Below are 72,089 nucleotides of genomic sequence, written 5' to 3'. Positions count from 1 at the left end.
GCAACAGCACATAGTGCAAGATTGCTACAGCATTGTAACGAAGAAGTAGCTATGTTAACTTCTGGAGATGGTCCACCAAGACGACTCAAACGCCTCAAACCCAGCGATCTTTTAAATTAACCAATACTCTCATAGTAGTTTTGTGATTTTGTAATTATATGTTTAAGTCATATTCAAGTTGCTTGTTAGTCCTTTCTTTTATTTGAACTAGTTGCAATGTATAAACAAAATAAAAAAAAAAAATATTTCGTCGTTATTTTCTGAAATGACACTAAACCCTATAGAGGTGGACGCTTCGGGCTCAGAATCAGTACCTACATCGCTAGAAAAGCTCAAAGTATCACTAGCATCACTTTCATAATTTCCTACTACTGAACCTACCACTGAAGGATCAGGTTCCCTATTACTTACAAGAGGAATCCTTTCAAAAAACGCACTGGAACTTACACTTCCACTTTCATTTTCACTTTCCCCTTTCAAATATTTTTTTATAACTTTTATGTTGGACTGGAAAGTCCTTTTTTCTTTTGAAAGACAATTAGCAAAATGTCTTCTTTTCATTTCACTTATTTTTTTAATGTTTCAAAATAGATTCCACTTCGAAATTTTAAAATTTTATTTCACTTGTTTGCACTTGTTTACACTTGTTTGCTCTTGTTTTCTTCTTCTTCCACTATATTTTTGCGTTTAATAAGAATAAATAACGGCTGATATATGTACATACAGTGTATGTCCAGAGAACATAAGTTTTTAGTTTCTCTGACTCTACACTGTGTGTATATCAGCTATTTCAGTTTTGCACGTGTAATCATAGCCCGAAAGAAAATAATCTGAATCGTCTCTTTCTTACTTGTGGATAGGTATACAATAATTTCTGAAGTCTATGCATTTGTGTTAGTGAGAAAATTGCTATTGTGTTAGTTTCTATCATTCAATTCTTGTAGGAGGGGGAATTGCGAGATGGATGCCAAAGTGGACTTTGAAGCGATATCTATGTGTGGTGAATTTTATATTAACCCGCGTAATTTTTGTTGGTTTTCCGCAATATTAAGGTATGTGCTATGTTTGCCTTCTCTCCTTCCTCCTCGTTTGTTGGTAGTGTGCAGGTCTCTGTGATGTCCAGATGGTTAGGTGCATAGTTAGTGTTGCTCCCGCGTTGATGTTTGTTGTTTGTATGTTTTATATTGATTTAGTTTCGCGCCCGTTTTTTTTATTATTTTTCCCTTTTGTTTATCGCGACCATTTTATTTATTTGTTTTAATTTTTCCAACGCGCCCGTTTGTTATTATATGTGTATATATTTTTTATTGTATAAATTTGTACACCCCAATTTCACCTCACTTTTTTCTCTTTTTTGCACTTTCGTTCATTTTTAATATGTCACCGCTTTTTTTCCACTTGTACACATATGTAGATATATGTATATATGTATATATATTTTTTGTTTCTTTTTGTGGGGATTATACCCACGCACTTACATAGGAGTTTTTCCTTTATTTAAATAAAGTTCACGTTTGTAATTTGCCACCGTTCCGCACGTTGGAATACAAAAGTTTTATTTTATAATACGGATAAATTTTACAAAAACGATTCACGATTACTTTACAAAGTTTTAAAAGAGAAAAAGAAGTTGGTAGTTGAGTTTTTTAAAAAGAATTACACAGACAGATTCGTCACATGCGCACGGCTACGCGTTTACTCGACAAGTGTTGTTTGTTGTTCGAAACTTGCGAAGAAGAGCTTTACGCGAAAAAGGGTTTCAGCGTTGCTCAACCCCACAATTCGGCCATCCTGCTGCGCATTCGCCCTCGAATGCGTCGTCATCATCAGAATAATTTACCCCCCTTCATGAATTCTGCACAAGTCGAAGTTTGTTTTGGGTCTTCACACACGCCAGCCTTAATAACGTCATATGAATTGTTGGCCTTTACCTTAACAACACGGTAAGGACCAAAATATTTTGGCTTTAGCTTGAGCCCACCACCAAACTGCGTGCGTTTTACTGCAACTAAATCGTCAATCTCGTATTTTTTAGCTTCTTTGCGTCGTAGGTTATACGTTTTTTTGTTTTCATCTTGTATTTTCAAAATCTGCTTTTTTGCTTGTTGTCTGAGTTCATCTCGTTGTTCTTGATATTGTAGACGTATTTCTTCTTTTATATGGTTTTTAATGTTAAAATCGTCGGTTGTTCGCATCTTTACGCCTATTAGCAACTCAAATGGAGTCATGTCGATACTTCGGTTATAAGTAGAATTAATGACCTGTTGTACTCTATCTACAAACTTATACCACTTTGTCGGATCGCTTTTACTCAGTTTCGCAAAAACGCTTGTAATGACTCCAATTAATCGCTCCACCTGGCCATTAGCTCGAGGTAGGCCGGTAGTTATTGTTGTGTGCTGAATTTTTTCTTCTTCACAATATCGTCGAAAATCGTCAGAAGTAAATGCGGATCCACGGTCAGATATAATCTGAACAGGACTACCAAACGTTGTATTTTGTAATTTCAAACGGCTAAACATGCGAATTTTGTAAACGAGTCGATTACGGCGAAAATGTGCTTATATAACTTATTTGTAGTCTCCAAAGGACCAAGAAAATCAATATGGTATGTATGAAGCGGCATTCCTTCTTTAGGAATTGGGTGTAATTTCCCTTCTTGTTTACCTAACTTTCGATTTGCGACAATACATGCAACACAATTGGCGATGTGCATGCGTATCTTTTCTTCAATTTTTGGAATAAAAAACTCTTTACGTATTAGCTCCTTTGTCTTCTTCACGGCGAAATGGCCTTTTTCGTGTGCACGTCTGATTACGTCTCGCTGCATATGCTTCGGTACCACAACTAATTCGACGTCATCAACTAACTTATGAAGAATGCCTCCTTTTTCGACATAATCATTGTATGTCTGCTTTTCTTTAATAATTTCAGAAATTGTCTTCGTCTTGTTGCTGAGCACGTCGTATGGAACTTAGAAAATCTGCATCTGCTACGATCATAACTGGGTAACGACTGAGGGCGTCTACGTGCCTCATTTGTGACCACTTCGATGTTCTACTTCGTAATCGTATTCTTGAAGGAATAATATCCATCGAGCTACCCTAGTACTCAAATCTTTTTTGTCTAACATTTTCGTGAAGGCGTTACAGTCAGTGACAAGTTTAAAGTGCAAGCCTAGCAAGTACACTCGGAAACTTTTTCAGCGCTTCAATAACGGCTAAGATTTCAAGTTCATAACTTGAGTACTTTCTTTCTGCGTCGGAAGTCTTCTTACTACTATAATAGATGGGATGCAACTGGTTGTCATCAGGGCTTATTTGAAGGAGTACTGTCCCATAACCGTCGATAGAGGCGTCAGTATGAACTTCGGTTTTATATTGCAATTGTTGATTTAGCTTTTGGGCAATTCTTCGAAATATGTCCAAATTGTTTACATTGAAAACATTTTGTACCTTTCTCTTTATCTTTGCAATCGGAACTTTTGTGTCCTTTTGCGCCGCAATTATAGCAAGTAAACTTATCTTTTTATATATTTGACTACTTTCTTTTCATCTACTTGTAGTTCACTGTTCTTCCTATTACATGGCATTGTTTCGTATATTTTGATTTTTTCTTTAAATTCTTTCAAATTATGTGCAAATTATGTATTTCCACGCATCGCTAGCTCTTTCATGCATAAAAAATATTCTTGTACACTCTCTTCTGCTTTCATATTTCTTGCGCTTAATTGTTTGTGTATATTCGCACTGTTTACAATAGTTTTAAATTCTTCTGCTAATGCCGATTTTAGTTTTTGCCAAGATGTTATTCCCCGTTCGCTTCGGATAAATAACTTAGCCAACCGCGTAATGATTTGCAAATATGTATAAACATTTGTAGTTCATCCCAACCCATTAAAATTGCTGTCTCTTCAAAATCGCTTAACCATACTTCAACAGAAATATTTTCGCTGCCGTCAAAATGTCGAACAGAATCTTCGACGTCTCTAAAGTTGATTGCAAATCGTGACATTTGTGTCGGCGCTACCGATGTACTCGTAGTTGTTTTTGTAACTGCTCTCTCGCCAAGCTCGACGTTCTTCTCTGCATTTCTCTTCTGCGTTTGGTTATTCTCGTTGCTTACCGCATTTGTTCGTTGTGGTGAGATATTACTCGCTGCTGTTTCGTCAAAGCTACGCATAATATCTACGTCATCATTTTCGCTGTTGTCGTCAACTCCACCTTCGTCTTCGTCGTCGCTGTTCTCGTCGCCTTCTGCTGCAGCACATAACAATGTCGCGTTCTGCAAATTTCGAAAAATATGCAGCTTCACATCGGCTACATTGCCACTTAAACTCAATACGTTACAAATTGAATTTGGATCATTGGCCGTCAAATTGTTTTCGATGTATGCAAACTTCTAATTGCAGCGGTCGTCGTTCTCGTCGAATTGGAATCCTGTAAATTCTCGCAAACGTTGCCTGCTCGATCTGTCTCCATCTGATTCGAATACAAATTTGTGCAGAGCTTTTATGCTCTTTTTTCGGGCTGTACGCAGCTTCGCTCGCACAAATTCAAATTTCTGCAACTCGTCATAGTTGCTATTTTACGCTTTAACTTTTGATTTCTAATGAAAATTATACCGATCAACTTATTCGCGGCGGCGTATATAAATGCGGCAATTTAAACAAATACTTTTCGCACTATCGGTTCATGTAAAAATTTTTTTTTTTCTTTTTTCCGTCCGAGCCCCCAAAATATGTGGGGATTATACCCACGCACTTACATAGGAGTTTTTCCTTTATTTAAATAAAGTTCACGTTTGTAATTTGCCACCGTTCCGCACGTTGGAATACAAAAGTTTTATTTTATATTACGGATAAATTTTACAAAAACGATTCATGATTACTTTACAAAGTTTTTAAAAGAGAAAAAGAAGTTGGTAGTTGAGTTTTTTAAAAAGAATTACACAGACAGATTCGTCACGCGTTTACTCGACAAGTGTTGTTTGTTGTTCGAAACTTGCGAAGAAGAGCTTTACGCGAAAAAGGGTTGCGTTGCTCAACCCCACATATATGTATATATATATTTTTTTCCACAAACGGCGTTTTTCATTCACTTAATCACCACCGTTTTTTTTTTCACAGAATTTTCTCACCTTTATATATGTATGCATATATATATTTTTTTCTATAATCACCACCGTTTTTGTTTTTGTTACAAAATTTTTATTAAATATTATTTTTTTTATTTTATATCACCATTAGTGCCGTCCGGGACGGCTCGAAGGACCTTGTAAATATTTGTTAGTTTCTAAGCACGTATGTGCCAATAGATAAGCACTTTAAAGCTTTTGCGGCATTTACCTTGGATGGGAAGAAAAAATTAATATGCGCAACGGAAAAAGCGAATGTGCGGAGGAACTTAGGCGATGCTTTCGAGTTCGTATCGGTCATGCGAAAGAGGTTGGTGCCTTGTCCGTCCGTCCCTTTTGTTCCTTTTTTTGGTATGTTGAAATGGTGATGTTGTAGTATTTGTGTGCGTGTGATGTGTAGGTAAGAGGTGATGGTGAATGATGAGGTGGTGTATGTAATGTGTGTGGTGTGGGAGTGTAATGTTGTGAGGGGGGTCTGAGCCTCATTCAGAAATACAGCTCAATGCTCAATCGACTATTCGATTTAAATGCGCAAAGAACCATTAATCTTCCTCAGAGCCTTTCCCTCGAAAAATCATAACGTCAACTCTTCGGATGTTATCATCGTCCATGCCTTTGCGCTACATAGCATGACGGAGATGATTAGAGACTTGTAGAATTTGGTCTTTTTTCAGTCTGAAGAAGCACCTGTTGATAATAGTTATTTTGCATTGGATTCCGGGCCTGACGTTGCTGTTGATATTAATGCTGTTTCCAAGATAGAGGAAATTGTCTACGACTTCGAAATTATGACTGTTAACAGTGACGTGAGAACCAAGTCGCGAAAACGATGACAGTTTGTTTGATGGAAAATCAAAAATGCATGATATCTTGGAAAAGGCCGATGAAAAGAGGATCGAGACACACCACTTCTTCGTCAATTTAACCCTGCATTACTAACCTCAAATCATGTCGCGTGGTTACTAACCATGGGTCTTATCGACCCTCATTTGTATTATCTATTAAAATCGTTTAAACTTATAAATTGCTAAAACGAATACGTCTTTTAGTATATTGTAGTATTTTATTTTTAAATTTATAAAATTATGTTTTAAAAAATTAATTTATATATTTAAATTGAAATTAAGTTTGTATTCATTACAACATAGCTAATAAAGTGAAAAAAAAGTTATCCAGCCAGATTCCGCATAAAATGATAAGTTTTAAAGATATTGACTTCAAATAAAGTGCATTTGAAACCTGAAATATAAAAGTAAAATGTTAAAAAGAAAAATTGGAATGACTAATGCAAAAATTTTTCAATTATGTAATCTAATCGACCCAGACTATTTTTTAAAACATTTTTTTATGCATAATATTTTACATGTTTCTTATTCTTATTGTTTATAAACGTTTAAATATGTACAAATTTAGATTACATATATATCTTGCGTTAAAAAATATTCTTTATTTTTTGTTAATTTAAAAAGTTTGCGTGTCTGGGTCGATTCGACCCTGAGGTTAGTAATGGAGGGTTAAAGCTGTATACAGATTTGCTATTCCCACAAAACTAATATGATTGTGTAAACTGACGTTAAGCAATACCAAAAGCTCCTTCAAGATCGGGGAAGACCTCTCCGAACAGTTCGATTCGAATTAGGTACTCCCTATCGTTCGACTTCTTCAATCTACTGCTGGAGAAAATAATTCGAGTCATAGAGCAGGTACAATCTTTTGTAAGAGTGTACAGCTGCCGGCGTATGTCGATGATATTGAAATCATTGGCCTTAACAACTGCGCCGTTAGTTCTGCTTTCTCCAGAATGGATGAAATAGCGAAGCAAATGGGTTTGGTGGTGAATGAGGGCAAAACCAAATATCTCCTGACATCAAACAAACAGTCATCGCACTCGCGTCTAGGCTCCACGTCACTGTTGACAGTCATAACTTCGAAGTTGTAGATAATTTCGTCTATCTTAGGACTAGCATTAACACAAACTACAACATTAGCCTGAAATCTAACGCAGAATAACTCTTACCAACAAGTTCTAATTGGTAATTCGGAAATTCGATTGAAACTGTGCACGAATTAATCAAAAATCAGCCGAAATTATCTTTGAAATTCATGGAAATGGAAATGGAATGGAAACATCGATTTATCGCATTTTGACCGAATATTTGGGCTTACGAAAGGTGTGTACACGGTTTGTTCCGCACAAATTGACTAGCGACCAAAAATTGCTCAGAATCCAACATTCGATCGACGCTTGTGACCGATTATTTGACCAATTTGATCACATTTTAACCATTGACCACCCCGCGTATTCACCTGATATGGCACCGTGCGACTTCTTCCTTTTCGGAAAAATGCATTTGCCCATGAAATGAAAGCGTTATGCAGACGTAGAGGCCATTCAAAAGGCTTGCACTGGCATACTGGCGGTCATACCGGCCAACGAGATAAAAAACTCGTTTGACATGCTTTTGGACCGTGCAAAAAGCTGTATTGAAGCAGAAGGAGATTATTTTGAATAAAATATATTGTTTTTGCCGAAAAACCATTAGTTTTGTTTTTTTTTTTAAGTCCTGTTTACATACTTTGGAATGCACCTTGTGTTTGAATTTTTTACACACATTTTAAAGTTAAATGAAAGAAATCTGAATAGATTTTTTTTTAATAACCTACAACACTGCCATGTAACTTTTTTCTACAGAACGCGTAGTTTCGCCGGAAATCGAGATAAAAGCATTCCTAACCCTTAAAAAGGCACGCTCCTTCCCTTCGTATTCCCGACCTTAGATCGTACTTAAAATGTTTTCCCTTAACGTTTGTTATTTTATATTTCGTTTCAAAGGGTTTCAATCTACTATGAGCTTATTTATGATTAATAATTTTTAAAGGCTTCTTTTTGCACTAGTGTTCATAAAGATATGAATAGAATTATATATACAAAATTATATTTTTGACACAACTACATTAATACATAAAAATATACATGTAAACAATAAATTAAATAAAAAGTATATACTGTCCACTAAATGTCAAGTGCTATGGTAAGCAACAAAATTGTAATATGAGACTTGCTCATAAAAATGTGAAAATCATTGCTCATAAATTAGAGTATACATAATACTAATATTAAAATACAAAATATAACTACATACTCGAAATATTAATGCACACAAGCAACAGATAAGAAAGTATCAAGCGTGTGTACGTATGTGTATAAGTGCGTTAGATGCACTAATCTAAAAAACTATAAAATATCAATGCGTTGGTATCTGAAAAATGCAATAAAAATATAATACATATTTTCACATGTGTATGCACACTAAGCATACACACATATACATATATACATAGTTAAGAAATTAGAATTAAGAAATGTATTGAGGGAAGAAATTTTAATAAAGAAAATCAGAGTCAAAAGTGAACTCTCACAGTACAGACTTAAGCAAAGACTGTTTTTTCTGTACATTTGGTCCTTCGATCCTCTTTTTGAAAAAGAATCGAGCAAGTGCAAGTACTAGAAGCCTCTTAAAAGAAAAAGAGCATTACTTAGCCAAGTAAAAATAAATGTAAGCCGGAATAGCAAAGACTACCCGCATTTATAAAAATTACTGTTAGTAAAAGTTAAAAAAAAAACTTTTTAAAGCGTCCTTGTGGCTATAACAACAAGAACAGTGCAAAAAAAATATATATATATATACAAAACCATCTATAAAGAAGCAAATATGAAGAATTTGCTAACACGACAGAAGGAGTTGGGAGATCTAGCTGCGTTGGAGGAGCAGAAAATCCTGAGCGAAAAAATAAGAAAGGCTTCATGTCTGGAATATATGGATTATATTCAGACTGTTATGAAAGAGTTTACTGCAAATCATAATAAAATAATGGCTAAGAAGAGTCAAGAAGCTGAGGAATACATTGCGAAGAACTACTTCGAGCATGTAATGCAAACAATGGAGAATTCTATTCAGAATTTAAGAATTCAAAGTACTGCCGAAGGTGTTTCAGCAGTGAGCAGCATGTGGCAAATAGAATCTACGCCACAAACTATTCAGGTCGCACCACCTGAAGCCGCGTCTGGCGTTGAAAGAAAATATCAACGTCGAGCAAAAATGCTCAAAAGCACGATGGATGAAATACGAAGAAATGCATTAGATTCTCTCGAACAAATGAGAGAATTCAAAACCAAGCTTCAAATACAATTTGAAAATGTTGAAGAATCATATTTTGAAACTCAAAATATCAAATTAGTTGAAACAACTGAAGAATCTATTGAGGAACAAATAGATGTATTTCGTCAAGAATACAAAATCATCATCGAAAGGATAACGGAGAAATTAAATTATTATAATTCACCACAAGCAATGTATTCCAATATAAAACTGCAGGAAATTAAAATTCCGATGTTTTACGGTGAAATGAAACAATGGTCGTCATTCCACGATCTTTTTAAAAGTTTGGTGCATGATTCGAAGCACTTTACAGAAGTGGAAAAGATGTTCCGATTGAAGACATCATTAGGTGGAGAAGCTGGTAGATTAATTCAACATCTACCAGTAACAGCAACAAATTATGAAGCTGCTTGGCAAATTCTCAAGGAAAGGTATGAGAATAGAAGGCTACAATTTACAGCACAAGTAGACAGACTACTTGATCAACCGACAGCAAATGGAGAAAGTGCAAAAAGCATGAAGCAGCTGTTAGATACCACCAAAGAATGCATTTATGTTTTAAAAGGGCTAAATCTAAATTTAAATGACGAACAAGCCATCATAGCTCGGATAGTGGTTCGAAAACTAGACAAAGAAAGTCTACGTTTATACGAGCAAAACCTAAAAAAAAGTAGGGATATACAAAGCCTAGATGACGTCTTCAGTTTTCTGGAACAGCAATATCAAGCTCTAGAAGCAATACGCGACAGAAAACCAACTAAATGGAACAATCAAAAGCAGCCACAGCGAACACCTACATTTTATACAGCGGCACAAAATAATTGTGTATACTGCAAGGTTCCTGGGCATCAAATTGGTGAATGCAGAAAGTTTCAGACATTGACTACGATGAATTGAAGAAGATTCATAACAAACAACAAGTATAACTTGTAGCATAGCTACATTTGCCTTGATCACGTATATGAAGGAAAATGTAATAATAAAAAGAAGTGCAATAAGTGTGAAAGAAATCATCATAATTTATTGCACTTCAAGGAATTTCAAAAAGGAAAAGGAGGAAGTGAAGAAAATGTCACAAAAACATCTTCCACAATGATGACGAAAAATTCGGAAATGGCGATACTCCTAGCAACAGCAAAGATAAGGGTGAAGGCAGCAAATGGAGAGTATGTGACATTGCGAGCTCTAATCGATCAAGGATCCCAAAAAACTACTATTTCCGAAGAAGCATCTCAAATACTTCATTTACCAAGAAGAAGAGAAGTAACTGAACTACAAGGTTTAGGAAATACCACAGTGGGAGTGTCCAAATTTAAAATCAACATTAAAATCAAGCCGAGATTTCTAAGCAACGAGGCGTACAATGTCGAAGCACTAATTTTGCCGAAATTAGCGAGTGCTCAACCAGACAAAACGTTTAAATGGGATGTAGAACAATTGAAAAACTACACTTTAGCTGATCCCAATTTCAATAAATCAGATCGAATCGATATTGTCATTGGAAGTGACATATATGCCGACATACTAGAAGAAGGTATATTTAAAAAGGATCGAATACTAGGTCAAGCTACGAAATTGGGCTGGATATTGTCGGGAGTTTTACAACAACCGAGAAAAAACAATACAATTTTAGCAGCGGTTACTACAACATTGGAGAAGTTTTGGGAAATAGAAGACACTACAACTCCAGCAGATACAGCAGATGATGATGAATGCCTAAGAATTTTTGAAAAAACAACAGTAAGAAATGGAAATAATCGATTTGTCGTCAATCTACCTTTTAAACAAGAAAAAGAATTGGGCGATTCTCGCAAACAAGCTATGGCGAGGTTTTTAATCTTGAGAAAAGGTTCGCTACAAATAAAGAGTTAAAACAACAATATGTGCAATTTATGAAAGAATATTCAGAAATGAGCCACATGCAAAAAAGCAAGTGAAAATAAATGCGGAAAATACTATTTGCCACATCAAGCAGTGATTCGAGAAGACAGTAGAACGACTAAACTACGAGTAGTTTTCGATGCGTCTGCAAAAACTACAAATGGAAGTAGTTTAAATGACATCCTCTTCATAGGACCGAGACTTCAAAGAGATATATTTGACATTATAATCAAATGGAGACTTTGGCAATATGTATTAACTAGTGATATTGAAAAGATGTTTCGACAAATTAAAATAACAGATAGTGATCAAGATTACCAACGTATATTGTGGAGAGAAACAAAAGGAGAGCCGATAGAAGAATACAAACTACAAACAGTTACATATGGGACAGCATCAGCTCCTTTTTTGGCAACGAGAACTTTACAAGAAATTGCCAAACTATGCGAGCCCCACAACTATTTGCTTTCAAACATCATTAAAAACGACTTCTACATGGACGATTTAATGACAGGAGCAGATTCAATAGATGAATGTAAGGCCATTCAGTATGAAATATCGAAACAACTACAAAAATATGAATTTCACTTAAGGAAGTGGATGTCAAACAACAGTGAAATCATAGCAACAATTCCGGTAAATAACGCGAATGAAGTAACAAAAATAGCAGAAGACGAAACAATAAAGACATTGGGGTATTCAATGGGATCCTACCAAAGACATGTTTGGATTAAAACGAATCTTTCAACGCAAAAGCTGGTTACAAAAAGACAAGCTTTGTCTGATTTAGCGCGAATTTTCGACCCAATGGGATGGCTTTCACCAACAACCGTTATACCAAAGTTATTGTTCGTGCACTTAGTTTCACTAATTATATGTGGGGAATACTTACGCTTTTAGCTTGTGAGAATGTATCCCTTTTGTTCGTCTTTAAATGAAAGAGTTACACTTTGGCAACATAAATGTTAAATTCCACAAATTATACTTTATTCGTATCCGGGCACAACTTTCAACAAAATAAATTGAGTAGATTTTAAATAGGTTCACAGTATTTTGTGTTCTTTCTGTTGATATAATTAATTTTTGGTTTTTTGTTCACAATGCAAAATGGTTATAATTTTAATTTTCGTTCACAAATCAAATGGTTATAATTTTCATATTTTGTTCACAATTCAAATGGTAATAATTTCATATTTTGTTCACAATTCAAATATTTATAGGTTTCATATATATGTATATAAGGATTTACACAGCTGCTAGTGCACACCCACACGCACGGTAGAAAGAGTTTTCTTTCAGTTCGGATCACACACGAAATTAAAGCATCAACCTTTTGCAAACCGGCGAGACGTTGCTATACCTTACGGGCGTTGAAATCGAATAGTGTTCACCCCGATCTAACCAATCGTTTTTGTCGGCTGAGTGGTGAAAAAGATATATGTTGTGGTATGGTGGTGTTTGGTGCGTGGGGTTGCGTGGTGTGATGCTGTATGTTGTGTATGATGAATGTTGTGTTGTATGATAAATGTCGTGTTGCGGGATGAATGTTGCGTTGTGGGATGGATGTTGTGTTGTGGGGCGAGATACCAGGAAGTCGCATAAACATCCCGGCCCCCCTAGGCGAATTAATTGCCTAGAAGCCTCTGTAGTTTTTGCAGGGTACTCACTACAGCGCTGAAGCCCGTCGCTTTTCGCTGGTTGCGTTGACTACGATGCGGCGGGGTATGCGAGCGGGCACCTCGGGACTGCTTAAAACGATGGGCTCTTCGGCGTTGCACTTGATTCCCACGTTGACTGTGCCGCTGTTGATTCTGCCGGTGACTGGTGTGCGTTGTCTGATCAGCGCGTCGAGGGAAGCGGTGGAATAACGTGTGATGCGGTCGGTGGCAGTACTGACACGACCCGTCTGACATGCACTCCATCGTAGCGTGCGTGTCTGCCAAGCATGTCATGCAGTGGCCGTGGGCTCTAGCGATCTGTTGGCGTCATCGTCTTGAAGATCGTACACTTCTTTAAGACATGGGGACGATGGCATAGGCTACATCGTGGTGGTACGTATTCCTCAAAGTGCTCCTCGTCTGCTTCCCTGACAGATGGAACGGATGATTGTTGCCTCCTTGGTGCGGCGATGGGTGTAGCGGATGCAGTATTTGCGGTGATTGCGGACCTCACCGACTGGGGATTATTGCGTATGTCTTCTACGTCCATTTCTAGTGGAATAGGAATATGTATATTAAATATGGTTTTGCTAGTAGTATGAAGCATGCTACTCATTATATATATAGATACATGTATTTATGTCTTTATATGCTACATTTATTTATATGTATTATATATTATTTAGATATGGATTTTGTTGTTTATTATTAATCGCGTTCATTATGGTTTTGGTTTATACGTACGGATTGTAAAACGGTATGTTTTTAATTAATTATTGTTTGATTTTATGCGTTTGCGTTCGCTTGTTTCGGTGATCGGTTCTTCGGTATTTGGAAGAAAACACAATTTTACTAGTGGTCGAGTTAGTAGGCCAGTTTGTGTTCGCACATCTACTACTCTTATATGATCATCTCGTCCCCGATGTACCTTTTCAATGCGACCTAGTCGCCATTCGGTTGGGGGAAGGCATTCGTCCTGTATGATGACGCATTCGCCTGTACTGGGTTCCTTCTGGATCGTTTTCCATCGATATCTCTTATGGAGATCTTTTAGATAGTCCTCCTTCCATCTGTGGCTGAATTCATGATGGAGAATCTTGATTCTTTCCCATCGATTTATTAAAGTGAGTGAGTCTCCTTCTGTCTCAGGTATGGCGAGAAGAGGAGCTCCTCTGAGGAAGTGTCCAGGTGTAAGAGCTGTGAAATCGGAGGGATCTTGCGAGAGTGGTGATATGGGTCTTGAATTTAATACGGCTTCAATACGAGTGAGTAGTGTAGTAAACTCCTCATAATTAAATTTATGATTACCAGCCGTTTTCTTTAAATGGGACTTAAAGCTTTTGACTGCTGATTCCCAAAGTCCGCCCATGTGTGGAGAACATGGAGGTATAAACTGCCAATTGATCCCTTGAGGTGCATATTTTTTAACTATTTCAGGGGAAACTTCTTTCATAAAGTTTATGAACTCTTTCTCGGTGGCTCTCTGAGCTCCGATAAAATTTTTCCCATTGTCGCTCATAATCTTTGAGGGAAATCCGCGTCGTCCGACAAAGCGTGCGAATGCTGCGAGGAAAGCCGCAGTTGTCAGATCTGAACAAAGCTCGAGGTGTACTGCCTTTGTCGTAAAACATACAAAAACAGCCACATACCCTTTTCTAAATGTAGATGATCTTAACATTGAGGCCTTTATCTGGAAAGGTCCAGCAAAATCAACCCCAGTAATAGTAAAAGGTAGAGCATAATTGCAGCGTTCAGGTGGTAAAGCTGCCATGATCTGCGTACGCATTTTATGTTTGTACAAGGTACATTGTTTACACATAAAAATCGTCTTTTTAAGTTGTGGCTTTAGTCGCGGTATATAAAATTCTTGTCGGACCATTTGCTGCATCAAGCGATGCTCACCATGTAGTGTAAGCTGGTGAAGGTATATTAGGAATAAATGAGTAAAACGGGATTTCTCAGGTATTATAATGGGATGTCGTTCGTTATAACTAAGGCTGGAGTTCGCTAAACTTCCATTTGCCCTTATTAATCCCTTAGCGTCCAAGAATGGATTTAACACGAGAAGAGAGCTTCCCTTTTCGAGTGGTTGTCTTTCGACCAACTTTGCTTTCTCTCGACTGAAATAGCGAGTTTGGGTGTAGGTAATGAGACTAACTTTGGCATGTTGCAAATCGGTATGCGTTAGTTGCACGCAAGGATCATTTGGTATCCCTTTCATTTTTTGTTTAAGCCTTTGAGTGAATTTGTGCATGTAAGCGACTACTCTTAGTGCTCTAGCAAATGACGAAAATCGTTGGAGAATATCATCCTCTTCTGGAGTGATATGAAAATTTTCAATTTTCCGACTTTCCGGCGGTATTATATTACGAGCGGGAGACTTTGGCCAGAATTCTTGTGATTCTGTTAGCCATGTTGGACCATTCCACCAGAGTGTAGTGCTGGTGAGGTGCAGTGGCTTGCAACCTCTTGTCCCAAGATCCGCTGGGTTATCCGCACTTGCAACATGTTGCCATTTTGCTGGGCCAACTAAGTCTAGAATTTGGGATATTCGGTTAGATACATAGGTCTTCCAGCAATAGGGTGGTTTTTCTAACCATGCTAAAACTATTTCTGAGTCTGACCAAAGATATGTTTTATGATCGGTTAATTTCAGATGGGTTTGAACTATTGAAATTAATTTTGCTAACAGAAGAGCACCATTCAGTTCAAGCCGTGGCAGACTGAGTGTCTTCAAAGGTGCAACTTTGGCTTTGGCTACCAAGAGGTGTGCAGATATTTTGTTATCGTACTGTGTGCGTACGTAAACTGTTGCGCAATAAGCCTTTTCAGAGGCATCACAGAAACCGTGTAATTCTGTGTTAATGTTAGGGGTGAAATTTACCCATCGAGGGATTCGAATTTCTGATATAGTATGCAAATTGTTAGCAAATTGTACCCATTTCGCTAAACGTAAAGGTTTTACCTGTTCATCCCATTCAGTGCCATCCTGCCACAATTCTTGAATGAGGATTTTTGCTTGAATCATTATTGGCGAAAGCCATCCTGCGGGGTCGAAAAGTTTTGCCACCGAGAAAAGTATTTGGCGTTTTGTAATGGCGGACATTGCAGATATTGACTCAATTGTATATGAGAATTGATCTGTTATCGCATTCCATTGAATCCCTAGGGTTTTTGTTGTACTGGCCGTTTCAAATTTAAGGAAATTTGTATCTAATAAGTCTTCTTTTTTTATGTTTTTTATTATTTCGGGATGATTTGATGTAATTTTCTTTAAGGGGAATCCCGCTGAATTTAGTGCTTTGATCACTTGAGATAGTGATTCGCACGCTAAGGACAGACTGTGGCTACCTGATAGAATATCATCCACGTATGTTTGTGTTTGTAACACAGAAGTTGCTAGGGGCAAATTTGTTTCACACGTTTTTGCCACTTCATGCAGTGTCCTGATTGCCAAATAGGGTGCGCAATTGATGCCAAAGGTTAGGGTTTTAAGTTTGTAGTCGCTGATTGGACTATTACCCGATTTGCGGAAGACTATCCGCTGGAAATCTTGGTCATCTTTATGTACTAGGATTTGTCTGTACATTTTCTCTACATCCCCATTAAAAACGTATTTAAACATGCGCCAATTTAATATTAACAGCATGAGATCAGGTTGTAAGGTTGGCCCTGTGTATAGTATATCATTGAGTGATTTTCCTGAGCTCGTACACTTTGAGGCATTGAAAACCACTCGTACTTTTGTTGTAATTTTATCAGGTCTTATTACCCCGTGATGTGGCAGATAAAAAGATAAATATCTACCTTTAGATACCTTTTCACATGGCACAGCTTCTTCCATATGATTGAGGTCTAGATATTCGTCCATCACATTATCATATGCTGATTTAAGCTCACTTTTTTTCATCAGGCTTTTTTCCAGGCTTAGAAATTGCTGGACTGCTGATATTCTAGAGTGGCCTAGAGCTATGGTTTCAGGAAAAGTTGGTTTGAATGGTAGTCGCACAACATAACGACCATGTTCGTTTCTTGTTGTTGTGGACTTGTAATAGGCTTCGCATGCCTGATCTTCTTCTGAAAGTTGAGTAGTCTGAGGTAATTCTTCTACTTCCCAGAATTTTTTGAGTTCATTATTTAAATATTCGTTGGAAATATTTTCAACTTCAGTTGTAAAAGAATTAATTTTTTCTGTGACTTGGCCACTTAATATCCACCCAAAGATTGTATTTTGGGCTAACAATTTATTGGATATTTTTTCTATACCTTCAAGAATTATTTGAGGTATTAAGTCACTACCTAACAACACATCGATTTGTGATGGGGTATGGCAGTTGGGGTCTGCTAATTTGAGATATGAGCATTTTTCCCATTGCTTTTTATTTACTTCACAGCTTGGAAGCAAATTTGTAAGTTGCGGTAGAACGATGGCTTGCGCATCTATTCTAATATCCGCATTTGGAGATACTATGGTAATTGGGCATATTATTGTTCGAATTTTGGATAATTCTTCCGCCCATTCCTGAAATTTGGAAATTTGAATTTTTGACAGGCAATTTTAGCCGATTTTGAGCTTTAGATGATATAAAGGATCTTTGAGAACCTTGATCTATTAATGCTCTTAATTTGAATAATTCTCCTCTATGTTCAATAGCGATGACCGCAGTGGGTAAAAGAATTTTGCTTTCATTCTCTGAATGAAGAGCTTGAATTTTTGCTGCTTTAGAGCAACATGGTTGTTCTTCCCTTTTTTCGGGATTTGAGGTTTCGGGATTATCACTTTTGGTTGTAGTGACTAACCCGGTGGTTTTATGAAATTGATTTTGCTTCATGTTTTGAAAGTTCGTAATATGAAGCAGTGAGTGATGTCTTCGTTGACAGTACACACAAGTAAATTTGCTTTCACAGTCTTTTGTCGTATGAGCATTCGACAGACAGTTGATGCAAAGTTTATGTTGTCTGACAATATTGTTTCTGTCAGAAACGGATAATTTTTTAAATTTCTCGCAAGATCTTATGTTATGACCTCCCTTACAAATTTCACATAATGGTTGCCATTTATTTGTTTGGTTTGACACGAAAGTGTGACTTCTATTAACGTGTCTATTGTATTGCATATTATTGCTGGCTTGAGGTCTAAACAAGTTTTTACTTGAGTCATTTTGATGACGTTTTGGATTCATAATTTTTTTGTCTATTCGCTCAGCTATCTCGTATTGAGCAGTGAGGAATGTTTTCATCTGTTGCCAGGTGGGCATTATTTTTCTTTCCACTAGAGATTGTTCCCATCGTAGTAAAGCAGCATCAGGCAGTGTTTCTGCGCAAATGGTTACTATCATAGGGTCCCACGATTCTGTGGAGATATTTTGTGTTTTTAACACAGATAAACAATTGGTCACTGTCGAGTATAAGTTTTGAAACTCCTGGCTAGTTTCTTGTTGAATTTTTGGCAAATGCAATAAAGTTTTTATTGGGTTTTCTATCATAGCCCTTTCATTTTCGTACCTTTCGACTAGTGCTTCCCAGGCCAGCTTAAAATTTTCGTCATTTAAAGCGAATCGCTTGACGATACTGCCTGCTTCCCCTTTTGTTTTGTACCTTAGATGGTATAACTTTTGTGCTTGTGAGAGTTTAGGATGGTTTATATAGACGGCAGTGAACATGTCCCGGAAGGACGGCCATTGATCATAACATCCATTAAAAACTTCAGTATCACAAGCTGGTACTTTGAGATACATGCCTTTATCTAGGTCTTCTTTTGGTGTTGTAACTACTCTGGGAGGGGGAGTAGTGGCTCTACTTGGCCTTACTAAACTTATTTGTTCAGTTATCATGCCCTTAGTTAATTCATACTGATCGCGGCAGTTATCACACTTGGCTGTCGCCGAAGCTTTTGCGTTTTCTGGGAGTTCTGCGTCGTCAGTATCTAGTACTGTATCGTACGCTGCCAGAAGGCGAGCCCAGAGATTGTTCACACTTTCTAGTTTTATATTTAAAACTGATTCTGTGATGTCAGTAATAGGGAAAGCTTGAAATCTTGTACAATATCTTATAAAACTGTCACTTTCAGTGATGAATCTAGATATTGTCTGATCTTTTGATCTTTTTTGTTTTATACTCTGCTTTGAGCGTGTAGCTTCAGCAGGTGTGCCTTGTGGTTTATCTTCATCGGCCATTTTCGGAATTTCTAATGATAGAGGTGTTTTTGGCTTAACCTCTTTTGATTTCTCAGATTGCATTAATTAAATTGAATTGGAAGCTTTGAGCTTAAAAATGTTTGGTTTGAAATACTACAATTGTAAAATTGGTATTATGAAAAATTTATACAAAAATTTATTTGTAAATATTTCGTTTGCAGTAAAATTGGAATTATTAAAATTTTTGTAAAAAATGTTTGTAAATATTTCGTTTGAAATACAATTATAAAATTTTTTTGTAAATATAAAAAATTTTATTATAAATGAAATAATTTCCGACTTTGCGAACGCGTATTCACCGCATACATTGATTAATCCTTTGTTTAATAAATATATGTATGTATTCGTATGTAATTATTTTTGTTAAATATGTCTTTTTTTTTAATTTTTTTTTTTTTTTACCGTGTATTATTTAAACGTATGTATCTGCCAATTACTCGAAATTAATTTGTTTATTATTCCTTAGTACGTGTATCTTTTCAGATAAGAACGTAAAGAGAAGGAATATAACAATAACGCAAAAATACGTATGTATGTATATATATATTTATATGCATATAGTTATGCTTAATGTTTTTGTGTTCCTTTTGTTCGCACAATTGTCCAATATGTACATATGTATGTAGTACGTATGCATATGCAATATAACGAAATGCGCGGAAAATTAGTAAACAATTTTTTATATATTCGTCAATATGTCAATATTAAATATGTGAGTATGTATGCAAATGTTTTGTTAATTGCATCTGCATACTCCTACGTTTGCTCAAAAAGAAAAGGCAAAAGAAATTTTTTATAAGTACCCGATGTACGTACATATATACTATAAGTATGTATAAATGTATAAATGCGCATACGTAAATATGTATATTGGTAAATTTTAATTTTCCAATGTTTCAATGTTGATATGGATATACTCCATGTACATGTATTTCGATTTCGTTTTGTTCCGGTTTTTTTCTTTTTTCTTTTGAAGTTCGTTGACCTTAGTAATAAATATATTTAATATATTATTACTTGTATAAAGTTATGTACGTATTTGTAACCCTTTATTGGCTCTTTGGTAAATATTTAGAGAGAGAGAGAGAAAGCGTACGAGAGATAAAGGAGAGAAATTGTTGGATCGCGATATACATACACATATGCGCATACATAAATGTCCACTGTTATGTTGCTGCTGTTTTTTTTTTTTCTTCTGCCTTTGCTTATTTTTAAAGCGATCCTGCTTGTTGCTTTGTTATCACAAGGGGTATCACCAGAACTTGCAAGTAAGAATACTTGACTTTTAAATATGTAATTTTTATTTTTTTTTTGCTGTGTTTGGAGACACGAAGTAAGCTTTAAGGCAGGTAGTGTAACAACAGTTTTTGAAAAATTTTCCTTAAAACAGTTGACTCATGCATGTACCATATGTATATGTATATGTAACGGGTGATTTTTTTGAGGTTAGGATTTTCATGCATTAGTATTTGACAGATCACGTGGGATTTCAGACATGGTGTCAAAGAGAAAGATGCTCAGTATGCTTTGACATTTCATCATGAATAGACTTACTAACGAGCAACGCTTGCAAATCATTGAATTTTATTACCAAAATCAGTGTTCGGTTCGAAATGTGTTTCGCGCTTTAATTTTGTTCAGCGATGAAGCTCATTTCTGGTTGAATGGCTACGTAAATAAGCAAAATTGCCGCATTTGGGGTGAAGAGCAACCAGAAGCCGTTCAAGAACTGCCCATGCATCCCGAAAAATGCACTGTTTGGTGTGGTTTGTACGCTGGTGGAATCATTGGACCGTATTTTTTCAAAGATGCTGTTGGACGCAACGTTACGGTGAATGGCGATCGCTATCGTTCGATGCTAACAAACTTTTTGTTGCCAAAAATGGAAGAACTGAACTTGGTTGACATGTGGTTTCAACAAGATGGCGCTACATGCCACACAGCTCGCGATTCTATGGCCATTTTGAGGGAAAACTTCGGACAACAATTCATCTCAAGAAATGGACCCGTAAGTTGGCCACCAAGATCATGCGATTTAACGCCTTTAGACTATTTTTTGTGGGGCTACGTCAAGTCTAAAGTCTACAGAAATAAGCCAGCAACTATTCCAGCTTTGGAAGACAACATTTCCGAAGAAATTCGGGCTATTCCGGCCGAAATGCTCGAAAAAGTTGCCCAAAATTGGACTTTCCGAATGGACCACCTAAGACGCAGCCGCGGTCAACATTTAAATGAAATTATCTTCAAAAAGTAAATGTCATGAACCAATCTAACGTTTCAAATAAAGAACCGATGAGATTTTGCAAATTTTATGCGTTTTTTTTTAAAAAAAGTTATCAAGCTCTTAAAAAATCACCCTTTATATAAATTGCGGAATATAAAATTTGGCGCGCAAAGTTTGTATGTATGTATGTATATATATGCACATATGTATGTATCTTTTATACAATTTAGTACCTTCACTTATATGTGTACATATGTATGGATTTGCACAATTTTTTTTGCTTGCCTCTGCTTATTTATTATAGGCGATCCTGCTTGTTGCTTTTTTAGCCCAAGGGGTATCACCAAAAATTGCAAGTAGGATACTTGACTTTGAAGAAAATTTTTTTTTTTTTTGAAAATTACAGTGTGCTTTGGAACACAAAATAAGCAGTAGGCAGGTACCGTAATTTTTTCATATATTTCGGTATCTATACATACATATGTACATACCGAACTGTCTAACCGGTTTTCCGTATAGAACAGTTGGGTTATTTCTAACTAACTGTATGTCTTATTACAGCTCAAACTGTATTTTAAACATACATATGCGCATAATTATTTTATTAAATATTTAATTGGAACGGACTTACTTTTTTCTCCGCCAAGGGTTTATGGGTAGCAATACTTATTTATGTGTGTATCTCTTCGTTCTTTCTCTCGTTTATTCTCCTTTCATCTTCTTGGTTTTTGTTTTTTCTTGTTTGATGTCTTCCGTGTTGAGTCTTTTTCCTCTTCCCACGCTGCTTGCGCTGTTGAGAATCCTATATATTTGTATGTGGGTTTTTATTTTTGTTGTTGTTTGATTATTATTAGTTTTACCGCGCCCGAACTTGATTTATAGTTTTTTTTGTATTTGTTTTGTTTTAGTTGGTTTCGCGCCCGTTTCGTAGATTTGATCACTTAATATATGTTTAAGTACCTATTTATTTATTATTTTTTCTTGTGTGTACTTTTAATTGTTCTTTTGTATAGTTTCACATGCACTTTATTCACTTTTCCACCTCTCGGTGGGTTCTTTTAATATCGTAGGTGCCTGTCTAAGAGGCTCGAAGGACCATTTGTTCGTGCACTTAGTTTCACTAATTATATGTGGGGAATACTTACGCTTTTAGCTTGTGAGAATGTATCCCTTTTGTTCGTCTTTAAATAAAAGAGTTACACTTTGGCAACATAAATGTTAAATTCCACAAATTATACTTTATTCGTATCCGGGCACAACTTTCAACAAAATAAATTGAGTAGATTTTAAATAGGTTCACAGTATTTTGTGTTCTTTCTGTTGATATAATTAATTTTTGGTTTTTTGTTCACAATGCAAAATGGTTATAATTTTAATTTTCGTTCACAAATCAAATGGTTATAATTTTCATATTTTGTTCACAATTCAAATGGTAATAATTTCATATTTTGTTCACAATTCAAATATTTATAGGTTTCATATATATGTATATAAGGATTTACACAGCTGCTAGTGCACACCCACACGCACGGTAGAAAGAGTTTTCTTTCAGTTCGGAACACACGAAATTAAAGCATCAACCTTTTGCAAACCGGCGAGACGTTGCTATACCTTACGGGCGTTGAAATCGAATAGTGTCCACCCCGATCTAACCAATCCTTTTTGTCGGCTGAGTGGTGAAAAAGATATATGTTGTGGTATGGTGGTGTTTGGTGCGTGGGATTGCGTGGTGTGATGCTGTATGTTGTGTATGATGAATGTTGTGTTGTATGATAAATGTCGTGTTGCGGGATGAATGTTGCGTTGTGGGATGGATGTTGTGTTGTGGGGCGAGATACCAGGAAGTCGCATAAACAGTTATTTATACAGAAACTTTGGTTGATGAAACTCAACTGGGACGAGTTACTTGACGAGAATTTAACAAAAGAATGGCAAGAGTTTATGCAGCATATACCAGAGATAAAACGAATAAAAATTCCTAGATGGTTTGAAACTAAAAACAACTTTAAATTTGAACTACATGGATTCGCAGATGCTTCAGAGAAAGCTTATGCAGCAGTTGTATATGCTAAAGTTGGATCAGTTATAACAATTGTTGCTGGTAAAACTAAAGTGAATCCAATTAAAAATAAGAAAACGTTACCAAAACTGGAACTATGCGCGGCTCACCTACTTGCTAAATTGCTGCAAAGGATAAAAACAGTCATCAACAGAGAAATGAAAATATTTGCTTGGAGCGATTCAACTATAACGTTAGCATGGATAAATAATTGCCAAAGTAAAGACAGATTTATTAGAACACGAATAGAAGAAATCAAATTACTTGTTTCCAATGCGAAATGGCAACACGTTGGAACAAAGGACAATCCAGCTGATGTAGCAACCAGAGGGGTACTGGCGAACAAACTAATAGAACACGATCTATGGTGGAAGGGACCAAAATGGTTGCGAGAAGAGGAACATCATTGGCCAATAAAGAAGATTATTCAAATCGATGCAACGTATGTGACAACCTCAGAGGAATTACATTTCTTGGATAAGGTAATACTTAAATATTCTAGTTTAAGCAAATTAATAAGGGTAGTAGCTTATATTTTGCGATTTGTAAAAAGAATAAGAGGGAAAAAATGCCCTGAATATTTAGTTAAATCTGAAATGAAGGAAGCTGAAGAAATGTTAATAAGATATCAGCAAAAATTACAATTTAGAGAGGAAATTCAGAGTTTAGAAATAAAAAAAGAAATTAATCATAAAAGTAGCATTGCAAGCTTAAATCCAATTTTGGATAATAAGGGAATCCTTCGTGTAGGAGGTAGATTGGGTAATTCAAATCTTCAATTTAATCAAAAGCACCCAATAATATTAAATAAGTAACATTTGTCATCGTTGATAATTGAAAATATTCATAAAATAACTTTACATGGAGGAAACAAGTTAATGGAATCAATGATTAGAAGGAATTACTGGATTGTTGGATTGAAGAATTCTATAAAAAAGACAATTCGAACTTGTAGTAGATGCGTACGTTACCGCAAAGAAGTAGCAAAACAATTAATGGGAAATCTTCCAGAATTCCGAGTATCTATGTCAATTCCATTTACACACGTTGGTATAGACTATGCAGGACCGATTCATATGAAATGTTCAAAAGGACGAGGACAAAAAACATTTAAAGGATATATAGCTGTATTTGTTTGTATGGCAACAAAAGCTATTCATTTAGAAGCAGTAAGTGATTTAACAACCGAAGCGTTCCTAGCTGCTTTGAAAAGATTTTTTGCTAGAAGAGGTAAAAGTCAACATATATATTCGGACAATGGAACAAATTTTGTCGGAGCTTGTAGAAGATTAGACCGAGATTTTAAAATGGCAATCAAAAATAATTCAGCCGTAGCTCCCATATTAGAAGCAGATAAAATTCAATGGCATTTCGGGCCCCCGGCAGCTCCTCACTTCGGAGGAATTTGGGAGGCAGGAGTGAAGTCGGTGAAATATCATTTAAAAAGAGTGATAGGCGAAACTAAATTGACATTTGAAGAAATGATTACTTTGCTATCACAGATTGAAGCAGTACTGAATTCACGACCTTTATGTGCGATAGATAGTGAAAGCGATATAGACGTTTTAACGCCTGGCCATTTTTTAATAGGATGTCCAATAATAGATTGTCCTGAAGCAATTAATGATAACCAAATAGGTTCATTAGATAGATGGAAATTAATACAAAAACTTAAAAAAGACTTTTGGAAACGATGGGAAAGCGAATATGTTGTAATGTTGCAACAACGCATGAAGTGGAAAACCAAACAAGCTAATCTCGTACAAGGACAAATAGTTATTATTAAAGATGAAGAAACTCATCCAGCCAAATGGCCATTAGGAAAAATTATTAAAACTCATCCGGGAAAGGATGGAAATATAAGAGTTGTATCTCTAAAATTACAAAATGGCATACTTAAACGGCCCGTTCACAAATTATGCCCACTGGAGGTAACAAACAGCAGTAGAGCAGAGGAAGCAAATCATGTGACAAGTTTGCTGACTTCGAGAATAACAAAAAATACTGCAACCTCAGAACGACCGAGTAAATCAAGCAAATTGATGATGTGGTTCTTAACGATACTCATGCTAGCAACACAAACTAAGTCATTATACATTAATGATACATCTAAATCAGGAGCTTCAGTGACTAAACTAAAAAATAATACAGCAATATATTTGGAAACGATTAGTAAAATGGACATAATAAATTCAAAATGGAATTTAATAGTCTATTACGAATTAGGTACTTATTATGATCGGATGCATAAAATACAAGAATTTATTAACAGACTTGAAAATCAATGCAAAATATTACCTATTACGAAGATGCCTGCATAATGATTACTGCAACTTTAAATGACAAATATAATAGTCTTAAAGCAAATAATGAATTGTTTATGAAAAAACAAAATAGAAAAAAGCGAGCACCATTCGAATTCGTTGGTTCAATTTACCATATATTATTCGGAATTATGGATGCTGATGACCGAGAAAATATGGAATCAAATATTAGAAATATTTTCGACAACCAAAAAGATATAGCAAAATTGTTTAAAAGGCAGACATCGGTAGTTGATTCTACCATAAATATATTAAAAAAGACAACAGATGAAGTTAACCGTAATTTTGAGAAAATGAATCAACAACTTAATAAATTTTATAACGAACTAATAAAAGATCAAAATGCTGAACGAATGACCTTGATGTTTCAAATATTAACCATTTCAATAGGAATAGTTATGGACGAATGTGAAGAAATCCAAACTTCAATAATTAATCTTCTAATTGACATAAATCATGGTCGCATAAATCCAAAACTATTAAAGCCTTCGCAACTTAATAAAGAAATTGAATTTATTAGAAACAAACTACCACACAAATTAATACTACCTGGAAGACAATCGGGTAACGAATTAAAAGAAATTTATAAATCGATGACTGCTAAAGGTTTAATTGTTGATTCACGGCTAGTCATAAACCTAGAAATTCCCTTAATATCGTATGAACCGTCAAACGTATATAAATTAAATCCACTTCTAATAAATCACAAAGGGAATATGATTATTCCAGAAATAAAGGCAGAATATTTAATATACAAGTTTGATTTGAATCAATATTCACTTATAAATCAAGTAGATCTAGATAAATGTTCTACTAACTCAGAGAATCATTACCAATGTCCTGGAAATTTAGCTTGGAAATCAGCGACGGATAATTCATGTGAAGTAGCAGCTTTAAAACAATTAGAAAATGAAGCATGTGATTTCAAACCTTCTACAAATGAAAACGTTTGGATAAAATTATCTTCTCAAAATCGGTGGCTTTACAAATTATTTAGCAAAGCAATGATATATCTAGAATGTGATAATAATCAACAAATGCATATGGAAATCCCTAGTCAAGGCATTATGACAATAAGAGAAGGATGCACAGTCCGGCATGAAGGAGTAACTGTAACAGCATCTCATCACGTACAATCTGAAATTAAAAAAGAATTGCTATCCTCTTCTTGGGTTAAAGATATTGAAGATATTCCAGAACTACAAATAAAACCTTTTGATTCAACATTAATAAACAATACCAAAGATATCGTACAACTTAAACAACAAATAGAACTCCTCAAAACAGAAGATATAAAATTAAAAAGTATAAATTTTCATCACGTAAGTGGTCACGTTTCGCTAATATTAGTTTTGATAATAGCATTAATCATTACTATTTTATATATAAGATCCAAATGTGTAACAAGAACTGTGACTGTTCCATTTGAACTTCCAGTTAGACATAATTAAAAAATATTAATAATAAAACATAATATACAAGTAAAGTTAAGATACAACTTTGGCCCCTGGCAGAATGTTCATAAAGATATGAACATGAAAGTTTTGTAACCTTAAGATAGAATTATATATACAAAATTATATTTTTGACACAACTACATTAATACATAAAAATATACATGTAAACAATAAATTAAATAAAAAGTATATACAGTCCACTAAATGTCAAGTGCAATGGTAAGCAACAAAAGTGTAATATGAGACTTGCTCATAAAAATGTGAAAATCATTGCACATAAAAGAAAACTCATAAATTAGAGTATACATAATACTAATATTAAAATACAAAATATACATACTCGAAATATTAATACACACAAGCAACAGATAAGAAAGTATCAAGCGTGTGTACGTATGTGTATAAGTGCGTTAGATGCACTAATCTAAAAAAACTATAAAATATCAATGCGTTGGTATCTGAAAAATGCAATAAAAATATAATACATATTTACACATGTGTATGCACACTCAGAATACACACATATACATATATACATAGTTAAGAAATTAGAATTAAGAAATATATTGAGGGAAGAAATTTTAATAAAGAAAATCAGAGTCAAAAGTGAACTCTCACAGTACAGACTTAAGCAAAGACTGTTTTTTCTGTACAACTAGTCTAAGCATGTTTTAGCCACAATTCCGATTTCTTTAGCACCGCCATCTGAAAGTACCGTTGGAATGAGGTACCGCAAACGCTTAGCTTACGAGATATTCGACTTTAAATTTCAAAAATTCCTAAAATTCGAACATTTCAACAAGCTATTTCAATACATTTAACATACTTTAAACATTTTTTTCACTTCAAATTCACAACTTACAGTTTTTGCAGGTTTTATAAGTAAGAAACCTATCTTTTAAAAATTACTTTTTACACTCGTAGTGAGCATCATTTATGTGCTAACAATTATGAGGAAATGGAACGCTGTCATATGATAATAAGCAAATATGAGCAATTTGCTGACATTTCTCTTTCCCGCTATTCTTTATTTAGCAATCTTAGTTCTAATAAAAAGAAGTATCTATAAATTATATTTCAAATTAAAATGAGAATAAACAAACTTTCAATTCTTATGGATATTTTCTTATTTAAATTTAATAAACAACTAAGTAATATCATATAATAATATTACGTTTTGGCACGATTAGGATTATTTTTTTAAAAAAGTACTACGCGAAAGTACTTCAGTCACTCCGGGTATTGGCTCGAGAAGAGTTATTTTTTAAAGTAGCATGATCTTATTATAATATAAAATAGAAATATATAAAAATTTTAAATTACAATGATACTTTTACTTATTTGTGTTTATTAAATATAAATCAAACGCTGTCGAGTTTATATTTAAATATAAAAAATGAGCAAGTAACGAAGGGATAAGTTCGGGTGCAAGCGAACATTTTATACTCTTGAAACTTGCAAAAATCAAACCTAGAAATAAGGTGTAAAACCTCGATTAGAGAATCGAAATCCAAGCAATATTATATATAACTCCTATACTGACAGACACATACAGTTTATTAGGAAAGTGAAAATCGTTAAAGATATGTACAAGTATTATCTATACTAGGCGTGTTTTATTTGACCAGCAAATTAAGCTATTAGCTTATTTTGTATGGAAGACTTAGCGAACATAATTATGTTGGCTTGGTATAAGCTATCATAGCTTGTAACGGGTGGGCCATATAAAATTTTAAATTTAAAAAGTAAATAAAAAAAACGGCTTGATATTTTTCAAAGGTCTAACATTTATTTAAAAGGTTGTTTTATGAAATTTATTTGTGGAAAACAATTTCGGACAAATGACCACCACGGCTAAGTTTACAGTCGCTTATTCGATCCACCCAATTTTGGAATACTTTCTCGATAGTTTCAGGCCTTATGGCAGTTACAGCAGCTTGAATCTCGTACTTTACATCTTGAATTGTTTCTCAATGGTTGGCGTAACATTTATTTTTAACAACTCTCCACAGAAAATAGTCCAACGGAGTTAAATCGCAGCTTCTGGGAGGCCAATTCACATTACCTCTTTTGCTGATTATGCGATTTTCGAAGATAGGGCGTAAAAGTAGTTGGCAATAACGATAAAGTTCATTTCGACAAACCAAAATCGTATGTGTTTGTTTAAGTCTACATTTATACAAATATAAACATTTTTTATAATTTTTTTGTATTAATATTATCAAATCAACAAAATAAATATATTTATATGTATAGTCGTTTACAAATCGAAGAATTCAAACTAACTTTTTCTCCACATCAAACATTTTGAAACAAATTGAATATTAGCTGACTGTTCCCGCCGGGGAAACTTAACTTATGAAATAAGTTGAGTGTGTTTTATATGTCTATGATTTATCTATTAGCTTGTGATGGTCAATAAAACACGCCTTTTACTATATCTTAATTTAATGTTTATTTATGGCACTTTATATGTTATCGGTTAATGGCGATTTGAGGTGGTCCCATTACGCCCATCTACGAACTCGAAAGTTTTTTTATACATATAAAGTTTCATCGAGATATCTCTATTGTAATTATTATTAAGTTGCAGTTTGCACGGACGGACTGACGGACAGACAGACAGTCATAACCCTTTATCTATCTCGCTTAGTTTTAGATGATACGTACAAACGTTACGTGAACGAAACTATAATAATAACATATTAAGAAAATAATTTAAATTTTAAGTGTGCTTAAATCGGTTGTTAATAGCAGCCGCTTCTATTTACATCAGCATAACGACCCAAAACACACGTCTTATCTTGTACTTGAATGGTTGTTATGGAATTAAAAATAGCTTCATAGGTCCCGCAATCACCAGACATTAATCTTATTCAAAATATCTGGAACTTTTAGGAAAACCTTATTCGAAAACATCGAATTTCATTAAAATAACGCTAAAAACTGGCTCATCGACTTAGTGGGTAAAAACAGCCGGAAATAATACTAGAAATCGAGTGGTGAGCATGCGTCGACGTCAAGGGACAATAATTGCAACAAAATGTAGGTCAAAAACCTCTAAAACTATGGTAATTACTTTTGAATTATATTATTTACTATATGTGCATGTAAACTTTTTTGATATGAATTAGGCGCATTTTAAACTTTAGCATTATTTTTTTTTTATTTGTGTAAACAAAAAAATATTTTCAAATGCTATATTTAATGTTAAATATACATCTTTCGAAATGGATAGAAAAAAACTAAAAAATTATTCATTTTATAACAAATAAACGTGTCGTAATTTAATAGCAATAGGTGTGTGTAAACTTCATTGGTTCACTGTAAGTGTTATTTTTGCATATTCCTCCGCTGGAGAAGCTCTACTATCCCATTTATACCGAAATTCGTTTTTTTTTTACCCGAACACCAAAGTAGTCCTAGTTGCTTCTAAATATTTCAATTTTTCTCCCAGAATTTTTTTTTTCCGCTAAAGAAACAAGTTTTAGTGAAAGCAATACATTCTGTGAACTAAGTATACATATGTATGTATGTAATACGCCATTGGATATTTAAAACGAAAAGTTTTACATATTACTGTTTAAAATATACATTAAGGGTTCACATCATTTTCTTTATTTTTTTATGTTGCGAAAAGTACACAACAAAATCGAATATCATTTTCGATTTACTTTAGGTCAACGAACATTATTTTCATATGCATATCAGTGTACTCTGTGTTCGCTCTATGCACATGCTTATAGTAATTTATGTGCTAATAAATAGATTTTGATTTAAATGTTGCTATGTTGAACCCATTCTGTTGATAGAAGAAATCCGCACGAAGTAATTATACTCTGTACTCGTCTGCCCCTGCCCCATGCATCGTGACGTTGTGGGCATAAAACAATATTATAAAAGTAGCTTCAAGTTTGAAGTCTCAAACCATTGCTATTCGGTTGGCAAGACGTGCGTATACGCCCGGTGGTTTTGTCTTAACTTTAAGTACAGTGTGTTCAACCAGGAAAAATTTTCAAATCCTGCGCTGTATTCCAGTGTTTAATTTTTAAACTGAAAAATGTCAACTAATAACGAAACGCAGCAGTTAGAGCTTTCTTTAATTAAGGAAACAACTTCAAAAAAACATAAAAAATATTCAAGATCATTTCCTGAATCTGAAGGCGATGAAATTGTTATCTCCGGAATGGCAGGGAAATTTCCAAACTCTCATAATATTGCGGAATATGAGCGTAATCTCTACAATAAGGTGCATAACAAATTAAAATATATAATATGAAAGATGTGATTACGTGAATTAAACATGAGTTTAAGATGTGAATATGAATAAGAATTTCTTATAAAATTATAGTTTGATGTGAACAAAATACAAATGTACGCACGAATCAGTCGCTTTTACACCAACAACAAAAAAACTATATATGAGTTTTCGAAAGAATTTGTACACATAAACTTATTGGTTTTCTATTGAAAATTTGATCCACAAATAATGTTTAAATACCAATTATACTTCACAACTGTTAAAAAGTAATGCTTGAAAAATCAAAACAGCTGCTACTACTACTTATCGGAAGAAAGTTCTAACATAAATTCGGAGGTCAGAGATTCGGTATAACTATTGCATTTTTTTTTAATTTTTTGATAATTGTTTATACTAACATTCTAAAAACGAAATCAGTTGTTTTACCTCTAACATTCCGTTAGAAAGTTTAGCTTAATTAAAATTTGTATATTATATCAAGCTTGATTTTTCCAATTAATACCTGCTATAGACTTTTTATACTATTAAATTAATTTATTTATAATTATACATTTGCTGTAAAAAAACATGGACAACAAGTAAGGAAGAGCTTAGTTCGGGTGCAACCGAATAAAAGTCCGGGAAATTCCTTCAGGTGGTGGAAAATCTGTATATTAAAATATTTTGTGAAATAATTAAACTTTGTGTTTTTGCTTTATTTTAGTTCGCGTCAGGTAAAATTATCTTTGAAAAATGAGTTAATGTCCACACATTTACATTTACAATATTAGTGATTTAATAAATTATTATATAATATTTTTTTTTTGATAGATTGATATGGTAGATGATGATGAGCGACGCTGGAGACATTTCAATCCCGAGATCCCAAAGCGATCAGGAAAAATTTACGATTTGGAAAAATTTGACGCAACATTTTTTGGCGTTCATTTTAAACAAGCCCATACGATGGATCCTCAAACACGTATTTTAATCGAGACTGCATATGAAGCTGTAATAGATGCCGGCATAAATCCGAAAAGTCTACGCGGTACAAAAACTGGTGTTTATATTGGTTCCTGTATATCTGAATCGGAGAAGACATGGTTTTATGAAAAAGTGTCTTCTGGTGGTTTTGGTATAACTGGATGCAGTCGAGCAATGATGGCAAATAGAATTTCGTATTGCTTGGGCTTACAAGGCCCATCCTTTTTATTGGATACTGCTTGTTCTAGTTCAATGTATGCTTTAGACAATGCTTTCTCCGCTTTGCGTAATGGAGAAATAGACGCAGCTATTATTGGTGGATCAAATTTAATATTGCACCCATTCGTAACACTCCAGTTTGCCAGGTAAATAAATGTGTTTCCATTCATTGTTGTATTGTTATTTTTGCGGTATTTAAAGTATTCCAAAATCTCTTAATCAAAAGATATTCCAGCAAATATAACTTAGTTAAATAATTTTTTTTAATTTTTAAGACTTGGTGTACTTGCTCCTAACGGCTATTGTCGACCTTTTGATAAAAATGCATCTGGGTATACGCGATCTGAAGCTATAAATTGTCTATTCTTACAACGTAAACGTGATGCTAAACGTATATATGCCAGCGTTGTTTACTCGAAAACCAATTGCGATGGGTATAAACCGGAAGGAATTACCTTCCCGTCTGGAAAACTTCAGGAGCAACTTATTGCTGAATTTTATAATGAAATTGATATAAAACCTAATGATTTGGGTTATCTAGAAGCCCACAGTACTGGAACTGTGGTGGGAGACCCCGAAGAATGCCGAGCAATTGACAGCATATTATGTAGTCGGCGTGAGAAGCCTTTATTAGTTGGTTCAGTAAAATCAAATATAGGTCATTCGGAGGCAGCTTCTGGTATTTGCTCTTTGGTGAAGGCATGTTTAGCATTTCAAAATGGAAAAATTGCTCCAAATATTAACTTCACTGAAGTAAAACCAGAAATTACTGCTTTATCGGAAGGCCGTCTGATTGTCGTAAAAGATGTCGTTGACCTAGAGAAACCATATATAGGTGTGAATTCTTTTGGTTTTGGTGGTGCCAATGCCCATGTACTTTTGAAAGGTTATGACAAAAAGAAAATAAATTGCGGTGTGCCAAATGATGATATACCAAGGTTACTAACATGGGCTGGAAGGACTGAGGATTCGGTCAATTATGTATTCAACGCTATAGAAAATCAACCCTTGGATGCCGAATTTTTTGCTTTATTACATAATATTCAAAAGGAAGAAGTTTCTGGCATGGTGTTTCGGGGATATGCGGTTTTTGTAAAAAATGGAACCGACCAAGTGAAAACACAGGTCAGAGATGTACACCATTTCACCGGTATAAAACGTCCTATAGTCTGGGTATTTAGCGGAATGGGTTCGCAGTGGGCCGAAATGGGAGCATCATTGCTCCAGATTCCTACTTTTTTGCATTCCATTGAGCAGAGTCATAAGACTCTACAATCGAAAGGACTTGACTTAATGAACATACTCACATCCGCAGATCACGGTACATTCGAAAATATAATGCATTCCTTCGTAGGAATAGCCGCAATTCAAATCGGATTGGTAGATCTCTTGCGCTCATTAAATATAGAGCCCGATTACATTATTGGTCATTCAGTAGGTGAGTTGGGCTGCGGCTATGCCGATGGATGCTTTACTGCAGAACAAATGATTCTAGCTGCTTATTACCGTGGAAAAGTCAGTCTGGAAATTGAGAAAATAAAAGGATCAATGGCAGCTGTGGGAATGGGGTATAGGAAGATTATTAATATAATTCCAGATGGCATTGAAGTAGCTTGTCGGAATAGTGCGGAATCTTGTACCATTTCCGGGCCAGCTGAAGATATAGCAAAATTTGTGGAAGAGTTAAAAGCTAAAAATATTTTTGCGAAAGAAGTACCTTGTTCAAATATTGCTTATCATTCTCGTTATATAGCTCATATGGGTCCTGATTTTTTTAAATATTTACAACAAATCATACCAAATCCAAAACCAAGAAGTTCAAAATGGTTGAGTACAAGTGTACCTAAAGAAGATTGGGAGCAATTTGGACGTAATCTATGTTCAGCAGAGTATCACACCAACAATCTTCTGAATAGCGTATTATTTGAAGAAACATTTGAAATGCTACCCAAAAATTCTTTAACTATTGAAATTGCACCCCACGGATTACTCCAAGCAATACTCAAACGTTCAATGCCCAATGGTATTCATATTCCGCTCACACAACGGAACAACAGCAATAATACCCTGTTTTTCCTCACGGCATTAGGAAAGTAAGTACTCTTGTTGTTGACTTAACGTTTTTTTAATCTCAGGCCGTAAAAAGAATTGTATTTATACAAATTTCAAGCAAAAATATTTGTGCATTTTTTTAAAGAAACCTATTACACACATATTTAGTTCGCATGCTAAAGTCATAAATTATAAATAATTATAAATAATATTTTATTAAATATTTGCTTCTAGATTGTTTAGCAGTGGCGTAACGTTCCCGGTAGAAAATTTATATTCGAAAATTGAATTCCCAGTATCGAAGGGTACTCCTGGAATCAGCTCATTAATTCGCTGGGATCATAGTGAAGACTGGTTTGTGACGAAATATGAGAACATGAAAACTAAATCGAGTGGAGAACGCTTATTTAAAATAAACTTAAGTAGCGATAATGAGGAATTTATGAGCGGGCATGTTATTGATGGGAAAATACTAATTCCGGCTACATGCTACCTTCAATATGTTTGGGAAACATTCTCTTTGATGTATCATGGTCCAAGCTACATGGATGTTCCGATTGAGTTCGAGGACGTACGATTCATACGTGCGACAAATATGACTTTGAATGGAAGTGTGGAACTGAATGTAATGATTCACTATGGAACAGGGCAATTCGAGGTAGGTTTAATGATATTTTGATACATAGTATTGCTCATATATATAAATATATAGGTGTGTTCCAGAAACCAAATGAAATGTTGTTTCGTTTTTTTACCAAACCGAGTGATTTCAATTTTGCAAACCGAATGATTTTGCTTATTTCGAAGCGTTCTATTCCACATTGAAACAGCTGTTTGAAACAAATTACATTTGTTTGCCGTTTGAAAATGTTTTACTTTTCAAAGAATTTAATTTTTCCAAAACAATGATTTCGCGTTGTAGAAAATTAGAACAAGGCCTTTCAAATCCATTTGAAGTTGCTAATCTGATGTTTAAAAACTTGCATTGACTTTTTAAATATAAATTTTCCACGGTAATGGTTGTTAACCAACGCTTTCTTAACTTTCACAAGGTCTCCAGAGCCCGTGCTGAAATGCACCAGGCCTGCGGCGCAAGGACTCTGATTAGATTGGAATAAGAATGCCCATTGATAGGAGTTCATCGGCTTTACAGAGTCTAAAAATAAAATATAATTATGCTATTGAGAGTGAAGGCAAACACTTTTTAACTAATTTTGAGTGCACAGTGAGCGAGCTCAAAGCTGGTATTGCCGCTCTGCTGTCCGAAGGAATGCTAACCTTTTTAAAAGAGGCTGGAGGCTTCAAAGTAAAACATCTTCTGCTACCATAATTGCAGCTAGTTCTGCTTGAAAAATAATTTAATGATTTGGTATCATCCTGAAGCTAAAGTTAATATAATCAAACTATCCCTCCAACATTCCGCCGCCTAGATATCTCTTATTGTCATGTACGCAGAGAAGAAATCACTCGATATAAATTTTCCGTTTTTAATTACATTTACATATGTGAATTCGGTTTTCATAACAATTCATTTCGTTTCGAAATCATATAAAAAAATTATTTGATTTCTGTAACCGGCAAATTCAATTATTCGAATCCCTTCGTTGCTGCGTGAGAATTAAATACAGAGCATGGCTGACATATGTACACAATAGTATTTTTTTCCTCGCACCATATGGAAATCACAGTATAAATGAGTTTTTGTGGTTTAAAAATAAAAAAAATGGTTCTTGCCTTATAATATGTTTAACGTACATATTCCAGAAAGCATTCCTGTTATATCTGGCGACAAGTTTTATTAGCATCTCTGTACAGAGTGTGAAAATAGTAAGATCAGAAAATAACCACGCCCACTAACATTCATGTTTAAATCAATTAAAAGATTTATATATCACTAAATAAATGCTTCGGAGACATTAAATTTTACACCTGGGATGGAAACGGTACCGGTTACACTCAGAAATGGGCAAAATCGAACAACAATCACTCCCGCTTCCCACATATCAATATTTTCTAATCCATATAAGACAATCGTATCGTAATAAAAATGTTGCACAAATAGTGCTTCTATGATATGTCATCCCACATAGAAAGTTATCCAAATCGCTCACCACTTTTCATGTCCCCAGATACCGAACACGGTGATCTTAGATCTTAAATAGATATTACATTTCCGAAAATGTCTGAAATTAGGCAGCGAAATATCCCAATTCCTATGTATATACTACATTTAATGATGGAATATATAGATATGCTAGAACTGAGATTTCTCTATGCCTGATATGTCAAATATAGTGACTTACGACATTCCAGTTCACTTTATACCTGATATATTTGTCTGATATTTTAGTAAAAGAAAGGGGCATGTTGAGGACAATATGATATCGAGTCTCAAAATATGTCAATCATTTAACGATTTCTGACTATTTTAGATGTAATTCACACAGAAAAATAGGTCCATGGACTTCAATATTAACGGTAGGAGTGTTACCCGGAGTGTGTTTAGAAAATGTGATGTTAACTTTAAAATTAAAAATTTCACTTGTTTGAAGAGCCTAAGTCTGTAACAGCTGCTAAGCTTGGCGATTTTTGTTTGATAAAAGAAATAGACCAAGTAAATTGTTCGTGAAAAAAAATTTAGATGAAAATCGCTGAAAGAGCGAAAATCTATCCCAAAATCCAGTTTAAGAAGTGATTCGACCATTAGAAGAATAATAAAATAATACATTGCGTTATTTTAAAAGACTTTGTGACAAATTGTTGCTCTGCATGAGAGCTGTCATCATAAAATTGCTTGGAAACATGTTCTAAAGTACATTTGAACAATGGCAAAAGTCGATCCAGATTTTTCCATAACCCTATTTATGCAATGTTCTCAATGTAATATCTTTTATCCATACAGACTTTCTATCTGACCTTGAATGGTTAAATTGATCAAATAGTTTCATATATTAATAAAATATTTTAACAAAATATTAAATTTATCCTCTTTGTTTGATTTTACAATACATATACACCCTGTCAAGAAAGTATCGGGAATTCTTCATTTCCCCCTCTCATCTCCCGCTTATATGAAAGACTGGGTTTTTTTTATAGGTTGGTACAACTGTTCTTAATTATGACGCCAAAACCATTGCGATCTGTCAACCAGGGTGTTTACAGAAGCTGTCTATGTCATCATAATTACGAACAGTTGTACAAACCTAGGAAAACAAATTTACCTGTCTTCCATGTAAGCGGTAGTTTTAAATGAAGAATGGTCGATACTTTCTGGGCAGAGCGTACATATGTATTTCATTTCAGTTAATTAGCTTGATTTCAATATGTCGAACATTAAGCCTTAGACTCTTAGGACTATACTACTATAAATTTAAAGACACCAAATATGATTGTACTCTATTCGTTTTCTGTGATTGATTTACTTCTTTCGTAACACTTTTTTATATTAAGCTTTCGAACACTTGATAATTTGGGCCGGCTTTGATGGAGTATAAAATGTTCGGTTACATCCGAACTTAGCCCAACTTACTTCTTATTTATCCCATTTTATTTTTTATAGATTACCGAGTCGGGAAACTTGGTAGTGACGGGGCGAATAAGAGAAATTGAAAATCCAGCAATTCCAAATATTCACGAACCATATAAGGATTCGGAATTCCCAATGTTATCTAAGAAAGACTTTTACAAAGAGCTTAGGCTGAGAGGATATCACTATAATGGTGCTTTCCGCGCAGTGACACTAGCGCGTGGAGATGGTTTATATGGAAAAGTAGAATGGAAATATAATTGGGTAACATTTATGGATGCCATGTTACAAATTGAAATTTTGGGAACTGATTCACGTACCTTGCTAATACCAACAAAAATTCGGAAATTAAGGATTAATGGCTCTCACCATTTTGACCTCATGACTAAAATGGATCCTGAAAACAGAGTTTTTGATGTTTACGTTGAGCCTAAATATGATCGCATTGTTGCCGGTGGTATTGAACTAATTGGACTACATGCTAGCCCAGTTCAAAGACGTAAAGCTCCCGGAATACCTGTGCTCGAAAGATATCAATTTGTTTCACATTTTCCATCACCAACTCTGGATATAACAGAAGCAGTTCGTATGTGCGTCCAGTTAGCCCTTGAAACTACTCCAGTATTAAAACTAAAAATTGTGGAAGTAGGCGCGAAGAATAAAGAACCGGTCGTAACGAAATTTGTAGAAGCAGTTGAAGATTTACCATTGGTAACAGGGGATTTTCTGCTCTTTACAGATCAACAAGTTGATGATATAGCCGGTGTTCATATAGAAAATGCAAAATTCGTCAATCAAACCAACTGCCATTTTATAATTGCCAATGGTCTAAGCCATGAGGAAAACGTTACAACAGTAAAAGCAGCATATAAAAGTTTAGTTGAAAAAGGCTTTTTAGTTACGAGAGAAAACAAATTCAAGCCTACTCATAGTGCAACAACTTTTGAAAATTTCAATTTAATAGCAAATATCCGTTTGTGTGGTGATGAGCAACTGTTATTATTGCAAAAGGTTGGAAAAAAACTGACATTTGAGCCGTTAGTTATACAAATTGCTGAAGAAGATAATGAATTTGAATGGATTACCCATATACAAACATGTCTTTCTAACAAAACACCAGTTGTTCTATATTCCTACAACCAAAACTCAAATGGTATTATTGGACTTGTGAACTGCTTACGTAAGGAGCCAGATGGAAATCTAATTTCGTGCTTTTATATTGACGATAATAATGCACCAGCTTTTGATTTGGCAAATTCGTTTTATAACAGCCAATACGCCTTAGGACTTGCCATTAATGTATATTATCAGGTATTTATTTTTCTCACAAAAAATCGTATATGTATTTCATAAATGTTTATTGAAAATAGGGTCAATGGGGTTCTTATAGACATTTACAGTTGTTGTGTCATGAATCTCCACAACCAAGATCTGATCATATTTACGGAAACGTTATGCAACGGGGTGATTTATCCACTTTATGCTGGTTGGAAGGGCCTTTGGACATTAATAAATGCTCTGTTCGAATTGTGTATTCATCGCTTAACTTCAGAGACGTTATGTTAGCAACTGGTCGATTAGCTGTTGAATTGTACGGTAGTAGTCGTCTTGCTCAGTTATGTGTATTAGGCTTAGAATTCTCTGGAATAAATACAAAGACCGGTAGACGTGTCATGAGCATGGTAGCAAAAGCTGGTGTTGCATCGTATAACGAAAGGCCGTCGAAATTCATATGGGATGTTCCAGACAACTGGACTCTCCAAGAAGCTGCTACCGTACCAGTTGTCTATATTACGGTATACTATGCGTTTTTTATGACCGCAGATATACGAAAGGGAAAAAGTATACTTATTCATGCTGGAACTGGTGGAATAGGCCTTGCAGCTATAAGGGTCGCCTTGGCATACAATCTTGAAGTATTCACAACTTGCAGTACAGAACTAAAGAAACAATTTTTATTAAAAACATTCCCAAAGTTAAAAGGTAATTGTTAAACTATATCAAATAAAAAAAGTACTAAAAATGTTGATAAAAATTTAGAAAGTCACATTGGCAATTCTCGAGATACATCCTTTGAAACTATGATACAACATGAAACCAATGGCAAGGGCGTTGATTTTGTACTAAACTCTCTGGCTGAAGATAAATTATTGGCGTCAGTGCGCTGCTTGGGGCATGGTGGACATTTCTTAGAAATTGGAAAGTTTGATATGTCAAATGACACCAAACTTGGGATGAGCTGCTTCCTCAAAGAGATAACGTTCCATGCTGTTCTGGCCGACAGACTAGAATTTGCTTCAGATGAGGATATTGGAGTGAGTTCAAATTCATTGCAATACATTCGTCCGTAAACATGTGCCTTGTATATTTGTAGTATTTGAAACATATGGTGGATGTTGACATTGAAAAAGGAATTATTCAACCCCTTCCATGTACGATTTTCCCTGCACATGAAATTGAACAAGCGTTTAGGTATCTCATAGGAGGGAAACATATTGGAAAGGTTTTAATTCAAGTCCGAGAGAGTTCCGAATCGAAACTAACGCTGCCAGTGAAAGTCTTAAAACAGATTTACTTTAAACCGGACGTTAGCTATATAATACCGGGTGGTTTAGGTGGTTTTGGCTTAGAGTTGGCTGATTGGATGGTAACACGAGGCGCACGTAAATTGATTCTGAGTTCCAGTCGGGGTATATCGAAAGACTATCAAGCTTACAGAATAGCGTATGTTACCAGTTGATTTATATTAATCTCCTGTTATTAGATTTCTAATATTTAATTTTTTTTCCTTTATCAGATTATGGGAGAGCTACGGTTGTAAAGTCATTGTTAGCACTTTTGATATTAGCACGACTGAGGGCTGTATAGCTCTCCTTAATCTTGCTGAAAACGTGGGACCTGTTGCTGGAATTTTCAATTTAGCTGTTGTTTTGAGAGACGGAATATTTACAAACCAAACCAAGGAAAAGTTTTTAGAAAGCTTAGCTCCGAAAGCAATAGCAACAAAAAATTTAGACCAACTATCTAGATTACATTGTCCGCATTTGGAATATTTTGTTGTATTTTCGAGTGTTTCATGCGGGCGTGGCAACGCTGGACAATCTAATTACGGCATGGCTAATTCAATCATGGAACGAATAGTTGAAAATCGTGTTAAAGATGGTTATCCCGGAAAAGCAATCCAATGGGGAGCGGTTGGTGAAGTTGGTTTAGTGGCAGATATGGCTGAAGATAAAATTGACATGGAAATTGGTGGAACTCTGCAGCAACGCATTTCATCTTGCTTATATGAATTGGACACATTGTTATCTACCCCAGATGCAGTAGTTTCTAGTATGGTAGTAGCTGAAAAACGTTCCGGCCGCTTAGGTAATGAAAGCATTCTTGATACAATCATGAATATTATGGGCATACGAGATTTGAAATCAATTTCATTGGGAACCACACTTTCTGAAATGGGAATGGACTCCCTCATGGCTGTCGAAATAAAGCAAACTTTGGAGAGAGATTTCGATCTTATATTAACACCACAAGATTTACGTGCCCTTACATTCCAAAAACTGCAAGAATATGCAGATGCCCGGGACAGAGAGAGTACGGACGCTGTTAAAATGATTTTTGCTTCAGACACTAATCTTTTAGGAATGGAAATCTTATTAAGAAATTTGGGCGACGAAACACGTTGTAATGAAGTTATGATACCTCTTAAGACAGCGGCAGATGCTACAAAACAGTCTATGCCACCAAACATTATAATACCAGGTTTAGAGGGTACAGCAGGCCAAGCTTGGTATAATATCGGATCATACATTAAGAATAATACAAATGTTTTACAACTCCACAAATTTAGTGAATGTACAACAGTTAAGGAAGTTGCCGAAGCATGTTTTGAAGTATGCAAATATTCATTATTCTGTGATAAAATTATTAATAAAATTCCTATGTTTTACTATTTTCAGGACGTAAAAGCAGAATTAAAATCTACAGAACCGTTTTATATCATTGGATATTCATATGGATCATTTATTGCACTAAAATTAGCTGCAATGCTTGAAAAGGCTGGCTTTCGAGGACAACTCTTGCTCATCGACGGATCGCCACATTTCCTAAAAAAATTAACCCTAGCACACCTTGGGGAAGACTTCAATGATAACGATTTGTATAATTTACTCCTTTCAAGTATTGTGAAACAAATATTTCCGGAAGAAACCCAAGAATTAGTGGCTTTAGAATTTAGTGAACGGGAAGAACTAACAAACAAAATGCTTAAATTTGTGGAATATGTAAACAAGCAAGATTTATATAGCGAAGAATATGCAAAAAAAATTGTGCATGCAATGTTTCGACGTATACGAATGGCGGCAAATTATGATCTAAATACTAGTGATATACTTACAACACCCATAGTTTTAATAAGGCCAGCGGAAGTATCTTTACAAGACATAGAAGAGGATTATTGCCTATCAAAAATTACAAAAGGAAAAATTGTTTTAAAAGTTATTGAAGGAAACCATACGTCAATGTTGGATAATCCATTGCTTCCACAATTAATTAATGAAATGGATCCCTCGCTTCAAGAAGATAAAAATTTTGAAGAATACATTCGCGATGTTAAGCCAATTACCCCCGTACTCTAAAAAAAATCCATACCCATTATGTTGTTGCATATATATATAATAAGATGTACATTTTTTGCTCATAATAAATAGTTAAGATGCCCTTTACATTAAAACTACGTATACATACCGTACTTTTATAAAAATTGCATGTGGGAATAAGGTACAAGAAACTAATTGCTTTTGTTGTATCTCTGGGACTAACATAATTTAAGGATAGATATGCGTTCACTCTTCAATTACTTATGTTTGCAGTACAATAAAGCTAATTGGATTTTCCACGCATTTCTACTAATCGTCAGAAGAAAATTATTTCTGTCTAAATATTGTAATGCTATTATGCGTTCATGATAATTCAATCAATGTTCAGTAAAGAACTAAATTAAGTCAAAAGTTTGTAAGTATGTCATTCATTTTAAAGTTGCTTTAAGAGTTTTACAAAATTTAGTTCAAAGGTGCTATTGAGGGTTGGGGTTTGTTCGTTGTGCAATTACTGCTGCAGTGTTGCCGTTGATGGGAAAGTATCACGTTGTTCGCTAAAATTCTGGCAACAATGTCAAAGTCACACGTTCTGTCGACAAATTGTTACGAATCTGTTTGTATCACTAGCGTTACAAATGGAACATAAACATCAGGGATAAAGGAACCCCCATCTTTGGGCATTTAAATAAATAGAACCAAGAATTATTTCGATTAAAAATTACTTTATAGAGGTCGTTTAATACATGGAGGAAATATTTAAATATTTTTGTGGTATGGTAAAACAACTGATTTTTGACTTTTCAATATCCCCAAAAATTATTTAAGCTTGTTAGGTCAAAATCAATAAATGTTTTTAATCATTTTCCATTAAAAATTAATATCATCAAATACATTAAAATTTCATTGTTTTACATTTTTATTAGTGGTCTTGAACGATGAAACAAATCCCTCCGCCAACATATTTTTTTGGTAAGATTTCAATTTGGCCATCCCTCGTTTCCAATTTCTAAACGTCAAAACCTCCTGAACTTTGACAGTTGATCTAATTGCTAAACTTCAAAACCACCTGAACTTTGACAGTTGATCGAGCTCAGGAGGTTTTGACCTTTAGCAATTGTTCTCTTACTTCCAATACGAGATGAGTTGGGTATCTCTTTATATATGATAAACATTTTGGATGCGCGATAAGATGAAGGAATTGTAAGTGAATATTCTATTAAATATTAATTTTATGTTTGATTTAATGAATTAATGTAATAAAAAATATCATCAGGGTATAATTCAATACTTCTGAAAAAGTCTTTTACTTTTATCTCTTTTCTTTTTTGAAGTATTCTTTAAGCAAAAAACGATTTCTTCTACATATTCTTTGCCTTATTTTATTCGTATTTTTCATGAAATACTCACCTTAATTTTACAACATTTCGTCAGCAATTATGTACGTTAAAATTTCCAATTTTGCTTAGAACCCTTCTGCGCGAAATAAAAACTGCAATATTTCAGTAAAATATCAGTTAAGCATCAGCAACAGAGTATCAAGTTAGTAACATTATTGCGGTAATTATTAGACAGCTCGAACACAGTCTTGATCTAAAACTTGATTTTATACTTTTATAAACAATCATTAGTCTTGTAGACTGTTCACCTAATAGCATGAAATTAGGGAGAAGTGAAAGTCACATGGCTAGAAAGCCTTTCCATATAGAACTTTGTATATTTGTTGATTTATGCGTCAACTGAGTCAATTCCAAGAATTCGTTTCAGATCGGGACCGAGAACATACCAAGGCGCATTGACGGCACATCTTAAAAATTTGTTTTGGAATTTATGGATTTATGCTTGGGTAGCCCAAAATCCAAACTATTTTGAGAACTTGCCTGTAAACAAGAGTTTCATTATGTGAGGATAGAACAGAGTTTCTATCAAATAGCCATTAAATGTTTCTGAATTTTATTCTAAATTCTAATTCCTCTTCTTTCTTTTTAACATATACATTTCATCTAAGTTTTGTGCCCAGGGTCCTGCCAAGGTATATAGAACGAAGAAATGCGACCGTGCGGACTGAACGTTAACGAAATTAGTCTTTTTAATTTCCATAAATCAGACTTGCTAATTTTTTCTTTTCTACAAGTTGGGGACTCAACCGATCAGCATCGAGTTCGAGACTCCCGTAGACAGTACAGTGGAGCAGCGACACAAATCTAAGGCGGTTTTTGAAGGTGCATAAAAGCTACGTTTCAGCAAGCAGCGACGTAACGGTACGTACACAAGGGTAACAAGCAGCGAGTTTGAATTTTATCAATAAGTTGGCAACAAGTAAGTTGCAGTTGGTTCGTGTTGTCAAACGAGCAGTTAATGGTTGCGCCACAACAGTAATCGGTAATAAATAGTATGCGCCGCAATAGCACAGCAGATTTCGCAACACATTAGTTGGAGATAGTTCATGTTGTCAAGCGAAATATTCAACATACAGCGATCATTACGCGTTACTAACAAGTTGGCAATGAACGGGTTGCAGCCGATAAAGAAGTGTGTTTGCGTCGGCAGCGAACGTTCATCGTAAGCAACAAAGTTCGAACGGCTGGTTTGACTGAGGCAGTTCCAGCCTCAACGTAAGTAGATTACAGGCTGCTTTTATATTAAACTATCTTTTGATTATTTTATTTATTTATGACAACGTTAAAAGAAACAGGGCTACCGACAAATGGACGCAAGAAGGAGTTACGAGATAGACTTCTGGCATACTACGGTGTGCTTAACGATGACGATGAAAGCGTGGAGCCGCCTTGTGAAAGTGTGTTGGGTAAAAGTCCGGTGCCACTCACGGTTATTATCATTCATTTTCATCAGCTGAGGTAGAGAACTTAAAAGCATAGAGAAGGTGCAGGTTCGACAGCGAACATTCGTTATATTTACAGCCGGTTTCACGAAACTGATTTAAGTGAAAATTAATTTATTTCAGTTTCACCATTTAACTTAATTTGTATTTAAATGGTCACCCTTTGCCATTTAAATATTAATTAAATACTATCATATGCAACTATGTTAACGTTTTCCTGTCAGCTGATTTGCAAATAGCAGAAGATAAATATATTGTAAAAAATGGAATCTGACGACGAAAGTGATATAGAGTGTGATAATTCGGGTGGTGGAGAACGGTGCTCGCTCGTTCCAAAGATGTGGTTGGCCGTGGGGAAACGTTCGGCGCAAATGATTCCACAAAATGTTAAATAAAAAACAAAGGTTTCTTATAATATATATATTTAATTATAAAAATTTGGAAATGCACTTACCACGTCTGTATCGCTAGGATGTCGCAAAAGGAGAGATCGCGCGCAACTTCTTTTTAGTTACAGTTTAGTTGTGCGCAAATTAAAACTTCGAAAAAGAAGAAAAGAAAATATTGCTCTGCCGATACAGACGTGGCAAAAGAAATTGGGCGGGGCGGCGTTAACATTCTCCCCGCCTTGCAGTATTACTGCAAATGCAGTTTACAATAAATTACTTAAAACTAACTGGCTCCTGCATTTCCTCTTCCACGTCTTCTTTGCAGAAAGGGTGGCCGACGAGACGAATCGAGTCTGGTTCGGTCCGAAAAATGCCGATGAGATGAATCGAATCTCAGTCGGTCATTGCCATGCCGCCAATTTGCATAGAAGTCACAACCTTCCGAGGTCGGCGAGACGACTCGAGTCTAACTCGATCCTGGGTAGGTGGTGAATGAGAGAGGCGTTGGCAGCCAGTGCACTTTATTGTGCCAATGTTATATTACGCCGGATATTATATATCCCAGCGACGTATTTTGGGCGATGAGTTGGCCCATTGCCGCTGGTTGTAACCCGGGCAACATGAGCCGGGAGTAAACGTCTGCTCGCAAAATTATCTCGACTGGCGCTGCGTTGTAAAATCGTTGTCTGCCAGTTTTAGGTTCTGGAAAAGTTGAAATGTGTGGTCTTCCAGAGACCTTACTGGCGCCGGTGGTAATGGCCGACGTTGTAAATGTTGAAAACTCGGCTGTCTCCACGTGTACGCAGTGGCAATCGTGAAATCGTGGAGGCGAGGATAACAGTGGATGCACTGAAGTGTTGCGTGCCTATCCTTGATGATACGGCGTGCATCTGCTTGACGTCGAGCATCTCGTCCACGCCTTCGCTTCGGATGGGGTGGCCGACGGAACGAATCGAGTTCCGCTCGGTCCGGTCAATGTCGCTGAGACGAATCGAGTCTCCGTCGATCGTTGCCATTCCGCCAATCCGAAAAGAAGCTACCAGCACGCCGAAGTCGGCGAGACGACTCGAGTCTGGCCTCTGGGAGAGACTTGGTCAGAGCTTTGCGTGACTGATGACGTCGTTTGACACGGTTGAGAGGGGCCCGAATACGTCGGGCCGATTGTCAATGAATTCGCTTCAATTTCCATTGTTGGGCGTGTAGTGCTACGGCTGAAGCCGATACGCGTCCAACTTGAGATTGTGGCTTTGTCGTGAGGTGTGGGTTGCCGCAACGTTTGCAGCTGATATATGCTGTGCGTTATTTGCGCATGCTGTGACAATTGTATCTTGTTATTTGTGGTTGGGTTTACTCCTGTTTCAACGATGGTTTCTTCCGGTATTTTTTGAGCACATGTATGAGTTCGCCCTTGACATCGAGTCGTATCGCATCGAGTCGGGCACACGTTTGATCTCCTCGTAAAGTGAGAGCAAGAAGAGCTTATCTGGATCACAATTCTTCCGTCTTTTTGCTGTTGCAGATTCTCGTTGCATTGCGGCTGCAGCATGTTGCTGGCGGCGCATCAGATGGGAGTGCAGGCCGCCGTGGAATGCCTGCAGGTGTGGCATAGAATTGTGTTGTTATGACGAACTGCTGCCAGATACGTGGTCACCGTTGTAAGATTGCATCCCAACGCCGGGTGCTCGAAGTCAATTTTGGCAGTACCAACGCTTCCGCTTCTAGTCTTAAACTTTTGCGAGGCGAGAAAATTGTGATCGAGCACACCGATTGAACTCGTCCTGACAAGGTGTTATTCAATCTTGAAACTCGGGTGCATACGTTTTTGCTTGCCAGATTTAAACGTTTCTGTAAACTGTTGCTTACGAAGGTTGCTTCAGATCCTGAATCGATCAGGGCTCTGGCAGTGAAGGTGCTCTCGTTGTGACATATGGTCACCATGGCTGTACCTAAGAGCATGCTTCGACTGGTAGGCATATTTGAAACATTGGCCTTAATAGAGGTCACATGAGATTTAGTAGAAATCTCAGTAGTGTCTGTGCTGTCCGATGTCTGAGCTATTTCCTCCCTTTGATCCCGATGAATCATAGAGTGATGTCTCTGTTTACATTTGGAACAATTAAACAGACTTTTACAATTTTTGACTTCATGTGAGTCCGATGAACAGTTTAGGCAGACGCGGAGTTTTCTGACAGCATTTAACCGTGCGTTAGGCTGCATGTCAATGAATCTTTGACAAGTTTTCAAAATGTGCGATTGATATGAGCACAGTTTACATCTAGTATTATTTGTCTTGGCGTGATGGGAATTGATGGGCCTGGATCCAATCCTTGATTGCAAGGTTGGTATCCGGCCTTCACCATCAGCCGCCCGTTTGGTTAGAAACTTGTCTAACTCAACACATTTTGGGATCTCTGAATCCGAATCGAGAGATTGTTCCCAAAGCGATAGTGTATAGTCCGGTAATCAGATAGAACACAAATACGTAAATATGGCATCCCAGCTATTTACATTGATGCCGTGTATTTGTAAAGCTGAAATGCAGCTATTCATCTCCCGCTGTAAATTTCTGAGTTCGGTCTCAGATTCTGTTGAGATATGCGGGAGCTTGAATAATAAATTCAATTGGGTGTTGACAAGCACTCGCTTGTTTTCGTACCTACACAACAAATTATTCCAAGCCAATGCGAATCCGTCATTCGTCAGTGGCGCTTTCGAAACAATAGCTTTTGCTTCACCTCGCGTTTTTTGGTTCAGATGGAATAACTTTTCTACCGGAGATAGCCTTGGGTTATTCCCATAAATGGCGGCAAATAAATCCCTAAAAGGGGGCCATTGTAAAACATAGCCATGAAACATTTCTGTATCACATGGCGTTAAATTGATGGAATACCTCACGGGTTCCACCGTTTGTTGTAACCGTTCAGGTTGAATCACCGTTGAATTTGAAGTAGGGCTTTGGTTGAACGCCGTGAGGTTGTGCATGTGTTCGCCCATCAAGCCGCGCAACACACATAAGCGTGGTAACAGCTTGGATATTTAAAATTAAGGTCGTCAATTGAGCTTGTGTCAGAAGGATCCACTTTTGGCAAAAACAATTTGTATTCTAACTTTACCTCTGCACACAGAGATTTCCGTTCAGCTTGTTGTACTCCAAGAGAGTAGGCACTTTGGTTGTTTGCCGTTGGAGTAAAAGACTCCTCAAACTCCAGTAGAGCGTCTGCAGCTGTAGTAAAGGCTCTGATAGATTCCGTTGTTTTCGAAAATTGAACCGGAACTGCAAAAATGTTGCACAAACTCGGATCTAAACTTGAAATTAAAATTTAAAAAATATTTGCAAATATGTTGCAAAAGTTCAAATGTTATAGAACCAATCACGGACAGACTATAAATTAGTAGTGCGTTGTTTCTTAGTGAAGCGTGAATTTTCGAGAGCACAAAAAAATTAATAAATTTAGTAAACTATTTTCTCAAAGTATCTTTCCGAATTTAATTAGTATGTGCTTGCTGGGTAATCGGCCCAATGCAGTTGTACTTGCACTTGCAAATTTAGTGAAATATTTCCTCAAAGTATTTTTCCCAAATTTAATTTGAATGTGCTTGCTGGGTAATCGTCCCAATGCACTTGCACGCCTAGTCTTCGACTATGTACACAAACAAAATAGATTTGTGCTTAATTGCTTTATTAAAATCCAAATACAAATACAGATAAAAATTCAAAAGCACTTATTTGATTTATGTCCACTATTCCCTTTAACTTTTGTTCACTGGATTATTTTTGAACAATTTCGATTTCACCACTACACTCTTTTGTTTGTTGGGATGGCTGCTGTGCTGCCTTGCCTTTGCTGCTCTCACTTCGCTGTTTGGCTTTCTTGCCGTCGCTCACTTCACTTTTCTAATTTTATTGTGTCACTCACTGCACTTGTAATTTTGTGTTTTTTTTGTTTGCACTCGCGAAACTGCAGCTGCGTTATTGCTGCTTGCCTTTATTGCTATTCGAGCAATATATGGAAAGGCAGAGTTGAGCGATTAGACTCAAATGAACCATAAGAAAAACCAAAAAACCGAGAGAGATTTTTGACGCTCCAGACGATTTTGTGCGTCCAAGAAATTTATAATTTTTTCTCGAATAACAGAGTATGTGGTTTTTTTGCAAAGTGAAATAAGTGCATTTGCCAGGTGTATTTGTTGTTGTACTTAAATGAAGTGCAATACTACCTGCAATCTTGTGCGTTGATTTTGTGGGTAGAGTGCCAAAAATAAGTTTTGGTCTCCACTTCACACAGCACAATGGAATTTGTACATAAATGATGCACAAATTAACCAATCTATTGCCTTATAGCTTGCAGAGCACAAACCCAAAATATGTTTGACTGTAACTTGCGAGTTGCTAAAGCGGGCAAATTATGCACTTCCACTTTAAATAAAAAATCAACTTGTTAACTGTTATCCGGCTCGAAGGACCAGTGATAATTCGGGTGGTTAAGCACGGTGCTCGCTCGTTCCAAAGATGTGGTTGGCCGTGGGGAAACGTTCGGCGCAAATGATTCCACAAGATGTTAAATAAAAAACAAAGGTTTCTTATAATATATATATTTAATTATAAAAATTTAGAAATGCACTTGCCACGTCTGTATCGCTAGGATGTCGCAAAAGGAGAGAGCGCGCGCAACAACTTTTTAGTTAGAGTTTAGTTGTGCGCGAATTAAAACTTCGAAAAAGAAGAAAAGAAAATATTGCTCTGCCGATACAGACGTTGCAAAAGAATTGGGCGGGGCGGCGTTAACAGAGTGCGAGGTTTTAATAAATATGTTTATAAATCGCCGCTCTCGTATAATGTTTTACATGTTATGATGACGTTGATTTTCGGTATAGATTTCGTTTGACTAAACAGTCTGCTTGGATGATACTCGAATTGATTAGGAACAAAATCCAACACAAAACTAAGAAGTAAGTATACAAGATAGTATTTCCAATTAAAAGTTATGTTATTCTTTGGAAAATATTGCAGAAATTGTGCTATGTCTCCCGAATTAATGCTTTTACTAACATTGCGTTTCGTTGCAACTGGCTGCATGCAAAGAACTGGCGGTGACCTATGTGGCGTTTCAAAAAGTTCTTCCTGTCGCGCAATAAGGAGAGTGTGCCACAACATTTCATTGTTAAGAGAACGCTTTGTAACCATCCCATTGGAACTAGAAATGCAAAGAGAAATTCAACTTTATAAAATTGCAAAGTTTCCGCGCGTGCTAGCATCTATGGACTGCACACATGTAAGATTTCAATCACCAGGTTAGTAAAGTAAATACTTAATTTCAACTGATTCTTCTTCTTCTTCTTTACTGGCGTAGGCACCGCTTACGCGATTATAGCCGAGTCAACAACAGCGCGCCAATCGTTTCTTCTCTTCGCTACGTGGCGCCAATTGGATATTCCAAGCGAGGCCAGGTCTTTCTCCACTTGGTCCTTCCACCGGAGTGGAGGTATTCCTCTTCCTCTGCTTCCCGCGGCGGGTACTGCGTCGAATACTTTCAGAGCTGGAGTGTTTTCATCCATCCGGACAACATGACCTAGCCAGCGTAGCCGCTGTCTTTTAATTCGCTGAACTATGTCGATGTCGTCGTATATCTCGTACAGCTCATCGTTCCATCGGATGCGGTATTCGCCGTAGCCAACGCGCAAAGGACCATAAATCTTTCGCAGAACTTTTCTCTCGAAAACTCGCAACGTCGACTCATCGGTTGTTGTCATCGTCCAAGCCTCTGCACCATATAGCAGGACGGGAATTATGAGCGACTTATAGAGTTTGGCTTTTGTTCGTCGAGAGAGGACTTTACTTTTCAATTGCCTACTCAGTCCGAAGTAGCACCTGTTGGCAAGAGTAATCCTGCGTTGGATTTCTAGGCTGACATTGTTGGTGGTGTTAATGCTGGTTCCTAAATAGACGAAATTATCTACAACTTCAAAGTTATGACTGCCAACAGTGACGTGAGTGCCAAGTCGCGAGTGCGACGACTGTTTGTTTGATGACAGGAGATATTTCGTCTTGCCCTCGTTCACTGCCAGACCCATTTGCGTTGCTTCCTTGTTCAGTCTGGAGAAAGCAGAACTAACGGCGCGGGTGTTGAGACCGATGATATCAATATCATCGGCATACGCCAGCAGCTGTACACTCTTATAGAAGATTGTACCTGCTCGATTCAGTTCTGCAGCTCGAATAATTTTCTCCAGCAGCAGATTGAAAAAGTCGCACGATAGGGAGTCGCCTTGTCTGAAACCTCGTTTGGTATCGAACCGCTCGGAGAGGTCCTTCCCGATCCTGACGGAGCTTTTCGTGTTGCTCAACGTCAGTTTACACAGCCGTATTAGTTTTGCGGGGATACCAAATTCAGACATCGCGGCATAAAGGCAGCTCCTTTTCGTGCTGTCGAAAGCAGCTTTGAAATCGACGAATAGGTGGTGAGTGTCGATTCTCCTTTCACGGGTCTTTTTCAAGATTTGGCGCATGGTGAATATCTGGTCGGTTGTTGATTTACCAGGTCTGAAGCCACACTGATAAGGTCCAATCAGTTTGTTGACGGTGGGCTTTAATCTTTCACACAATACGCTCGATAGAACCTTGTACGCGATGTTGAGGAGGCTAATCCCACGGTAGTTGGCGCAGATTGTGGGGTCTCCTTTTTTATGGATTGGGCATAGCACACTTTAATTCCAATCGTTGGGCATGCTCTCATCCGACCATATTTTGCAAAGAAGCTGATGCATGCTCCTTATCAGTTCTTCGCCGCCGTGTTTGAATAGCTCGGCCGGCAATCCGTCGGCCCCTGCCGCTTTGTTGTTCTTCAGGCGGGCAACTGCTATTCGAACTTCGTCATGGCCGGGCAATGGAACGTCTGCTCCATCGTCATCGATTGGGGAATCGGGTTCGCCTTCTCCTGGTGCTATGTGTTCACTGCCATTCAGCAGGCTGGAGAAGTGTTCCCTCCATAATTTAAGTATGCTCTGGGCATCGGTGGCTAGATCACCTTGGGGGGTTCTACAGGAGTATGCTCCGGTCTTGAAACCTTCTGTAAGTCGCCGCATTTTTTCGTAGAATTTTCGAGCATTACCCCTGTCGGCCAGCATATCAAGCTGTTCGTACTCACGCATTTCGGCCTCTTTCTTCTTCTGTCTACAAATGCGTCTCGCTTCCCTCTTCAACTCTCGGTATCTATCCCATCCCGCACGTGTTGTGGTCGATCGTAACGTTGCGAGGTAGGCAGCCTGTTTTCTCTCCGCTGCGACACGGCACTCCTCGTCGTACCAGCTGTTCTTTTGCACTTTCCGAAAACCAATGGTTTCGGTTGCAGCTGTACGTAAGGAGTTTGAAATGCCGTCCCACAGTTCCCTTATACCGAGTTGTTGACGAGTGCTCTCAGAGAGTAGGAGTGCAAGCCGAGTAGAAAATCGTTCGGCTGTCTGTTGTGATTGCAGCTTCTCGACGTCGAACCTTCCTTGTGTTTGTTGGCGTGCGTTTTTTGCTGCACAGAGGCGGGTGCGAATTTTGGCTGCAACAATATAGTGGTCCGAGTCGATGTTAGGACCTCGGAGCGCACGCACATCTAAAACACTGGAGACGTGTCTTCCGTCTATCACAACATGATCGATCTGGTTGGAGGTTTTTCGATCCGGAGACAGCCAGGTAGCTTGATGTATCTTCTTATGCTGGAATCTAGTACTACAGATAACCATATTTCGGGCCCCGGCGAAGTCGATCAGCCTCAACCCATTTGGGGATGTTTCCTCGTGGAGGCTGAATTTACCGACCGTAGTGCCAAAGATACCTTCTTTGCCCACCCTGGCGTTGAAGTCGCCAAGCACGGTTTTGACATCGTGGCGGGGGCATCTCTCATAAGTGCGCTCCAAGCACTCATAAAAGTCATCTTTGGTCACATCTTCCTTCTCTTCCGTCGGGGCGTGGGCGCAAATCAGCGATATGTTGAAGAACCTCGCTTTGATGCGGATTGTGGCTAGACGTTCATTCTCCGGAGTGAATGATAGTACTCGGCGACGGAGTCTCTCTCCCACCACGAATCCAACACCAAACTTGCGCTCCTTTATATGGCCACTGTAGTAAATGTCACAAGGACCTACTCGTCTCTGTCCTTGTCCCGTCCATCGCATTTCTTGGACGGCGGTGATGTCAGCCTTTGTTTTCACGAGGACATCAACCAGCTGGGCAGTGGCACCTTCCCAATTAAGGGACCGGACATTCCAGGTGCATGCCCTCAAATCATAGTCCTTATTTCGTTTGCCATGGTCGTCATCAAAAGGGGGGTCTCTCATCCGAGGCTGTGTTTGCTTTTTCATTGGGGGTGTTTTTTTACGTGGCGGGTCCCAAACCCAGCGCACAACCCTAAGTAGGGGATATTTCGCCTTCTCACTTTAGCTCGCCTTCAAACGGATGTTCTTAGGCTTCCCAGAGGATACTTGGTCAAAGACCGGAAGTCGTGAGCTGCTTGAGTCATATGTAAAAGAAACGTTTCTGGCCACTCCCAAGTGTATGGCGATCAGAGAACTTTCCTCACTTGCGTGAACTTCTACATATGACTCCATCCTCCACTTTCAACTGATTACGATTATTTAAAATGAATGACTATTTAGGTGGGGAGGAAGCAGAACTATTTCGAAACCGAAAAAACTACTTTTCAATTAATGTGCAAACGTTTTGTGACAGCAAACTGAACATAATGGATATCGTAGCCCGTTGTCCAGGATCGTCACATGACGCCATTGTACTGAAAAATTCGCTAATATTTAGCCAATTTGAGGCAGGGGAGTTCGGGAATGCAATAGTCGTTGCCGACAGTGGCTATCCTTGCAATCGGTGGATAATGACACCTTTGTTAAAAGTGCAAACTCCGGCTGAGGCGTTATACTCGTATAATGAATCGCAAATCAGAACTCGTAATTGTGTTGAACGTCAATACGGTGTGTGGAAACGAAGATTTCCAGTTCTTGCGCTGGGAATACGAATGCACCTCGGGATAGTAGAAAGTATTATAGTTGCAACGGCAGTTTTACATAATATTTGTAAATTAAACAACGATTACAACGCTCCAGCAGTCTACGCAAATGAAATAAATAATATTATCGATGCAGTTGTTGAAGTACCAACAATCTCAGCTTCGGGTCGAAATGACAATTTATATAGAAAACATATGTATAATATAAAACCATTTTGAAAGTTTGTAAACTTCTTCTAAATACTAAACAAAATCAACATCTTTATACTTATATTCTTTTATTTTAAAATTCAGGTACACATTGTAGTATTTATATTAATACTGATAAGGCACATTTACATATACATATGTGCAAAAATACATAAACAAAAACTATATAAATACTATATATACATACAGACCTACAGTGGCTCACATGCAAAGTAAGGCAAGAACTAAACAAAATTTATTCTGTAAATTTTTAAAAGCGCGCCACTGTACATATACAAAACAAAAACCATATAAACGAAACTTTTAAACTTTGTACGAAAGTAAAAAAGGCTCAGCTGATGATTTATTATGAAGCATTTTTACTTTTCTTTTAGTTGATCCTCAAGTATTCGCATTTCAAGAGCATGCTTCTCAATAACTATTTGTTGTTGTAGTTCGTGTGCTTCTTTCATTTGCTTTACACGTAACGTATGTTCGATTTTTGCAAATTCAACCTCTTGTTTCAGTTTTCTTTCCGTCCATTTTGATTTTGTATCTGCTTGCTTAGCTCAACTTGTGTATTTTCTATTTACACTTTCAGCGCACAGCTTCCTGTTTTTTGGCGTTTTCAATTGCATTGATGTGTAGTGCTCCCAATGCTCAAAACCTGCAAAGACACAAGTTCTTTAGAATTTTAAAATCGTAAAAACATTGGATGGCACATTCTTTTTTAGTTGTATGTTTTGGGCTGGAAGTACGAAACCTTTTGCTTGTTGATTGTTCACGTATGTCGATATCATTAGATACATTATCTGCGAATAAAAATATTTACAATAGTTTATTAAATTTCATTCCGGCAGCTTGTGATATTAATTAATGACTTGCTCATAATAAAAATATACAAACCATTTCTTCTTCTATCATTTTACTTTCCATAACTTCCTTCTTTAGTATATTTCGCTGCTGGGGATCAATTTCACCTGTTAAAAAATCTAACATACACACATATTTGTAAATATGTATTAAACATAATAAATATTTTTTAATGCGTAACTACCTGAATGATCCAAATCCTCAAAATTTTTTTCTGAAGGTAGGCAGTCGCTGGCTTATTTGGAGTCCATCCCCCGCACTTGTTTTTCCGGCAATATTTCTTTTAATATTTTATCAATCTCGGAGTCAACTGGCTTTTTGTATGGACCTCTGCCCGTTCCATACGCATATTTTTGTGGTCTGCAGATCGTTTTTTCATATCTGCTTTCAAATTGAAATATTTGGTTCGCAGATTTTTTTTTTGACCGCGGTGCTCCGGAGTAAACCGAGTTGAAACTCTCCGCTATGTCATCCCACACTTTGCCCTTTTGATCGGAACTCACTTTGCCTGTGGTCGTACACTTCAAAACACTTGCATTTTGCTGCACTAGGCTTAGCAAAGTAGAAATATCAGTAGCTGAAAAATTTTTGCTTCGAGCTACACTTTCCATTTTTGTTAATCACCACAATTTATTTGTTTACATAAATCAGCTGTTATTCTTACTAATATCGCTGCCTTGTCATTTTTGGGTTGCCAATTCTGAATAATGGTGAAACGCTGCAAACTTAAGTGCAAAGTTAAATAAAAATAAAAATTAAAATTAAATGGAACTTAATTTTCAATGAAAGAATTTCGTGAAACCGGTTGTTATAGTAGGAAATTCACCTCACAAGCACAGAATTCGCGCTGTGAAATGTTAACATTTTTAACAGTTCTCCACATACTCAACAGAGGAGATGAAGAGAAAGAAATATACATATGTATTTTCTACATATGATGACATGGCATATATGCCAAAACAGAGAATATGAAGAGAGATAAATACATATAACGGGTGATTTTTTTGAGGTTAGGATTTTCATGCATTAGTATTTGACAGATCACGTGGGATTTCAGACATGGTGTCAAAGAGAAAGATGCTCAGTATGCTTTGACATTTCATCATGAATAGACTTACTAACGAGCAACGCTTGCAAATCATTGAATTTTATTACCAAAATCAGTGTTCGGTTCGAAATGTGTTTCGCGCGCGTGTTTTGTTCAGCGATGAGGCTCATTTCTGGTTGAATGGCTACGTAAATAAGCAAAATTGCCGCATTTGGGGTGAAGAGCAACCAGAAGCCGTTCAAGAACTGCCCATGCATCCCGAAAAATGCACTGTTTGGTGTGGTTTGTACGCTGGTGGAATCATTGGACCGTATTTTTTCAAAGATGCTGTTGGACGCAACGTTACGGTGAATGGCGATCGCTATCGTTCGATGCTAACAAACTTTTTGTTGCCAAAAATGGAAGAACTGAACTTGGTTGACATGTGGTTTCAACAAGATGGCGCTACATGCCACACAGCTCGCGATTCTATGGCCATTTTGAGGGAAAACTTCGGACAACAATTCATCTCAAGAAATGGACCCGTAAGTTGGCCACCAAGATCATGCGATTTAACGCCTTTAGACTATTTTTTGTGGGGCTACGTCAAGTCTAAAGTCTACAGAAATAAGCCAGCAACTATTCCAGCTTTGGAAGACAACATTTCCGAAGAAATTCGGGCTATTCCGGCCGAAATGCTCGAAAAAGTTGCCCAAAATTGGACTTTCCGAATGGACCACCTAAAACGCAGCCGCGGTCAACATTTAAATGAAATTATCTTCAAAAAGTAAATGTCATGAACCAATCTAACGTTTCAAATAAAGAACCGATGAGATTTTGCAAATTTTATGCGTTTTTTTTTTAAAAAAAGTTATCAAGCTCTTAAAAAATCACCCTTTATTAACATGCCCATGACGATTTTCGTTTTGCTTGTTTATATTTTGTTTCATTTTTGACAGCAAAAAATGTGTACAAAACATATTTAGGGAGTTCACAAGTTGTACTATTTGTCGTATTTGGTCTATTGCGATATTGTAATACAACAGTTGTAAAAGTTTTGTTTTTTTTTCGTAAGTAAAATTTTAATAACACAATACAAATCTGAAAGGTATGTTTGCCTTGCTATTTGTGGATGCTATTCGACCAGCTGTTTCTATTTACATTCTGATTTTGTTAATTTGTCTGCAAGCTAATAGTTAAAATAATTAAAAACAAAAATGGAATCACTCCGAGATAATGACGTAAGTATTCTTGAATTAGAAGAAATATATGTAAACATGTATTACCAAAGAACCTTTTTTAATTTTAGGTCAAAGCCAAGCGTATCCGTTGCAACCCAACCCGTAGATGGGCGGCAGCAGAAGAGAAGTCTCTAATTGAGTTTCTGTTGGAAAATCGGCAACTTGAGGTTTGTTTTTATTTCTTGAAATATTAAATTTAATAATTTGGAAACATATATTTAACAGAAGCCGTCCGCTTTAGCTTACTATAAGCAATTCTGCATGGCAAATAATCTAACCATGGAGTGGAAGCTTGTGCGTTCTAAAGTGCGGAACATGAGAGTGAGCTACAACAAAGCGAAAACATGGGAAGGCTCGACGTGGATATTTTAGATGTTTCAGTTGCTAATTTATTTGAATAACCTATATTTCATTTTTTACGAGCTCGAAGACTTTTTTGGGAGCAGAGTTAGTGAATGTGCCGCAATCGATGATACGATGACCGCTGAGTATTTGCATTTTGAGGGTGCTGTAGAAACTCAGATAGCAGTACCGATTGAAGAACCGGAGAGCTCCCAAGGCCCAGATTGTGTATTACATTTAAATGGTAACGAAAGTTCTGCCGAAATTAGTTGTACGCCAAGTACGAGCCGTAAGGGCATATACAGCAGAACGGGGGTTTCGGAAATAATGAAACTCCAAGCCGAAGTCATTAGTTTCAAGAAAGAAAAACTAGAAGCAGAATTGGCAGCAAGATACAGGGAGTTAGTTATAAGGGAAAGAGAATTGGTGTTAAAAGAAAAGGATTTTGATTTGAAAGAAAGGAATTTTAAAAGCGAAGAAAAGCTGAAAGTTCTTGAGCTCGAAATGAAAGAGCGATTAGCTATGGAAGAGCTTAAGCTAAAATATAAATAATTATTTTAATGTAACTTAAATGATTTAAGGTAATATAGTGGCGAGCACAAATGAGTATATGTATAGTGATTTTTCTTATAATATTCGCAATGCTTTTCATGATAAATTTTTTCATAAATTTTTTAAACGAATTAATTCAAAAAGCATATAAATCAAAATTTCAAACATTTTACAACATTTATAAAAATCCAACAAACTCCCATATGAACTTTTAAGAAATTTTCGAGTAAGTTACAAATTTTATTTTAGATTATTATGCCAAGTTTCAAGTGCCTTAAAATTTCCGTTGATTTTAGATCATTTTTTGCTGACGGATCTGTAATAGAGTTTAATTTAATTTAATATATTGAATTTGATTTTGTTTAAATTAAAAAATGAATTTCGTTAACTTATATTTTTATTTATACATTCAATTAATTAATGTTACGCCTGAAGTGCCAAAAAATTGTTTTAAGAAACAGCCGAAAGCTCTTTAATAACGCTGCGATAGTCCGGAGTTTAAATATGTAAACATTTTAATTACATAAGGTGTTCGTCATATCTAAAACAACAAAATTTAAAGTATTAATTTTTTATAAAAGTATAGCTCTATCTATAATATAAACCATACAAATAAAAGTTTCAAGCTTTTTACGAAATTCACAAATATTTAATTGTGCAATTTATATTATAGAATGAGCTATACTTTTATAAAAAATTATTGAAAATAAATTAGTAAACGTAAGTTCCAAACTGTATTACATTGAATTTTGGTGTTTTAGATATGACGAACACTTACATATATACGATTTTATAAAATATATAAATGCTGTAATTTATAAAATAAATATTTGTTTACTTTTCTATAAAAGCTAAAAAACAAAAGAAAACAAACAATCCGACAAATGTACGTATGTGTATATCTATATACTCGTATATATATGTCTAACCAAACAATTTAAATGAAATAAAATTTGTCTGATTTAGTGAAATTAATCATTTATTTTTTGTAACATTTGAAAGCATAGCGTCATACCGAATTCTGTACAGGTAAAGTAGAGGGTAATACTAGTAGGTAAAGTTAATTTTTTTATTTCAATGATAAATATATAAGAAAAAACGTTAAACAATAGGTTGGTTTTGAATAAAGTTCAGTATACTATGTCTAAGGTTTGTTGATGGTAATAAATTTACACTGGGTTCCACGCTGCTTTCATGTTCTTCGTTGTTGAAATTTATAAAAATGTGCAAAATACAACAGACCATTATCCACTCATTACACTCTCTCTTGTTTTGGATAGTGTGCAATCTGAACTTGAGTTCTTTTAGACTTGAAAATTTTTCTTTCAAGGCCCCAAAACAATTTTCAATAGGTACGCGGTATTTGGAAAAGTATTTATTGAAATTTTCTTTTTCTTCTCTGCTATATTCTGTACAATTTTGCCGAAACGAGGTTACTAAAAATGGCTTTAATGGATATGCACTATCTCCAGCTATCCATTGCGAGGTTGATAAAAATCTATTGGGATGTTTTGAGAGCAAACATCCCGAGAACATTTTCGCATCATGAACACTTCCCGGGTAACCAAGTGTAAGTTGTCTTATGCGTAGCCGATGATCACAAATAACTTGAATTTTTACAGAATATTGGCGCTTACGGGAAAAAAATATTTCGTGATTCCTCACAGGTGCTTCGGCCAACTTAATTTCAGACCCATCAATGTATCCAACACACCCAGGCAATTCCTTTTCTGTTGCTGCAATAAGCTTTAATCGCTCCCTTTCATCGGGCCAGTATAAAAACCTTTGTTTCAAGTTAATAATAGCTTTAAAAACTCGCCTGGTTACGATCTGAATGGTACCGCCATCTCCTATACCAAACAAGGATGCCACTTTACGAACCGAAAGTCCTTCACCTGATGATCCTAATCGAAAAAGGACGATCTTAAGTTGTGTATCGATCGAAAGTTGTGCTGCGTTATAATCATTTCGAAACACATCATCATCTTTTATTAAGTTTAGAAGGTAAGCAAATTCTGTTTGGTTTAAGCGCATCATTTGGCAAAATCTGTTTTCGTCAAAATGCTTTAATACATTCCTCTCCCAATGGTTCGACTTAGAAACTCCTAAGTGAGCACTTCGGCGATTGTTCAATAATATAAGCATATTCACTCTAAATTGTTCATCCACTTCTTCCTGCTCATCGTCATCACCTAAAAAAAATACATTTGGAAAAATTTTTTGGAGGAAATAATGGATAACTTACTTAATTCCAACATGAGTATGTCTTGTAAGTATTTTTCGCAAATTGCAGCTATTAATTTGCTCTTTTCACTTCTTCTAGGCATTTTAATTTTTATGAATTGTTTCTGTTTTGTTTGAATCAGCTGATTAATTGCAGAAATAGCGCATGCAATAGTGCATTAAATAGTACAGGGCGCTCACAAGATTCGTTTTACAACTTTCATAATTTAATAGCCAATAGACCAAATACGACAAATAGTACGACTTGTGAACTCCCTAATTATGTTCTCTGTCGCACATACCCAAGAATATGAAGAGACATAAATACATAGCGTGAATATGAATATGAAGATATAAACATACATATGCATGCAAGTTAACACCAGAAATATTGCAAGTAAACCAATAACTGCCGACGTCAACTATCACCCAATAGGAAATATTCGAGACGTTTAGTCAGCAGAAACAAACAATTGGGAACAACATCCGCCATGCGCCGCATAAGCGAAAGTAACCAGAAACCAACATCCGCCATAACGTTAACCAAAAGTGCTGACGCAGGTAGATTTAGGCAATATTAAGAATATGTTTAATTGTAAATTAGAGTTAGTTGTTAAGTTGATTTCAACCAATAAAGGTCACTCTTGACCATAAAATATTAATTTTTTTTTGACTTTGTAATTAATAAGTCATTAACTGGCGCCCGAGCCTAAAATATACGGCACGAGAAGTTTCGGTAAAAAAGCACCATATGCAGTGCTAAACGGGAAGCACCTCGAAATAGTTATCCGGTACGGGAAGTTTCGGTAAAAAGGCATCATAAGTAATGCTAAATAAGGAGCAATCCCAACGAATAATTAAAACCTCAAAAAGGTACCATAAGTAGTGCCAAAGAGAAAGCAGCTGAATTTAAATTCCTTACCCATGCTTGAGGAAGGAAGGTGAGCAACTTGGAGCAAGACGGTGACCCAGTAGTATCCAGAAGGAAAAAAGGACCAAATCATCATTGCCAGCCGCCATGAAGCTGATCATAATGTAAGAAATAGGTTAAGATTGTGAAAATTTGTAGAAACCAAAATAAATTAAAAGAATTCAAAAGTTTAAAAGAGTGAATATGTATGTATTTCCATTAAATATCCTTCAAAACAAAAATTGTTTTAAAATTGTGAAAGTTTTTAAAAGAATCAAGTGAATTGTTATACAAAAGGAAATATATTTTTCTCTTCCTCTCACGAAAATTAGTAAAAGTAAAATTTATATTAAGCAAATTTAACAATACAAAATCGTTCATAATATAAACAAATCAAATAAAATAAGGCTTGTACAGCCTATAAAAAAAATATTTTTAGTAACAAAATAACATTAATTATCTCTGCGATTCCGTAGCCAACTCAGGAGTTGACCGGACCCTCTAGAGTATAAATAACCCGTTCCTAGAAAGGATAACATAAATTTTTTTTAAAACAAAATAAATAACACAATCATATAAGGACCTCTCCAAAAATGTCTAACCCAAACAACCTGATTAGGCCATCATTGCTAGGGAATGCTGCTCCCACTGCTACAGCAGGACCTTCGGCTCCGGCTATCCAAATTTCGCCAGAATTGGTAAACATAATTAAAACTATGGTAGCCCAAGCCCTAGAAACGAATGGACCCAACTTAGTTCAAAGTGTCCTTAATAACACAACAAATCCCATAGTAACCGATCAGGCAATAGACGTACAATTTCAGAATAACATGAGCGAGATGGATAAAATACCAGATGTAGTACGCTCATTACGAGAATTTTCAGGAAACGAACCCTAGCACTAGAGTCGTATAACACGCCTTTAGATTGGACGGCAATATCTCGTTGTCTAACTACCCATTATGCAGACAAAAGAGACATTGGTACTTTAGAGTATCAAATGACTTGTCTCATACAGGGAAGACTGACGATTAACGAATTTTACCAAAAAGTGTATTCGCACCTATCATTAATCCTTAACAAAATTGGTTGTATGGAAGTAGAAGAGGAAGCAATACGTCTTCTTACGGAAAACTACCGTGCTAAAGCCCTTGACACGTTTGTCAGAGGACTTTCGGGTGACCTTCCTAGGCTTCTTGGCATCAGAGAACCAAAAAGCCTACCAGAAGCTCTTCACCTTTGCCTGAAGTTAGAAAATCAAAACTTTAGAGCAAATCACGCTAACAATCAATTTCCTAGACAACAATTCCAACAACAGAATTTTTTTCCAAATCTTAATCGACAACTTCCTCAAACCATCCCATCCCGAGTTAGCTTTTATACCAAAACCAAATCAAATATTTAATCCTTATGGTCAACAACGGTATCCCCAAAATCCAGTAAACCAACAACATGGTTTTCATAATCAAACCCCATTTAATCAACCACCAAATAATCCCCCTCCAAGACCACCAAAACCACCTCAACCAATGGACGTGGACGTTAGCTTAAGAACAAATGCTATCAATTACGCCAATAGACCAAATCCCAAATTCACTGTCAAACGACCATCAAACTTTTCAAACAAAAATGATCTGCAACCAAAAGTTCAAAGGAATTTTCATGTAAACTCAAACTTTGAACCTTACAGCGAACAAAATTATCAAAACAACAATGACTACCAAAACAATGAATACAACTATGACTTTTCCGATACAACACAAACCGACGAAAACGAACAATCACTAGACCTGACAGATGTACATTTTTTAGATTAAACAGCTCTTCGTTACCTTATTTCAACTGCAAAACGAAGAGTGGAGAAATTTTAAAAATCCTAGTCGATACAGGTTCCAATAAAAACTATATTCAATCAAATTTAGTACCAAATTCCAAAGAAAACAATAACCCTTTTTACGCAAATTCAATCGGTGGAAAAATACACATTACCCATCACACTTTTCTAAATCTTTTTGATATTGAAGAATGCAAATTAAAATTTTTTTTGTTACCCATTCTTACAACTTTTCACGCAATTCTTGGAAATGATAGTTTAAAGGAACTATCAGCAATTATCCATACTAAAGAAAATTTTATGATCGTAGCAAACAAACGTAAAATTCAACTCCATCAATATAGAGCCCAAGATGTTCATTCCATTCAAATCCGTGACGAACATATGAATACTTCAGAAAAAAATGAAATTAAACAACTTGTACAAAAACACCGAAACTTAAATTCAGAACCTAATGAAAAACTACCGTACACAACTAAAGTAGTAGCGGAAATTAGAACAAATTCAGATACACCTATCTACTCAAAATCATACCCATATCCTGCCAGTTTAAAACAAGAAGTAGAAAAACAAATAAATAAACTATTAGAGGACGGTATTATCAGAAAATCAAGATCGCCATACAATTCACCAATATGGGTTGTACGCAAAAAGGACGATGCATCAGGCGAAAAAAAATTCAGATTAGTTATTGATTACAGAAAACTAAACACAGTTACAACTGCTGACAGATACCCAATACCAGAGATAAATGAAGTACTATCACATTTAGGAGAAAATCGAATATTTTCAGTAATCGACTTAAAAAGCGGTTTCCATCAAATTCCTCTTAAGAAATCTGACGTGGAGAAAACAGCCTTTTCAGTGAACAACGGAAAGTATGAGTTCACAAGATTACCTTTTGGAATGAAGAACGCCCCATCCATATTCCAACGTACATTAGACGATATTTTGAGACAATATATAGGAAAAATATGTTATGTCTATATAGACGACATAATAATATTTAGCAAAGATGAAAAATATCATTCAGAGCATATTGACAAAATTTTTGATACACTCAGCAAAGCTAATATGAAAGTACAAGCAGACAAATGCGAATTTTATATAAACCAAGTAGAATTTTTAGGATTCATAATTTCTTCTGCTGGTATTTCCACAAACCCATCTAAAGTAAAAAGTATTGTAGATTTTCCATACCCTAAAACACTTAAAGACCTTAGATCATTTCTAGGACTTTCAGGATACTATAGACGTTTCATAAAAGATTATGCAAAATTAGCTAAACCCCTCACAACTCTACTTCGTGGTGAAGAAGGTAGAATGTCAAAAAATGTTTCCAAAGAAATCCAAATCCAATTAAACAATGACGCTAAAGCAGCATTTAATAAAATAAAATCCATATTGACATCGAAAGACGTCATTTTACATTATCCCGATTATAAAAAAGAGTTTGATTTAACAACAGATGCTTCCAAATATGCCATAGGCGCTGTCTTAGAACAGAATGAAAAACCCATAACCTTTATATCTAGGACATTAAGTAAAACCGAAGAAAATTATGCAGTAAACGAAAAGGAAATGCTTGCCATAATTTGGGCACTAAATTCCTTTAGAAATTATCTGTATAGCACGGCAAAAGTAGTAATCCATACAGACCATCAACCTCTCACATACGCCTTAAGCAATAAAAACAATAATTCTAAATTAAAACGGTGGAAAGCCATACTCGAAGAATATAATTACGAATTAAGATATAAACCTGGTAAAGCCAACATAGCAGCAGATACACTTTCAAGACCATTCGAAATAAATTCTTTATCAGTAGCCACACATTCAGATGACAGCTCATCTCACAATCTAATTCCAGCCGTAGAAGTACCCATAAATGTTTTCAAAAACCAACTTTGGATCTCTTTGGGAGACGAAGATAGTTACCAATTTAAAATACCATTCCCTACATACCATAGACATGTAATAATTAAACAAACATTTTCCTCAGAAAACCTAATTTCACTTTTAAAACGTTACTTAAACCCTTCGGTGATAAATGGCATATTTACTTCCGAAGAAATAATGGGAATAATTCAGCAAATATACCCAATCCATTTTTCCAATTATAAAATTCGATATACTCAGATGAAAGTTGAGGACATTACGAACAAGGACATTCAAAACGAAACAATATTAAAAGAACATAAACGCGCACACAGAAACCGAGACGAAAATTCAAAACAACTCATACAAAAATATTATTTTCCAAAAATGAAAGCAAAGATAGAAGCAATAATTAAACAATGCAAAATATGTAAAGAAAACAAATACGATCGTCATCCTAATAAACCACATTTACTTGAAACCCCTATTCCACAATATCCTGGAGAAATAGTTCATATTGATATATACAGTACAGAGAAAAATCTTGTACTCACTGCAGTGGATAAATTCTCGAAATATGCTCAAGTTAGGATAATAGAATCAAAAGCAATAGAAGATATCAGGGAACCATTGCGACAAATACTTTTCGCTTTCGGTGTACCCAAAACAATAGTCATAGACAACGAGAAATCTCTAAATTCATCTTCAATACAATTTATGGTCGAAGATCAACTTGATATTAGAATTTTTAAAACACCCCCTTACGCGAGCAAAGTTAACGGACAGGTAGAAAGATTTCATTCTACCCTATCTGAAATTATGCGTTGTCTTCAAACTGAACATACCCATCGCTCCTTTCAGGAACTCCTAGACCGTTGCACATACGAGTATAACTATTCCATACACTCTGCTACAGGGAAACGACCAATAGAAACATTTTTTGGTAGACGCATTTCAATAGACCCAGAGCAATACGAGAAAGCAAGACAAGAAAATATCATAACTCTTCAGAAAAGACAAGCTGTTTTAGTGCTTGCCTGCTTCACTTACCACTTGTTAGCCTTAGGTATTTTAAAAATAAAAAAAATCTCGGGATTCGGCTGTAACAATATGATCGACCACCGGCTGGTATTTGATTTTAAATTGTATTTACAATCGATTTGGTTTTTACAAAAAACTGGTATTTGATTTTAAATTGTATTTACAATCGATTTGGTTTTTACAATAAACTTCACTGAATATGTATGTTAATTACTTATACTTGAGTACGCTGCGTAGCGGTGGCGGAAAGCGACGTGGTTTCGAAAGCGGTCGAATAAGCACTGATTTGTGTGAAAGCGGACCCTTTTTCCATGGAGTGATGTGGTGTGTGTTTTAGTGTGTGGATCCTGCGCTCGCTCGTGTGGGTGGTGTTGATGTGAAGTGTGGTGATGTCGAGGTGAGTGTGGTAAATGTGCGTGTTAGTGATGGGTGTAGGTGTGGTGTGGGGCAGGCGACTAAGGTTCATTTAGCCATCCCGGCCCCCTAGGCGAATATATCAGCCTAGAATGCTTTGAAGCTGCTGGAGTGTGGCTACGACGCTGCTAAGGCCTGAGGCGCGGCGTGGACGCGGTCGTGGTTGCTGGCGTCGTGTTGATGCCCCATTGTGTGGCCGTCGGGCACGGGATGATGATGGCCCACTTGTTCGACGGGGCCGCGCATCCCGGCTTACTGGAGGTCGTCGTACTGCGCCGCGGTTGCGGCCGGAAGGTTGTTGACGGGTGTCATTCCGAATGATTCGGTGCAACATGGTGTGATGCGGCCGCATACAAATTTGGCACGGATTGCCCGACGTACACTCGTGAGTTTGGTGGACAGGCGTCAGGCAATTCAGACAATGGCCGTGCGCCTGCACGACCAACTGGCGTTGTTGAGGTGGCAATCCCTTAAAGATGACGCATTGTGGCAGCCGGTGGGGTCGACGACATAGAGGACATCTACGGTGTTGTAGGTCGACGACAAGCGCGGGTGTTGGCGGCAATGCTACCCTTCCATTCCGAGGCGCCGTTGGTGTGGTTGTTCGGGGCGCTGCAACTGGGGCAGCCGCTTGGCGTGGCACATTGACAGCCGAACGAGTGGTTGGGGTCGGGGCTGCTGGCATGTCTGCATCCATATTGACCTGTTTGAAAGTGTTATCTCAATTAGGACTTGGTTGCATATAGGACATATGAGCATGGCTGCCACGTTATGCGGCATGAGTGCGTCGTTAGATTAATCGACTACATTTATGTGGTATTTTAAATATATATATATGTATGCGTATTTATATAGATTTTAATTTTATTTTGTTTTTATATTCGTTTTATTTTAGCGGTTTGTCGGTTTTCGTTTCGCGGTTATCGGCGATCGGTAAGAAGCACGAGCGGTCTTGTTAACTTTACGGATTGTGTACGGAGATCGACTACGCGAATATGACCGTCGGAGCCTGGATAAAGCTTCTCTATGCGGCCCATGATATGATTTTGGAGGGGAAGCTACGTCGAGCGACGAAACGAGCAAATGCCGCGAGAAAAGCCTCCGTCGTCAGATTAGTACACAGCTCAAGGTGTACTGCCTTTGTCGTGAAACATACGAAGACATAGCCTTTCATGAGAGTGGGAGATCTTAGCATGGACGCCTTTATTTGAAAAGGCCCGGCAAATCGACACCTGTGGTCGTGAAAGGCGGGCGAAATTGCAGCGTTCAGGTGGAAGTGCTGCCATAATCTGAGTTCGCATTTTTTGCTTATGCATAGTGCAGATTTTGCACATGAAAATGCATTTTTTGATCTGGGGCTTAAGACGGGGAATATAATACTCTTGGCGTACCATATGTTGCATGAGGCGCTGTTCGGCGTGCAACATTAATATATGGATGTAATTCAGGAGTAATGTGGCAAAAGGAGACTTCTCAGGTATTATGATGGGGTGGCGTTCGTTGTAAGTCAGGCTTGAATTAGCGAGCCGATCAATGGCACGAAGCAGACCTTTCGTGTCTAAAAATGGGTTTAGTACTAAGAGTGAGCTCTTTTTGTCAATTGGCTTCGATTCTCTTAGTAACGATATGTCGCGCCTGAAGTAGCGCGTTTGGGTTGAGGCGATAAGCGCGACATTTGCTTTTTGTAAGTCCTGGTGCGGCAATGTATCGCAATGGGTGTAAGTTACTCCTTTAACTTTAAGTTTAAGTTGCTCTTTGAATTTAAGCATATATGCGACTACTCTGAGGGCTCGGGGGAACGATGAAAATCGTTCAAGGATTTCATTATCATCCACTATTGTATGATAGGTGTCGATTTTTCGACTTTCTGGGGCGATTATGTTGCGCATTGTCGATTGTGGCTAAGAATCTGTGGATTCGGTTAACCATCAGGGGCCATTCCACCAGAGCGTGGTGGTGGCAAGATCCAGGGGTTTGCACCCTCTTGTACCCAGATCAGCAGGATTGTCGGCACTGGCTACGTGACGCCATGTGGCTGCTCCTACTAGGTCAAGTATTTGAGAGGTTCCATTAGAAATATAAGTTTTCCACGAGTGTGGTGGCTTTTCTAACCAGGCTAGAACGATTTCGGAATCGGACCATAGATATAATTTGCATTTGGTCATGTTCATGTGGGTCTGCACTATGGAAACCAGCTTGGCTAGTAGCAGAGTGCCACAGAGTTCCAGTCGTGGTAGACTTATCGTTTTTAGAGGCGCAACTTTTACTTTTGCCACTAGTAGGTGGCTTGTGGGTGCGGTGTCGCTTTGTGCGCGCACATAGATCGTGGCACAATATGCCTTTTCAGAGGCATCGCAGAAGCCATGTAGTTCCACTTTGTATTCGGGGGAATAGTTTACCCGCGCGGGGTCAAAAAGTTTTGCCATTGAGGATAAAATTTGCCTCTTTGTTATGGCGGATAATGCGGTTATGGACTCTGTCGTGTATGAGAACTGGTCCGATATCGCATTCCATTGGATGCCCAGTGTTTTTGTTATACTTTCCTTTTCAAATACAAGGAAATTAGTATCCAATTTGTTATCGTTTGGTATATTTTTTAAGATACTTGGGTGATTGACTGTGATCTTTTTTAGAGGAAACCCTGCGGTGTTGAGGGCCTTTATCACTTCTGATAAGGACTCGTATGCTTGTGAGAGGCTGTGGCTCCCAGACAGGATATCGTCTACATACGTATGTGTTTTTAAGACTTGTGTTGCCAGAGGAAATTCTGACTTTGTGTCTTCTGCCAGTTCGTGGAGTGTACGAGAGGTATGGGGCACAGTTTACGCCAAATGTAACTGTTTTTAATTTAAAGTCGCGTAATGGACTATTGGGAGATTTTCGGAAAATAATTCGTTGAAAATCTTGATCATCTTTATGTTTCACTATTTGTCGATACATTTTTTCAACATCCCCATTGAAATCGTATTTGTATATACGCCAATTTAATATGAGGAGCATTAAATCTGGTTGGAGTGTGGGGCCCGTGAATAGAATCTCATTGAGGGAATTCCCCGAGCTAGTGCATCTGGAGGCATTAAAGACAACTCTAACCTTTGTGGTTTTTTTGTCAGGCTTTACTACTGCATGGTGTGGCAAGTAGAATGAGTGATATTTGCCTTTTATGATTTTTTCGCATGGGCTTACTTCCTCCATGTGATCTAGATGGAGGTATTCTTCTAAGGCATCATCATAATGTTGTTTGAGCTCACCTTTTCTAAGTATTTTTTTTTCCATACTTAGAAACTGCTGTATTGCAGAGGTGCGAGAGTGACCTATGACGAGTGTATCTGGAAATTGTTGTTTAAATGGTAGTCGTACGACATACCGACCATTTCTTGATCTAGTAGTTGTGGCTTTGTAAAAGTCTTCACAATACTGATCTTCTGGCGTTGTAATGGTAAAGGGGGGGGGGAGTTCTTCTAATTCCCAAAATTTCCTTAATTGTGAATTAAGGAATTCATTGGATATCTCTTCAACTTGAGTTGTCATGGCGGTAACTGGTTCTGTTACTAGTCCACTTAGTATCCAACCGAATATAGTATTTTGTGCTAGAAGGGTGTTTGAAATTTTCTCAACCCCTTCTAGAATAATTTGAGGAATAAGGTCGCTGCCTAATAGAAGATTTGAGCGGGGGTGTTGCAGTTAGGATCTGCTAGCTTTAGGTGTGTAACCTTTTGCCAATGCTTGCTATTTATATGATAGCTTGGCAGCATGGTCGTAAGTTGCGGTAAGACTATAGCTTCTGCTTGAATACGCTTATCCGCTTGGGGGGAAATTAGGGTAATGGGGCAGATTTTATTTGAGTTTTGTACTACTCTTCCACCCATTCCCGTAATTTCATAATTGGCATGTTTTGTTGGTAGTTTTAGCCTATTTTGTGCCCTAGACGCTATGAATGATCGTTGTGATCCTTGGTCTATTAGGGCTCTCAATTTGAAAAGTTCTCCTCGGTGTTCGATGGAGATAACTGCTGTGGGTAGTAGTACCCTACTTTGATTCTCGCTGTGAAGCGTTTGTGTTTTTAAAGCCTTTGAACAACATGGTGACTCTTGGCAAATTTCGGGATTTTGTGTTTCGGGAGTTGCGGTTGCAACTAAACCCGTGGCTCTTTTGGAGAAAGCGCTACTTTGGGGTGTGCTAGGAAAGTTATTGAAATGCAACATTGAATGATGCCTCTTGTGGCAATATACGCAATTGAATTTGCTTTCGCAATTATTGAGATTATGTGAGTGGGACAAGCAGTTTGTACAGAGTCTTTTTGCTCTGACAAAGTTGTTCCTTTCATTGATATTAAGTTTTTTAAACTTTTCGCAAGCTTTCAGCTTGTGCCCTCCTTTACACAGTTCGCATGCCGTTTGTTTATATTGTTCGGATGTGAACGATTGATTTTTAAAGAAGCTTCTGTTTAAATTGTGGTGGTTACTAGCTTGGGGTTTAACGAAACTTCGATTTAGGTCGTGTTGAACGTTTTTAGTTCTGACCGTTTTTTTATCTACCCTTTCCGCAATTTCATATTGGGTAGTTGAGAAATCTTTCATTTGTTGCCACGTTGGGCATTTTCTTCGTGATGAGAGC

At 36.6% G+C, this 72,089-nt stretch overlaps 2 protein-coding genes across 2 annotated transcripts; one reads left to right on the top strand and one right to left on the bottom strand.

Moving 5' to 3' along the window:
* Positions 1–31,038: 31,038 nt before the first annotated feature.
* LOC105234016 (fatty acid synthase-like) lies at positions 31,039–43,028 on the top strand. The gene is made up of 10 exons (XM_049449823.1): positions 31,039–31,345; positions 32,168–32,685; positions 32,815–34,632; positions 34,826–35,249; positions 38,151–39,428; positions 39,488–40,100; positions 40,158–40,432; positions 40,492–40,841; positions 40,915–42,010; positions 42,077–43,028. The coding sequence occupies exons 1-10, from the start codon at positions 31,157–31,159 to the stop codon at positions 42,752–42,754; spliced, it is 7,239 nt and encodes a 2,412-aa protein (XP_049305780.1). The 5' UTR covers positions 31,039–31,156; the 3' UTR covers positions 42,755–43,028.
* Positions 43,029–59,549: 16,521 nt separating this feature from the next.
* On the bottom strand, positions 59,550–63,190 carry LOC125776654 (uncharacterized). The gene is made up of 2 exons (XM_049450124.1): positions 61,418–63,190; positions 59,550–61,364 (listed from the first exon to the last, which is right to left on the bottom strand). Exons 1-2 carry the CDS (start codon positions 61,497–61,499, stop codon positions 60,274–60,276), a joined length of 1,173 nt encoding a protein of 390 aa, XP_049306081.1. The 5' UTR covers positions 61,500–63,190; the 3' UTR covers positions 59,550–60,273.
* Positions 63,191–72,089: the final 8,899 nt, after the last annotated feature.

The sequence above is a fragment of the Bactrocera dorsalis genome, chromosome 2 (assembly GCF_023373825.1).
Source record: "Bactrocera dorsalis isolate Fly_Bdor chromosome 2, ASM2337382v1, whole genome shotgun sequence".
Classification (NCBI taxonomy): Eukaryota; Metazoa; Arthropoda; class Insecta; order Diptera; family Tephritidae; genus Bactrocera; species Bactrocera dorsalis.
The sequence above is the reverse complement of the archived record's forward strand: the minus strand, read 5'-3'. Positions and strand labels throughout refer to the sequence as shown.

Excerpts from the sequence above, each read along its gene's own strand:
- LOC105234016 (XM_049449823.1), top strand. The coding sequence starts at position 31,157 with ATGTCAACTAATAACGAAACGCAGCAGTTAGAGCTTTCTTTAATTAAG. Across the intron at positions 31,346-32,167 it reads AGCGTAATCTCTACAATAAG|ATTGATATGGTAGATGATGA; the intron begins GTGCATAACAAA and ends TTTTTTTGATAG. Across the intron at positions 35,250-38,150 it reads ATGGAACAGGGCAATTCGAG|ATTACCGAGTCGGGAAACTT; the intron begins GTAGGTTTAATG and ends TATTTTTTATAG.
- LOC125776654 (XM_049450124.1), bottom strand. The coding sequence starts at position 61,499 with ATGCCTAGAAGAAGTGAAAAGAGCAAATTAATAGCTGCAATTTGCGAA. Across the intron at positions 61,365-61,417 it reads CATACTCATGTTGGAATTAA|GTGATGACGATGAGCAGGAA; the intron begins GTAAGTTATCCA and ends TATTTTTTTTAG.